Source organism: Nicotiana tabacum, chromosome 17 (assembly GCF_000715075.1).
Source record: "Nicotiana tabacum cultivar K326 chromosome 17, ASM71507v2, whole genome shotgun sequence".
In the NCBI taxonomy this organism is placed as follows: Eukaryota; Viridiplantae; Streptophyta; class Magnoliopsida; order Solanales; family Solanaceae; genus Nicotiana; species Nicotiana tabacum.
In genome coordinates this window covers 15,367,116-15,439,204 of record NC_134096.1, presented here as the reverse complement: position 1 = coordinate 15,439,204, position 72,089 = coordinate 15,367,116, and the positions used below count along the sequence as shown (strand labels likewise).

General features: G+C 38.3%; 3 protein-coding genes across 3 annotated transcripts; all 3 read left to right on the top strand.

Moving 5' to 3' along the window:
• Positions 1–36,502: 36,502 nt before the first annotated feature.
• Positions 36,503–37,273, top strand: LOC107764047 (uncharacterized). Its single transcript, XM_016582574.2, has one exon. It carries the CDS (start codon positions 36,503–36,505, stop codon positions 37,271–37,273), a length of 771 nt encoding a protein of 256 aa, XP_016438060.2.
• A 21,945-nt stretch (positions 37,274–59,218) lies between these two features.
• LOC107777605 (heat shock cognate 70 kDa protein 2-like) lies at positions 59,219–62,393 on the top strand. Its single transcript, XM_016597659.2, has 2 exons — positions 59,219–59,545; positions 60,647–62,393. The coding sequence occupies exons 1-2, from the start codon at positions 59,320–59,322 to the stop codon at positions 62,338–62,340; spliced, it is 1,920 nt and encodes a 639-aa protein (XP_016453145.2). The 5' UTR covers positions 59,219–59,319; the 3' UTR covers positions 62,341–62,393.
• A 2,706-nt stretch (positions 62,394–65,099) lies between these two features.
• LOC142171709 (pectinesterase inhibitor-like) lies at positions 65,100–65,630 on the top strand. The gene has a single exon (XM_075235400.1). The coding sequence runs from the start codon at positions 65,100–65,102 to the stop codon at positions 65,628–65,630; it is 531 nt and encodes a 176-aa protein (XP_075091501.1).
• The last annotated feature ends 6,459 nt before the right edge of the window (positions 65,631–72,089 follow it).

The window sequence follows — 72,089 nt, the reverse complement described above, 5'->3', positions numbered from 1 at the left end:
CTCAAGCCAGCTAGCCAAATGGGCCATAGAGATCAACATGTATGATATCGAGTACAAACCCTAGACTGTCATAAAGTCTCAGATATTGGTAGACTTTGTGGCCGACTTTACACTGGCCTTGATACCTGAAGTCGAAAAGGAACCGCTGCTCACTTCGGGGACTAATTCAGGGATCTGGATCCTATTCATGAATGGTGCATCCAATGCGAAGGGTTCTAGGCTCGGAATCGTACTAAAACCGCTTGTGGGTAGCATAATTAGACAGTCTATTAGAACTTTAAAATTGACTAACTATGAAACCCAGTATGAAGCTACGATTGCAGGTCTGGAACTGGCTAAGAGCCTCGGGGCCGAAGTGATCGAAGCCAAATGTGACTCCCTCATCGACAAAAATCAAGTCAACAAAACTTTCAAAGTAAAAGAGGAACGGATGCAGAGGTACTTGGCCAAATTGCAGGTAACCCTACACCAATTCAAGGAATGGATTCTGCAACACATACCTCGAGATCAAAACAATGATGCTGAGGAACTGCCCAACTTGGGATCGTCTGTCGACTCCGATGAGTTCAACTCAGGGGCAGTAGTGCATCTGATGAATTCGGTAGTAGAAGAAGGTAACGCTGAAGTAAAATCGACAAGTTTAACTTGGGATTGGAGACACAAATACATAGACTACCCGAAGATAGGAAAATTGCCATCAAATCCCAAGGAATCGAAAGCCCTGCGCACCAAAGCTGCCAGGTTTAGTTTTGTCGAAGGGAATTGTTCAGAAAGTCCTTCCTCGACCCGCTGGCTAGATGCTTAGGTCTGGGAGAGACCAAATAAGCCATGAGGGATGTTCGCGAGGGCATTTCGGAAACTATTCGGGGGCAGAATCCTTGGTTCAAAAGATGATAGAGCCGGCTACTATTGGAATGAAATGGAAAGATATGCAAAAGACTTCATACAAAAATGCAACGAATGCCAAAGACACGCCACAATGATTCATCAACCGGGAGAGATTCTCCACCTGGTACTGTCGTCGTGGCCATTTATGAAGTGAGGGATAGATATCGTCGGTCCTCTGTCATGGGCGCCCGGTAAGGCCCAATACATACTACTCATGGCTGATTATTTTTTCAAATGGATTGAGGCTCAGGCATATGAGAAAGTCCGGGAGAAGGAATTTATCGCCTTCATCTGGGACCACATAATATGTAGATTTGGGATACCAGTCGAGATCACTTGCGACAATGGAAAACAATTCATCTGCAGCAAAGTAAGTAAGTTTTTCGAAGACCACAAGATTAAGAAGATATTATAAACGCCTTACCACCCTAGTAGGAACGGGCAAGAAGAATCGATGAACACAACTATACTCCAAAACCTGAAAAAGAGATTGACCAATTCAAAGGGAAAGTGGAAGGAAATCTTTCCCGAAGTCTTGTGGGCATACCGTACAACTTTGAAATCGAGTACCGGGGTGTCCCTGTTCTCTCTCATCAACGTAGCGGAAGCCTTGATACCAATCGAGGTAGGGGAACCGAGCTTCAAGTTCCAGTATGCTACCGAAATGTCAAACAGTGAGGCCATGGCCACGAGCCTGGAATTATTGGATGAAAGGCGGGAAGTCGCCCTGGTCCAGTTGGCCGCCCAAAAGCAACTAGTAGGGAGATACAATAACCAAAGAACAAACCTTCGATATTTTCAAGTCGGGGACTTGGTGTTGAGAAAAGTAACGCTACACACCAGGAACCCAAACGACAGGTAACTGGGCCCGAATTGGGAAGGACCATATAGAGTTGCCAAAATAACCAGCAAAGGCTCGTATAAACTCGAATCGGGAAACGATGTACAACTACCGAACAACTAGAACATGGCACACTTAAAGCGGTACTACTGCTAAGGTACGAACTCAACTCCTTTTTTTAAAATTTCATTATATTATGGACTAACTTATGCAGGTACTCGGCTGAGGCCAAATATATCTATTAGGTTTGAAAGCATGTGTTGTACTCTTTTTTCCTTGAATCGATTTTGTCCCAAAGTAGATTTTTGGGCAAGGTTTTTAACGAGGCAACAATAAAATGTGCTACCTTATTTTCGATGATCGGCCTTACACCAGAATTGTTGATCGTTTGCACCAAACCAACATCATCTAAGCCCTCACAAGTTCGGCCTCAAATACGGGGGGCCATTAACCCTAGGTCAAGATCTTTAGAGAGGGAAAATTTTATATATCAAAATCCAAGGCTTGGTGGTTAGGATTTATTTTAAAGGTCAAATGGTCAAACGAGTTGTGCCAATATAGCCCGCTCAGGCCACGACACAAGGCTTATGCGCCTTCAATTATGTACTCTACATATAAAATAATAAAATAAATCTTTGCTTCCTTCATACTTTATTACTACGCATTTCACTTCGTCGATGCTTCACAACGGATCCTAGATCCAAAGCCCACGGGCTACCCTGACCCGGGGACTACCATCTGATAAAATAATGGGATGACCCGGGCTATCGAATCTAGGAGGCACCATGCCTATTAGGAAGTGACCTAATATGAAAGGCTACAGCTACCTTAAAATGGCTGAGAGACGTCCAAAGTTCGTACTTAGAAAGTAAGGCCTTTACATATAATCAAACCCTATTAAAATGTTACCCTCGGCAAAAACATCGTCGTATATGACTAAAACACTTAAACATCTTAAAGGCCTTTGATTTTATCGAAATTTAGAAGCCACGAGTAATCTGGAGTTGCCATCAAAATCGGGCCCCATTCGAACCTCCAAAGAATGGATGCTCTAAGATTACGTTTGATTCAATGTTAAGGCATTAGGGACGATATAGAATGGAAAATAAATGCTGAAACGTAAGAACACAATGTTGCCAAAGGGAAAATTTTATATACATGTCTCAAAAAACATTTACAAAGGCACGATAAAATGACCTTAAAATAAACAAGAAACAAAAATGTACAAAAAATGAAACAAAAAAGAACTAAGGAATCTACGCCCGATCTTCATCGGAGCTTGACTCAGCACCGGAACCTTTAGAACCTTCGGAGCCTTCGTGTCATGACCCAAACCTATAGGTCGCGACGGGCTCCCGGTGCCTTACCTAACCAACAACCAATGTAACGTATATTTCTTATCATTCCATCATGGGTAAATGGGCCAGAAGTGATGTCATGAGATAACCAGAATAAAACATAAGGGAATACTAGACATAGGACGACCCAACATGAAATAAAAACTTATACATGTGACATATAGGCCTATAAGGCTGACATGACCATATGTACACTCAAAACATAGGCCGACAAGGCCATACAATTATCTATATACATGACATATGTGTACAAGCCTCTAATAGTACATAACGTCATAAAGGTCTGGAAAGGGCCCCTCCATACCAATCAATACATGTCCAACTCATACTGACCAAATAGGCAACTCCGGAGCAAGTGGAGTGCACCAACACCTTCCGGTGAGCTGATAGCCTACTAAGAGGACTCTTAACATGTCTATCCAGACCTGCAGACATGAAACGAAACTTCCCAGGCAAAAGGGACGTCAGTACAAATAAAGTACCGAGTATGTAAGGCATGAAAGCAGTATATAAAAGACATGAAAGAAACATAGAGTAAAGAACTCAACCTGTAAGTCTAAATAGCTCTGTGAATCATGAAACATTTATAATGTCATGCATATGCGTATAAATGTCACATCATGTATAGGTATATGCATACATAACATCATTAAGCCTCTGAGGGAATCTCATCATATCATCACGGCCTCTATGGGCGTAATCATCAACGTAGACCAGCTGATCAGGTGGTGATGCGTATATAACGCTATAACCTTTCCCCATATCGTATTTACATATAATATACACGTATATAATTCCATCTAGTCATGGGTCAATGTACATGTATAAATGAATGCAATGCATAAGAAGTAAGTCAATAATATCTCTCGGGATGTCATAAGATCAATATGCCTTCGGTTAATATCATAAATGTGATGACCCAAAATGGAATCTTTAAATTTAATAAGTAATTCTATATTCTAAGACCTTGAAAAGGTACCATTTTCATTCCTCGACTTGCCTGCGCAGTCCGAAAAATTTTCCGGAAAGTTTTCATGTGAAAAATGGATTAAAATGTGAAATAGAGCTTTAAAACTCAAGTGGGTTGACTTTAGTCAACATTTTTAGCAAACAGACCCGAATTATTGGTTTAACAGTTCCGGTAGCTACGTATTGTGATTTGGGACTTGGGCGTATGGCCAGAATTTAATTTGGAGGTCCCAAGCTCAAGTTATGACCATTTAACGGAACTAGCAATTTAAAGGCTAAAGACTTCCAAGTTTGACTACGGGGTTGACTTTTTGATATCCAAGCCAGAATCCGATTCTGAAAATTTGAATAGCTCCGTTATATCATTTATGACTTGTGTGCCAAATTTGAAGTCATTCCGAATTCATTTAATATGTTTTGGCACAAACTTTGCAAATTGAAAAGTTTAAAAATTAAAAGATCGAATCGAGGTGTGAATTGAAATTTTGATGTTGTTTGGTATGCATTGAAACCCCGAGTAAGTCCGTATTATATTTCTGGACTTGTTGGTATATTCGGACGGGGTCCCGAGTACCCCGAGCGTGATTCGAATCGAAATCGAAACAAGAATTGGACTTGAGCCAATTCTGGAACTTTCTGCCTCTGAGGTAATCACACCTGCAAGGGTCTTGGCCGCAGGTGCGATGCCGCATGTTTACGCAATGTGATTTCTGCCCAGTGCTCTGATACCAATTGTCACTGAACCATTTTTCTGAGGGTTCGGTGAGGGCAGCAAAGTTAGCTTGACTGCTTCTTAGCTTCAGCCCTTAGACAATAAACAACACAATCGTGCTAAGCAATGGCAATCACACCGAACAAGCAAGAAAGCTATGGAAGAAAGAGACTCAGATTTGGGAGGCAAGTGCCCTTTTCTGTTGTATTATCAAATATATGATTCTTACAAAGAATGAGTATAAAGCCTATTTATAAAAATTAAAATGGCTATACGAAGGTGGTGGTTGGCAGGGCTAGTAAGGCTGTCTAGCAGCCTGGTGCATTCCAGTATGGAAAGTTGTCTGGTGCATTCCAACATGGAAAGCTGGAAAGGCAGACTTAGAGGGATCCTGCTGTCAACCATGGCCCAGAAGGTCAAAGATGCCTTCCCACTTTCGGCTGCTTGTCCCTTGATCTGCTGATTTTCTGCCAAAGGTGCCTTCTGATGGCATCTCATGATTTCTGTGTGGCCCTAAGTGTTTTCCCACTGATGGATGTCCGCGATTTGGGCGATCCTTGTCTTCCATGTCGTCAAAATATGGTTTCAATTGGCTGGCATGGAATACAGGATAGATTTTCAGATGACGCGGCATGTCTATTCGGTAAGAGATTATACCCACCTTGGCAACAATCTCGAATGGGCCCTCCTATCGGTGAATCAGACTATGATATACACCTCGCAGTGATTTGAACTACCGATAGATTCACCAAGTATGCAATCTTTTCGGCCACCACTGCCATATGCAAAGCTAAAGAGGCAGCATATATACTCTTGAGGGATATCGTAAAATATTTGGGTGTGCCTAAGCACATCATAAGCGATCGAGACCCTCGATTTACCGGCGCATTCTGGAAAGAATTATTCAGCTTGTTGGGAACTCAACTGCACTTCTCAACAAGTTTCCATCCGCAAACAGATGGACAAACGAAAGGGATTAATTCCTTACTCGAATGCTATCTGAGGAATTATGTCAGCGCCAATCAAAGAGACTGGGCTAAGCTACTGGATATAGCCCAATTCTCTTAGAATTTGCAATGCAGCGAGGCGACCGGGAAGAGTCCCTTTGAGCTTGCAACTGGGCAACAGCCCAACACTCCTCAATCATTGCCCGCCAACGTCTGATTGAAAAATTCGGGCGCTTATCACATGGCCAAATTTTGGGAGGAACAAGCCGATCTAGCCAGGTCATATCTTGACAAGGTCGCCCGCAAAGTGAAGAAATTTGCGGACCGGAAGCGTCATCCAGTCAACTATAGGATTGGAGACAAGATCATCTCCGGCTCAGGTACTTTTTCTAACTCCGTTCGAGGACGAACGTTTGTTTTAGATGTGGAGAATGTAATGACCCAAAATGGAATCTTTAAATTTAATAAGTAATTCTATGTTCTAAGACCTTTAAAAAGTACCATTTTCATTCCTCGACTTGCGTGCGCAGTCCGAAAAATTTTCCGGAAAGTTTTCATGTGAAAAATGGATTAAAATGTGAAATAGAGCTTTAAAACTCAAGTGGGTTGACTTTAGTCAATATTTTTAGCAAACAGACCCGAATTAGTGGTTTGACAGTTCTGGTAGCTGCGTATCATGATTTGGGACTTGTGCGTATGCCCGGAATTTAATTTGGAGGTCCCTAGCTCAAGTTATGACCATTTAACGGAACTAGCAATTTAAAGGCTAAAGACTTCCAAGTTTGACTACGGGGTGGACTTTTTGATATCCGAGCCAGAATTCGATTCTGAAAATTTGAATAGCTCCGTTATATCATTTATGATTTGTGCGCCGAATTTGAAGTCATTCCGGATTCATTTAATATGTTTTGGCACAAACTTTGCAAATTGAAAAGTTTAAAACTTAAAAGATCGAATCGAGGTGTGAATTGAAATTTTGATATTGTTTGGCGTGAATTGAAACCCTGAGTAAGTCCGTATTATATTTCTGGACTTGTTGGTATATTCGGACGGGGTCCCGAGTACTACGAGCGTGATTCGAATCGAAATCGGAACAAGAATTGAACTTAAGCCAATTCTGGAAATTTCTGCCTCTGATGTAATCGCACCTGCGAGGGTTTTGGCCGCAGGTGCGATGCCGCATGTGCGGCGGAATTGCGCAGATGCGGGACTGGGCTGGCTTGGGATCTTCGCAGGTGCGGCCATTTTGCGCAGAAATGGGTGTCGCAGGTGCGATAGGAATGTCCACATATGCGAAACTTCACCTGGCAGCCTGGCATCGCAAGTGCGAGCCTTATCTCGCAAATGCGAAACTTTTATCCACAAATGCGAAAATGACTGGGCAAAGCCCATAAATTTGGAAGTCGCTAGTTTTACTCATTTTTGAGTTTCAAGTCTCGGATTTGGGCGATTTCGAGGGGGATTTTCACGACTTTGAATTGGATAAGTGTTCTATAACCAAAAGTGATTATATTTCACAAATTCATGTCTATATTCATCATTTATTTCGAATTTAGATGGAAGAAATTGAATTTTTTGTAAAACTTTCCAAAAAATAAAAATTTAGATTTGAAGGTCCATTTGACATCGGAATTGGATAATTTTTGTATGGTTGAACTCGTAGCAGAACGGGTGTTCGTATTTCGTGAGTTTTTTCGGAATTTGAGATGTGGGTCCCACTATCGAATATTTTAATGAATTTAGGATTTTTATCCGGAATGTTAGTAAATTCATATGGAATTTATTCTTATGATTCGTATTGAGTATATTGAATTGTTTATGAATAGATTTGAAGCTTTTGGAGATAAATTTAAAAGGAAAAGCTATGGTCGAGTAATTGATTAGAATTTGCAAAACGAGGTAAGTGTCGTGGTTAACCTTGACTTGAGGGAATATAACCCTTAAATTATTTGTTATGTGAAATGCATGTGAGCGATGTATAGGCGAGGTGACGAGTGTCTATACATCGTGAAATTAATTTTTTGCCTGCTTACTTGAAAAATCATAAATTGTTTTAAATCATAAATTAATTATTATAATAATTATTTCTATCCTATTCTTTGTCAAATATTAATTCTTGAATTCCTGCATTAATTATTACATGCTATTTGAATTATGTGTTTTAATTGTTATTTGACATTTAGAATATTAAATATTAAACTACCTAATTTCTCTATGATTTTCATAATAAATTGTAATGTTTCATTGTTTGGTTCATAAATAAATTATAATTATTGTGTGCCTTGATGCTTAATAATTTCTCATTGGACGTGGTATTTATTGGAGTAAGTTTTATTACATTTATGAGTTGTTTAAAATTATATTGGGGGAACGGGTTGCACACCACAACGGAAATGAAAGTATATATCAATATTGGGGGATCGGATTGCACGCCGCAATAGACTTATTTAAAAGTCAATATTGGGGGATCGGATTGCACGCCGCAATAGACTTATTTAAAAGTCAATATTGGGGGATCGGATTGCACGCCGCAATAGACTTATTTAAAAGTCAATATTGGGGGATCGGATTGCACGCCGCAACAGACTTATTTAAAAGTCTATATATATACTTGATTGAAATAAATATATGTCACGACCCGAAATTTCCCACCGACGGGACTGTGATGGCGCCTAACATTTCACTTGCTAGGCAAGCGAACGTTAGAGAATCATTAACCAATTTTTTATTTCCATTCAGTAATCAACAATAATTAACTAAGATGAAATATAATAAGTGCGGAATATCATAAATCAGTATTAACTACTACCACCCGGATCTGGAGTCACAATTCACGAGCATTCTAGAATTTGCTACAAGTAATAGTCAGAAAGAAATACAACTATCTAAATGAAAGAAATAGTAGAACAGAAAAGATAAATGGGGACTTCAACGTCTGTGAACGCCGACAGATCTACTTTGAGTCTCCGGACAGTGGACCAATAGCAGAATCTCGATCAACCCGAGCCGGTAACAAAATCTGCACAGAAAGTGCAGAGTGCAGTATCAGTATAACCGACCCCATGTACTGGTAAGTGTCGAGCCTAACCTCGACGAAGTAGTGACGAGGCTAAGGCAAGGCACCTACAAATTAACCTGTACAATTTAACAGTGTATATACAAATAACAGAAATGAAGAACTAAATATGAAATGTTGGGAGGGGAACATACTGAGGGGAATACAAGATAAAGAACTACAACAGAATGATCATCGGAGCAGTCAATATACCATGAATCAACAGGAATAGTGGATACAATAAGGAAACAAATGCACGGCATTACCCTTCGTGCTTTTACTCTCAATCTCACCATAAAAATCAATAGAAACGGCACGACATCACCCTTTGTGCATTAACCCTCATGATATAGCACGGCATCACCCTTCATACATTAACACTCATAATATGGCACGGCATCACCCTTCATGCATTAACACTCACAATATGAAACGTCATCACCCTTCGTGCATTTACACTCACAATATGGCACGACATCACCCTTCGTGCATTAACACTCACAATATGGCACGGCATCACCCATCGTGCATTAACACTCTCCATGTACCATAATGCAATGCATAAATATTAACAGGGAGATAGAATAGCAAGTACAAACCTTACCTCAACATTTGGCTCCATAACATCAATCTCAACTTTGAAATAAAAATGCGATTATCACTAAAAAATCTGTAAACATGATAAGAACGATAAATTGAACAACACTAGTATAACACATCACAATTAGGCATAGGATTGAGACAATATAAGAAAACCTGAGAAACATGGAAAACAAGTAAATTGGCGGCGCATAAGCACTCGTCACCTCACATATACGCCGCTTACATAAATTTTACTTAGCAATTAATCTAAGGTTCCTAATTCCCTCAAGTCAGGGTTAGACACAGCACTTACCTTCGCTCCGAAGGCCACTTAATTCTCAATCACATCTTTTCCTTTGGAATTCACCTCCAAACCACTCGTATTTATTCAAAAATGACTCAATAATATCAAATATTGCTAAAGGAATCAATTATATTTCATAAATTAAATTTCCCAAATTTTACTCCAAAAAGTCAAAAAATCGACCTCGGACCTGCTTGGTCAAAACCCGAGGTTCGGAGCAAACTCCTTTTACTCATTCTCCCATGAGCCCGAATATGTAATTAGTTTTGGAATCCGACCTCAAATTGGGGTCTAAATCCTCAAATTCCCGAAATTCCTAGTTTCTATCCTAACCCCTAATTCTACCATGAAAACTAAAGATTTTAGGTTGATAATTCATAAAATGTAATGGATAATTGAAAGAAAATGGTTTAGAATCACTTACCAACACTTTGGGGAAGAAAATGGCTCTTGAAAATCGCCTCTACCCGTTTGGTTCTTGAAAAGTATTGAAGAAATGGCTTAAACCCGTGTTTGGAGTCTGTTTAAAATCACTGGACAGGCCTTCATCGAGTTCGCGAGAGGCCTGTCGCGATCGCGATGCACAGTGGCCTAAGGCCTTCGCATTCACGAGTCTATCTATGCGTTTGCGCAAGGCAGCTCCCCCCAAGCCTTCGCGTTCGCGACCCAGTGGACACGTTCGCATAGAAGAACATGACTCCCCTCCCCCAGGTCCCTTAGACTATCACGTTCGCGTGACACAGATCGCGTTCGCGAAGGGTACCACCCCCAACGCTTCGCGTTTGTGAAGAAGAACATTCCCCTGCCCCCATTTACCTTTCGCGTTCGCGACACTATCTACACGAACGCGAAGAAGGGCATACTAGAATAGCTGCTGCAGCAAAAATCTCAGATTTTCTAAGTCAAAAACATCTCGTGTCCTATCCGAAACTCACCCGAGCCCTCGGGGCTCCAAACCAAACATGCACACAAGTCTAAAAACATCATACGACCATGCTCGCGTGATCAAATTGCCAAACAAACACCTAGAGCTCTAAATTAAGCACCAAATCAAATGAAATTCTCAAGAACACTTTAAAATTTCTATTTTCTCAACTGGATGTCCGAAACACGTCAAATCAACTCTGTTTCTCACCAAATTTCACAGACATGTCTTAAATATCATAATGAACCTGTACCGAGCTCCAAAACTAAAATACGGACCTGATACTAATAATGTCAAATATCAATCAATTCTTAAAAACAAAAAATTTCCAAACTTTAAATTTTCATCAAAATTTCATAACTCAAGCTAGGACCTCCGAATTCGATTCCGGGCATACGCCCAGGTCCCATAATTCGATACGGACCTATCGGGACAGTCAAAGCACGGATCCGGGCCTGTTTACCAAAAATATTGACTGAAGTCAACTAAAATTAACTTTTAAGGCAAAAATTCTTATTTTCATTAGTTTTCAACATAAAAGCTATCCGAAAAGCTGCTCGGACTGTGCACACAAATCAAAGAGGGTAAAAATGAGATTTTTATGGCTTAAGAGCGCAGATTCGAGTTCTAAAACATAAGATGACCTTTTGGGTCATCACAAAAATTGAGCTAAGAATCATATTAAAAATAATGTTGAGGCTATATGCTAGTATTATTGGTTTGGGTGAAATAATAATGAATTATGACTGTTGAGTTGGCTTCAATTATTATAAATGAGTTACCTGATTTATTTCTATTATTTGTTGTTATTATTAATATTGCGTACAGGTTAATATAAGTGAACCGCCTTAGCCTCGTCACTACTTCGTCGAGGTTAGGCTCAGCACTTACCAGTACATGGGGTCGGTTGTACTGATACTACACTCTGCACTTCTTGTGCAGATTTTGGAGTTGGTCCCAGCGGCATACCATAGACTTGCTCGGATTTCAGCTACCAGAGGAGACTTGAGGTATAACTGCATGGCGTCCGCAGTTCTGAAGTCCCCGCCTATTTTACTTTAGCTCTGTGCTTATTTCCAGACAGCTTTATTTTATTTAGACCTTTATTTGTATTTATTCTAGAAGCTCGTGCACTTGTGACACCAATTCTGGGATGGTATTTAGACACCGTTATTTTTATGGATTATTTCACTATATTTCAAACTTTGCTTCCGCTTTTGTTTCCTTGATTATTAATAATTTAAAAATTGTTTTAAAATTGGTTAATATTATTCTAACGTTGACTTGCCTAGCAAGTAAAATGTTAGGCGCCATCACGGTCCGAAGGAGGGAATTTCGGGTCGTGACAAAAAAATAAACTTTATCAACTTACGTATTTTTTGAGACCCATGAACAGACGACATAATAATAGGACACATGGGGAATCAAGAACATAGGCACCTCTAGTACTTCTAAGAATAGAGTCATTTGTGAAAGTTCCACGTTTGCGTGTTTCGTTGGTATCATATGGATCAAGACAAAAGGAAATAAGGAGTAGCCTTAACATACCTTAACTCCATTGAGTACTTAATACCTTCCAAGCAATTCTTCAAACAACTCGACTCAATCTACCATAGCATAAGGAGATTCAAAATCAGTGTGCTGAGTAAAGGCTAAGTCTGCAACTTAAACTTGTAACTCATTTATGTAAATTTGGGGAGTATCTCCCCTGTAATAAGAGATTCCTCCAATACCATATACCAACAACAATGACCAGAGAAATCTATCAATACATAATTATCAATAACAAGAGACCATATAACAACAACAATTCATAACTACTTCACGACGAGCGGCAAGCTCCAATTGAAACATTTATACCCCATATCACCCCTTATAGACTTCTTACTTTAACTTAACAGTATCATTAACATATAATGAAGTCATTCATCAATGATTCCAGCCTTATACCATATATTTCTAACAAAGAAAACAATCCATAACTCCAACTATCCAGCCTTATACCATATATTTATAACAAAGAAAACAATCCATAACCTTAAGCACATGCAATAACACAATATAATTACCTCATACTGTTGATTCAAGTCGAAATCCATGTTATATTTAGCTTACAACAGCCCAACACACCCCAATCACTTCATACCCAAAACGACAACTATAGTAGTGTCAAACACCCCGAAAATGTTATAAAGAACGACTAATCCACCATTTCACCATTATGTGGTGTTTATCCACACCATTTTTCCTCCAAAAATCAATTAAATAGTAACAAAATAGACATCCCAAAAAAACACGAAATAACCCACAAAACAATCCACTACAAGTCGAATAACTCCAACTCATGACTTCCGATCACCGTCCCGTGAGTTCTAACTATTAGGAAACAAATTTATCAACCTTCCTTGATATTTAAGATCTTAAATATAGAAATTAGGCATTTTCGTAACTATTAAATACCCTCCAAAACTCAAACTACAAAGAAAAGGAGAGGCGATATAGCGATACTTACGTCGTAGGGATTGTTCTAATGTTATCGCTTCTTGATTTTGTACCCGGGTTGTTAATATTCTTTGAAACCCTTATAGATAGCTTAAGGTTAAGTTTATGGGTCTTATTTGGTCGTGGTTTCTGGAAAAATGAAGAAAGAGATGACATAAGGGATATAAATATCCATTTTGTTGAAAAGTAAAAAATGTGCTACTTGGTAGCCTAGCATTGGCCCTTCTTCCAAAACTTATATCTTTTCATCCGGATGTTGTATGAACAAACGGTTAAAAGCATGTGAAACTAAATTCCTAGACATTCAATTTTGTATATAATATGTCCCTAAAAGACCACATATAACACACGAAAGGTATTGCTCAAAAAGCTTTACTGACCCTCCTACTTGTCACCTGCGTAGTCCGCGCAGTCTCGCAAAATGACAAATATCTCTTTGCTCCAATGTCGTATCGACAAACGGTTTAATACGTTAGCAACTAGACTCATATATATTCAATTTAATATGTGGAACATCCTATAATTCCAAGTATATTAGGATAAAAGCTCTGCTATATTTGACCTAATATTCAGCACATTATGAATGTAACTTGTGATGACCTTTGCCAACTTTCGTTCCAAAACTCGCTTGACTTCAAAATGTAACACACGACCATCATACAACTAAAATAACTCATAACATAACCTCCTTATCACGTTAAGAACCCTAGTATCACCCCAAAAGTACATGTTATAACATTCCCAACTTGTCAACATTCGACGAAACTTATTTTCTTCAATTTTCTTAGCTCCTAAGACTTTCAACCCACTTGGTAGTTGATATCCATGATCATAAATATTTGTAATCTCCAAGGTAACATGATTAAATTACTTTATGTACTTTCAAAGATGATCTCATTTCTACGCTTACATGAATTGACTTATGATGTACTCTCACGTACGCAAATATGAGGTGTAACATCATTCCCCCCCTTTGGAACATTCGTCCTCGAATGTTGACTGATGCGCCTATCAGTCTCATAACCTATAGATTTTATGAATACTTTAATATTTTCCTTTCCATCTAGGCAATTGTTTTGTGAATAAATTCAAAGGCCAGGGCATTCCCCCTTTTAGGCCTCTTTCTCACACCATGACTTGTTGTCAGAATCCTTTCAATCTCGTAACTGTTGCTACCTTCTATCATGTAGCTTGTACGACACTGAACTTGTAAGTTCCTATGCAACTCTTCTCTCTTTTTTCTCCATACTATACCATAACTCTTACTTCGGTTTATTGTTACCGAGGTTTGCTACCCAACTCAAGGTTACTCTCTCCCTGCTTATCGTATATGTATAAATCTATGTCCTTTAATGCTTCCTAATTACCGTTTATCTTAATAATGAAGGCCTAATCTCATCCCATACTTTGGAACCTCTACCCCTCTGTTGTCGATTCACCCTAATATTGATCTATAATCTACCACTGATAACTTGAAACCTCTTACGTAATACCTTATCACTAGGCTCACGTCTCATCGTGGAACATTTGAAGTGATTTTCCTGATCTACCTTGAGACAATACTATACTTCAATAATCGTATTTCATAGCATCCCAACATGATTCATCATATGGGTTCTAATCTAGTGCAATTCACGAAATCTTTTTTCTCAAAATCTTTACTCAATCAAAGGCCTAAATGTCATCCTCTTATCTATTACAATTACACCCTTATTCTATTCAATCTCTTCTAAATGCTCCTAGTCTTAGACTTCTCTGAGTTAATTCAATCTATACTGAGCTTTCTATAACTTACGGAAACCATCAGCTCTCTTGTTTTGATGGGTTTAATCCCGAGGCCTTTCCTATTCTTGTCACCTTTCTCACTCACCTTTTCTTATCCTTACTCCCAGCTACCTAAAACCCTATCACTCTACCATACTTTAGCTTGCGACCTACACATATCTATTTATACTACTCGCAGCCTTACTTTAACTTGCTAGCACCATAGATTTCCTTTCGTGGCTTCTCGGTTGCCTTTAAACATAAGCAATTACTTTTCCTGGTCGCTCTGCCACTTGTTGCATGAATACATGGCTTATCTCATTTCCCACGGATATTGGAATTTCCTGTAACTCATATGATCTCAAATATCACCTTTTGATTTTTTTCTTCTTCCCGTTCATTAGCCACGATAGGTGCCACTTTCTTATGGAGTACATACAATGTTGTAGTGAGACTGTTGTTACAAGACCATTTCTTCTTTATGTCACTATGCTTAAGTTGAAGCCTTCTTCCTTATTTGCTCAGCTTGTCTTTCTTTGTAGTACTTAAGGGAGACCCTTTGACTCACGTAAAGCTGCGAGCTTAGTATATCGTATACCCAAAAGAATTTTTGATGTTCTTACTCACCTATAATTATCCTTAGTTACTTACCTCTGCGCCCTTGTTCTTTTAGGGTTGTATCCGAACTGAAATTTTTGACTGTCTTCTCAGTGGCACCGTTTTTTATTTTCGTAACACTTATACGGTACCTTTAACAACCTCAAATCCTATCTGAATATTTCTCAAGGATCAGGATGCCATCATATTTGCGAGACTGAATTCCCTATGTTGGGTTTCACTATGTTTATCTTCCACAATCTGCTAATTTGCATGTATCCTCTTGTCTAGCCATAACTAGACTCTTCGTGAATCAACTAATAACTACTCATTGGTCTATTCTCATATCTATATTCCGCGTAATCTCCCTTGGGATATGTCCTTTGTTTGAACTTACCTCTCGTATTGGCTCCTTATGTATCAAGTGTTTATTCGCACTTATTTATCGATAACATCCCGGGCTGGAACCCTTACTTCCTCTCCCCGGTGTCATTCTTTCATAATGTTCTGGAGTCATAACATATCCGTGGGATCTGAATAAATGCAATTTCATTCCTTTTGCCTCATCATCTTTGGCGTCTTTTCACATATTCACGGACATCTTACTCATCTTGCGGTAACCCTTCTGTACCAAGGATAACTAAATTGTTTTACGCACGAGGGTAACTCCTAGTGTAACTGGCACACTTAGTCCCTTAAGATTAACTCTGCTCACAGTGCCTGCTTTAGAGAAGCATCTTCTTGAATGACCTTTAAAGATTATTCTTTTGTTGTCCATTCTATTATTACCGGAATGGAATCTCTAAAATTGTCACGATGTCGACTATTATCAAATCCTCCGATCCCTAGTTCATGTTTGGTTTTATCTTATTTACTAGACCATACTAATTTCTGTTACTACAGGGGGTCTAACTTAGCCTTCTGGTAATCACGTTGGAGTCACCAATTCATTTCATGAAATGAGGATATATCCTTTGACCTATATTCTTTTATTGTGTCAAGGCCTGTCACATCTTGCCTTTCCCTTCACTTGACTATAGACTCTGTCATCGTGTCATATCTTGATTTACCATTATTACCCATTTATCACATCTTACTCATAATGCTTCATTTACTTTCTTCTTATTCTCCTGCTAATATTTATATCTATCACTTTATTCTGAAAACTTCAATAAAACATTCTTTCACTTTTAGCCCCCCTTGATTCACCTCACTGGCTCTTCGGGTCGCCTAACATTCTCTCTTTACTAGGGACGGGAGCCATACAAAGGTAAGTATTTATCCCTTCTAGGATTCCAATGCCAATCTTCTAAAATTTCTGAACATTCTAGTATTCATATATGACTGTACTATTCTAGAGTGCACCATCTGGGTATCTCACAAGGAGAACTATTACCACGTTTGCAATATGCTTCGGAAATGTGAGCTAATGATAACAATCCATCCAAAAATTTGGGTCACTCTAACCCGCTGGATGCTAATATCCCATCCTTCTTTTAAATTATATTTGTTAGCTCCCGTAGGGCATAACTGAGATTGGTGTTGTCAAGGGTATATACTCTGTTACTGTTGAAAGTAACTCAGAATGCTTATATTTCTCTGCCTAAATTGTAAATACTAATAATCTTCACTAACTGGGTACCTCGTATCCTTCTTCACCTTGCTTCTTTTACTTATTGAAACTTGTATCTACCTTCTGATTTTCTCGTTGTTTTTTACCATAGGGGTGGATAGATATTCATGCCTTAGGGATCCTTATCAAGAAGCTTACACGTCTTACTACACACATGATCTACTGAAGACTTTACATTTACTCATCATAAGCATGATGCAAAAATCGAGTTCCTCCGACTCAACTCTTCCACAATCACATTCAATCCCTTAGCAACTGTCTTTTTGGATGAGGTATCGTTGTATTACGAATAAAACAGAATTTAGAAGTTTCAATTCTTACAACTGAGCTCTACCACACGATCTAAAGTAAGAAGAAAGAGTGACAACCCTAAATGCCCTGTAGCCTCCTGCTTATAAGTGTGGTGCACAACACACCTATAAACAAGACTCTACTAGACACGACTTATAGACTCCCTACGAAAGAACTACTCTGATACCACTGATGGGCCGCGACGGGCACCCGGTGCCTTCAACACCTCCCCTTTAGCAGGTCCATCCTCCCCTTTAACACTTCGGCCGTGGTCTTGACCTCATCCATCTCAGCCCAAAGTCGGTCAATCAATTCTATATTCTCTTGGACCTGCGAAGTTGTGTCATTAGTCATCACAAGTACCTTCTCATTTTTAGCCTCAAAGATCTTTACCTTCTCGACCAGTTCGGCATGCTCCTGTTTTACAGACGAGGCCTCCTTCTGTGCCTTTTCCAGCTCGACTCGGAGAATTGGGAGGTCCTCGAGAACCTCGTCTTGTAGTTCACTAAGGGCCCTGCACATGTCCTTCTTCCGGACCTGCTCTTTGAGCTCAAACTTAAGCTGGCTGATTTCCATTCAGGACCAAAAGAAGCTTTCATGGTGGAGCACCGAAGCCTGAAAAATTACAAGGTCATTAAAATATGCTAAAACTAAGAAAAAATCGCAAAGAATACAAGGAGTAGACGCCTTACCCGGTTCAGTGCGTGTTGCACCTCGTTGGAGAGGCTCGACGTGCCTACTTTCTTTATCTTCGTCCGGTCCTCCTCGGTCACCAAGCAACGAAGATAGTTGGCCACACCCACCAGGGTGAACATCGCTCGGGCGTCCACCGGTATAGTAAGAACGACCGTTCTTTTACGATCGGGATCCACATTCGGGGTAGGGAACTGTTTCACTAGCTTTGGGCTCGAGATCGGCTCGCCCGCCCCCGATGGCACGTCTTTTTTTGGGACCTCCAAGTGACCAAGCTCGAAATAATCATCCAATACGCTCATGTCCATGCCGTAAAAAGGTGTTGAGGGCATCTTCTATGTCCGGTGCCGTCTCGTTTGATTTTTCTTTATCGGCTTAAACCTCTTCAAGCATGGATTCTGTGTGGGATGGCGTTTCCACGATGTCAATGACACTGACTGCCTTCTCGGGAGGTCGTGGCCTCCGATTCTCCTTCTGTTTCCCGAGCTAGATGGGAATCGACTTCTCGGCCACCTTCCCTGGTCGTCGCCTACTCTCCCTCATTGATGGTCGACCCATGAGCAATTGTCACGACCCAAAATTCCAACCCGTCGTGATGGCGCCTATCTCGATATTAGGCAAGCCGATAATATGAATAAATTAAAACTTCTCTTTAAGTTTGAAAATATAATATTTATATACAATACAAACACTCCCCAAAACCTGGTGTCACTGAGTATATGAGCATCTAATATGAATACAAGTCTGGAAAATATAGTCCATAATAGTCTGAGACCAAATACAGTAAACAAAGAGATAGAGAAGGAGCGACAAGCTCTGTGGAACACGGCAACTACCGAAAAATTTCCTGAAAATCAACCGCGCGAAAGGATCAACACCCGCTATGTCCGGGAACACTTGGATCTGCACACAAAGTGCAGGGTGTAGTATGAGTACAACCAACTCAGCAAGTAACAATAATAAATAAGGAACTGAAGATAGTAACGAGCTACACAGTTATGGTTCATTTCCGGTAATTCCAGCAAAGAATAGACATGCTATCAAATTTTGGTACTTTAATGTCAAATCAATTTTTATACAGTTCCTGTTCATGTAATCCGTATATCAACAATCTTTCAGAGATTTCACAACAATGAAAGTTAGCAACTAAGTGCAACCACAAATGGAAATCAAGTACAACCTCTTAGGACAACAATCACTCACTGGGCTCCCAACTCTCATCACTCCCTAGGCTCCTAGCCCTCATCATTCACTCTCAATGGGTACCCGCGCTTACTGGGGGTGTACAGACTCCGGAGGGGATCCTACAGTCCAAGCGCTATAATCTGCACGGACAACTCATGTGTTGCACGGATAACTCACGTGCCATAATATAAATATCTGGATCCACACGGCCAACTCACGTGTTGCACATCCAACTCACGTGTTATAGTATAATATAAGGATCTGCACGGCCAACTCACGTGCTGCACGGACAACTCACGTGCTATAGTATCAATATCTCACAATCAGGCCCTCGGCCTCACTCAGTCATAAATCTCTCTTGTCTCTTGGTCTCTCATAAATCATGAAATCAACCCAACAACAATGATATTATGTATCAATAATAATAACAGAGATTGAGATAAAATGTGCAAGTAAACACTGAGACTAAGTACATATAGCACTTAGCAGGCAATTCAACAAGTACGTGACCTCTGTGGGTCCCAACAGTACTATCACATAGCCTAATCATGATTTCTAACATGATTTACAGTCAAATTTTATCAACACATAGAGAGCATATAGCTAACAACAAATTATTCAACTTTACAGTTTCCCGAGACAGACCAAGTCATAATCCCCTCGGTACACGCCCACACGTCTGTCAGTTAGCATGTGCATCACCTCCAAAATAATCACATGATACCAAAATCCGGGGTTTCATACCCTCATGACCAGATTTAAAATTGTTACTTACCTCAGAGCGTGAAATGCTTTACTCTGCTATGCCTTTGCCTCGCAAATCGGCCTCCGAATGCCTTGAATCTAGTCACAAATAATTTATTTTAGACAATAAAGTTTATTGGAATTAATTCCATAAGAAAATACTAATTTTTCATAAAAATCTGAAATTTAGCTCAAAAATCGCCTGTGGGGCCAACGTCTCGGAACCCGACGAAAGTTACAAAATCTGAAAGCCTATTAAACCACGAGTCTAACCATACAAATTTTACCAAAATCCGAACCCAACTTGACCCTCAAAGCTTCAAATCTTATTTTCAAATCCCTAAGTTCCAACCCCCGATTTTCACCTCAAAAACATGTAATCTAGTCGGATTATTCGATGATAATTCAATATTATGGAGTAGAAATGATCACAAGGGACTTACCTCATGTTTTCCCGTGAAAACTTTGCTCAAAATCGCCCAAAAATGGAAAAAGCTCTGAACCCCTCTGTTTTTGTATTGTACAAGGATTTTCGCATCTGCGGCAACTTGGTCGCTTCTGCGCCAACCGCATGTTCGGAAAAAGTCCCACATATGTGCCTTTGCCTGCATCTGCGCTCCTGCGCAGGCTGCTTCTGCGCGCGTCCCTCTGCATCTGCGCTCACGCAGGTGCGGAATTTCCCTCGCACCTACGACCACTGCCCCATAGTCCATTTGCGCATTTGCGCTTGCCACGCTCGCTTCTGCGAGCTCACACCTACGATAGAATTTTCGCAGGTGCGATTGCAGCAGAGGGCAGAAACTTCAGCTATTTCTTCCAAGTCCAAATTTGATTCCTTAACCATTCGAAACTCACCCCGAGGCTCCCGGGACCTCAACCAAATGTACCAACAAGTCCTAAAACATCATACGAACTTAGTCTAGCCTTCAAATCACATCCAACAACACTAAAACACGAATTACACATAGATTCAAGCCTAATGAACTTTGAAATTTCTAATTTCTACAAATAACTCCAGAACCTATCAAATCACGTCCGATTGATCACAAATTTTGCACACAAGTCATAAATGGCATAACGGAGGTACTCAAATTTTCAGAATCGGATTTCGACCCCGATATCAAAAAGTCAACCCCCTCGTCAAACTTCCCAAAAATTCAACTTTTGGTATTTCAAGCTTATTTCCACTACGGACCTCCAAATAATATTCCGGACACTCTTCTAAGCCCAAAATCATCATACTGAGCTATTGGAATCATTAAAATTCAAATATGAGGTCATTTACACATAGTTCCATATCCGGTCCATTTTTTTAACTTAAATTTCTAATTATGAGACTAAGTGTCTTATTTTGTTCAGAATTCCTTCTAGACCCGAACCAACTAACCCGGTAAGTCATAAAATAACTATGTAGCATAAATTGAGAAGTAAATGAGGAAACGGGGTTATAACACTCAAAACGACCGACCGGGTCATTACAGCAATGAACTGAAGATCATCATCCTCAGGGTAGTCCTTAAGCCGGAAGAGGGAATCGGGGTCTGGTAACCTGGCTTTGGTGTTCTTTTTGTTGCTTTTCCGGACCCGGACAATAATCCTCTTCTTCTTCACCTTGGCGTCCGGGGAGCCAGAGGATTTCCTCTTTTTATTTTTCTCCTCATTTGCGGCACCTTTGAGCTATCCCGAAGCGGTGGGTTCAGCAAGCGAGGACGGGGCCTCGTCCTTATCCAATGGGTGAAGCTAAATGGTCTTGGGCAAACCTATGAAAGAGAAAAAGACTTAGAAAATATAAAAATTAAGTATGTAAATGTAATTATTTGGGCAGAAGACTCACCATGGGAATGGGCCACCCCCTTGCCTCTCGAGAGCTTGCGCCATTCACCCTCAATGTAAGACATTTGTTTGCAAATCCCCTCGATCCACTCCTTGAAGTGTGGGATTTCATTGGGAACTTGGTCGACCGCTGCACAACGGTAGACGCATACAATTAGAAAAAGAACAAAAGGAAATATCAAGCACCCGAGAAGGAGAAGACTTACGGGATGAGTTCCACTTTTCAGGGAACGGTAGAAATTCAGGGGGAATGAGGTCTTTGGTTTTCACCCGAATGAACATCCATTTCCAACCTTGATCTCGATCTTCATCGATGCTCGATGGAGCTTTACTTGCTCGACGAACGAGCTTGATTAGAGTCACGACCCCAAATTCCCTCTGTAGGAGGTCGTGATGGCACCTAGTCTCTAAGACTAGGTAAGCCTATCAATGCAAAATAATCATAAATATCTAAAAATAAATAAACTACAATTCAAATGATTGCAACTCTCAAAACCCCGGTAGAAATAAATCGCAAGCTTCTAAAAATTTATTCTCAATGTCTTTATATATCAAGGTCTAAATAAAATATAAGGAAGCAAGATAAAATGATAGAAGGGGACTCCGGAGTTTGCGGATGCTGGCAGATATACCTCAAAGTCTCCGTGCGCAGGTAACTCACTGACGTCTAGGCTGGTAAAATGTACCTGGATCTGCATAAAAAGATGTGCAGAAGTGTAGTATGAGTACACCACAGCGGTACCCATTAAGTGCCAAGCCTAACCTCGGTAGAGTAGTGACGAGGTCAGGTGCGGCCCTACTGGAATATAATAATGGCATGGTAAAATGTTTATCAATATAGTAAAATAAAATGACATTGGAAATGAATCAAATAGTATGTCACATTTAATGACACCAAATAATTGCAAATAATATCTCGTGGAATCAAAACAGAATTTCCTTCAACTTTATGAAAATCACAACAATTAATCGAAAGCAACTATGGTCATAAATCAATATCAACAAGGGCACTACCGAGGTACCGCCTCGTAGTCCCAAATTATAAATAATTTCACAATATCTCATTTTCTTATACCACCGCGGGAGCCTTCACAATTTATTTAAAGAAAGCATTTTTTTTTCGAAATAGCATCCCGCGTTTTAGCCACCCTTATCACACCGCATGACTTCTAGTAGTCACCCCTACTAGCCAGGCATATCAAGTCACCCTTATCTCACTGCATGCGTTTCAACAACCAGACCTTATACCACCGCATGCGTATCAATATCACAATATATCATAATTTGCACCTCAACTACCCAATATTTTTATTTTCCACAAAAAACACCAACAACAATATTTTTCAATAATAAAGAGCTCACGGCTCATCTAAGAATAATCCAAAAAACATCTTACGAAAATATTCAAGAATAAATAATTCAGGAAAATAATATTTCAAATTTTTAATACGTTTCTTCAATATCAAATTTAAAAATGTCAAATACTTCATATTAATAATATTTATATTAAAAAAATCAACCTTCAATAATGCACAGTATAAAAAAAACCAAGTTTCAATTAAACAGGTAAAATAATTAGCAGGGAAAAAGGTAAACAAATTAAAAATATATATCACAGATTAATGATGAAGAATATAACAAGATAAAATAATTTAATAACTGCGCAACAATGATCTACACAATTTAAAAATATAATCTTTCACATTTAGCCCGTGTACACACGCGTCACCTCGTGTACACGACTTTCAACACATTTCAATAATCACATTAAGATCAATTCTAGGGGAAATTTCCCCACACAAGGTTAGACAAGTCACTTACCTCGACTTGCTCCAATTTAATCAAGTATTATGCTTTTTCCTCGATTTTCCGACTCCGATCGACTCGTATCTAGTCATAATTAATTCGATACAGTCAACAAAAATTATAGAATTAATTCTATACGAAAATACTACATTTTTTTCAATAAAAATCCGAAATTAACTCAAAAATGGCCCGTGGGGCCCATGTCTCGAAATCCGACGAAAGTTACAAAATATGAACGCCCATTCAACCACGAGTCTAAGCATACCAAAATGACTAAATTCCAATAACAATTCAACCCTCAAATCCTTAATTCTATCCAAGAGGATTTTCAAAATTTTTCAACTTAAATCACCAATTAAATGTTAAAAACAATGATGGATTCGGGTAATCTAACCAAGATTGAGTTAATAACACTTACCCCAATGTTTTTTCTTGAAGATATATCAAAAATCGCCTCTGCTCAAGCTCCAAGTTGTTAAAAATGGCGAATGGGACGAAACCCCCTATTTTTATAACTTACGGATCTATCCAGGCTGACCTCGATCGTGGAGTCCGATCCTGGACCTCGATCATGAAACTCTGATCCTGGACCTCGATCATGGGAGTCCGATCATGGGGAGTCTGATCATGGGGAGTCCGATCATGGCCCTCGACCCTAGGGCTCGATCACAGCCGTCGATCCTGGCTTCGATCATTATGGCCTTCGATTACTGGCCTTGGTCATAACCCTCGATCTTGGGCCTTCGATTAGTGGCCTTCGATCATGGATCTCGAGCCTGCCTTCGATCCTCGGCTCGATTTCTGGGGGCTCGATTGCACAGCAGAAGAGAATTTGCAGCAGCTTTTGCAGTAGCTGTTTAAGTCCCATTTTTTATCCGTTAACCATCCGAAACTCACCTGAGGCCCTCGGGACCTTAACCCAATACACCAACAAGTCCTAAAACATCATACGAACTTATTTGAAACCTCAAATCACATCAAACAACGCTAAAATCACGAATCACACATAGATTCAAGCCTAATAAACTTTAAAACTTTCAATTTCTACAAACAACACCAGAACCTATCAAATCAAGTCCGATTGACCTCAAATTTTGCACGCAAGTCATAAATGACATAAAGGAGCTATGAAAATTTTCAAAATCGGATTTCGACCCCGATATCAAAAAGTAAACCCCTCGGTCAAACTTCCCAAAAATTCAACTTTCGGCATTTCAAGCCTAATTCCAATACGGACTTCCAAATAAAATTCCGATCATGCTCCTAAGTCTAAAATCACCATATGGAGTTGTTGGAATCATCAAAATTCTATTCTGGGGTCATTTGCACATAATTCGATATTCGGTCACTATTTGAACTTAAACTTTAAATGTTTAGTCCAAATTCCATATCTCGGGCTAGGGACCTCGAAATTTGATTCCGGGAATACGCCCAAGTCCCAATTCATGATACGGATCTACCGGAACTATCAAAATACTGATCCAAGTTCGTTTGCTCAAAATGTTGACCAAAGTCAACTCAGTTGTGTTGTAAATATCTAATTCATATTTTAATCCATTTTTCACCTGAAAACTTTCCGGAAATTTTTTTACGGACTGCACACGCAAGTCGAGTAATGGTAAATAGGGCTTAGAACACATAATTAATCATTAAATTTAAATATGAAATTTTGGGTCATCACATTCTTCACCTCTAACACAAACGTTCGTCCTCGAACGAAGTTAGAAAATGTACCTGAGCTGTTGAATAAGTGTGGATAACAGCTGCGTATATCATGCTCGGCCTCCCAAGTCGCCTCCTCGACCGGATGACCCCTCCACTGAACCTTCACGGAAGCAATGTTCTTTGACCTCAGCTTTCAAACCTGCCTATCTAAAATAGCCACTGGTTCCTCAACATAAGATAGATCCATGTCCAACTGAACCGAACTGAAGTCTAACACATGAGACAGATCGTCGTGATATTTTCGAAGCATAGAAACATGGAATACCGGATGAACCGCAGAAAGACTAGGTGGTAGTGCAAGTCTGTAAGCCACTTCTCCAACTCTGTCAAGAATCTCAAAAGGCCCAATATACATAGGGCTCAACTTGCCCTTCTTCTCGAACCTCATCACACCCATCATAGGTGAAACCCGGAGCAATACCCGCTCACCAACCATGAATGCAACATCGTGAACCTTCCGATCTGCATAACTCTTCTGTCTAGATTGGGCTGTACGAAGTCGATCCTGAATCATCTTAACCTTTTCCAGGGCATCCTGAACCAAGTCTATACCCAATAGTCTAGCCTCGCCCAGTTCGAACCAACCTACTGGAGACCGGCACCGCCTACCATACAAGGCCTTATACAGAGCCATATGAATGCTTGACTGGTAACTATTGTTGTAAGCAAACTCCGCAAGTGGTAAGAACTGATCCCAAGCACCTCCAAAATCTATCACACACGCTCAAAGCATATCCTTCAGTATCTGAATAGTGCGTTCGGACTACCCGTCCGTCTGAGGGTGAAATGATGTACTTAACTCTACCCGAGTACCCAACTCACGTTGTACTGCTCTCCAAAATCGTGAGGTAAACTGTGTACCTCGGTCAGAGATGATAGATACTGGTACACCATGAAGTCTAACTTGGTAATCATAGGAATGAAATGTATACATGAGCCAGCTATTCTGAAGAGTAAGTAGTAATCACAGGAATGAAATGAGCTGATTTGGTCAGCCTATCCACAATCACCCAAACTACATTAAACTTCCGTTGAGTCCATGGGATCCCAACAACGAAATCCATAGTGATCCACTCCCATTTCCATTCTGGAATCTCTAACTTCTGAAGTAATCCACCCAGTCGCTGATGCTCATATTTCACCTGTTGACAATTTAGACACCGAGATACATACCCCACTATGTCTTTCTTCATCCGCCTCCACTAATAGTGTTGTCTCAAGTCCTGATACATCTTTGCAGCACCCGGATGAATGGAGTACCGCGAACTTTGAGCCTCCTGGAGAATCAACTCACGCAAGCCATCCACATTAGGCACACATAGCCTTCCCCGCATCCTTAATACATCGTCATCTCCAATAGTGACTTTCTTGGCATCACCGTGCTGATTTGTATCCTTAAGGACAAGCAGATGGGGGTCATCATACTGGCATTCCCTGATACGATCATAAAGAGAAGACTGAGAAACCACACAAGCCAAAACTCGACTTGGCTTGGAAACATCCAATCTAACAAACTGGTTGGCCAAGGCCTGAACATCCAAGGCCAAAGGCCTCTCTGCTACCGGTAAATATACTAAGCTGCCCAAACTCTCAGCCTTACGACTCAAGGCATCGACCACCACATTGGCCTTCCTAGGATGATAGAGAATGGTGATATCATAATCCTTAAGCAACTCCAACCACCTCCGCTGCCGCAAGTTAAGATCCTTCTATTTAAACTGATATTGTAGACTCCGGTGATCGGTGTAGATCTCACAATGGACACCGTACAAATAATGCCGCCAAATTTTTAAGGCACAAACAATAGCTGCTAACTCCAGGTCATGTACATGATAATTCTTCTCATGCACCTTTAACTGTCTGGACGCGTAGGCAATCACACTACCGTCTTGCATTAATTCTACACCGAGACCAATATGCGACGCGTCACAATATACAGTATAAGATCATGTACCTATAGGTAATACCAATATTGGGGTTGTAGTCAAAGCTGTCTTGAGCTTTGGAAGCTCTCCTTACATTCCTCGGTCCACCTGAACGGAGCACCCTTTTGGGTCAATTTGGTCATAGATGCAGCAATACAAGAGAAACCCTTTACAAATCGGCGATAATAACCAGCCAAACCAAGGAAACTCCGGATTTCCTTAATTGAGGATGGTCTGGACCAACTCTGCATTACTTCAATCTTCTTTGGATCTACCTTGATCCCCTCGCACGAAACTATATGACCCATAAATCCTACTAAATCAAGCCAGAATTCACACTTTGAAAATTTTGCATATAACTTCCTTTCTCTCAAAATCTGAAGCACAGTCCTCAGGTGTTGTTCATGATCTTCTCGACTCCGGGAATACACCAGAATGTCGTCAATAAACACAATGACAAAGGAATCAAGATAGGGTTGAAATACACTATTTATTAAGTGCATAAATATTGCTGGGGTGCTGGTCAGACCAAAAGACATCACAAGGAACTCGTAATGACCGTACCGAGTCCTGAAAGTAGTCTTCGGAATATCTGGCTCCCGAATCTTCAACTGGTGATAGCCTGAACGCAAGTCAATTTTAGAGAATACCTTAGCACCCTGAAGCTGATCAAATAAGTCATCAATATGTGGCAATGGATACCTATTCTTCACTGTAACCTTGTTCAACTGGCAATAATCAATACACATCCACATAGAACCATCCTTCTTCTTTAAAAATAAGATAGGAGCAACCCACGGCAATACACTAGGCCAAATGAAACCCTTATCAAGCAATTCCTATAACTGTTCTTTTAATTCTTTCGACTCTGTTGGGGCCATACGGTATGGTGGAATAGAAATGGGCTGAGTACCTGGTAATAGATCAATACCAAAATCAATATCCCTGTTGGGTGGCATACCCGGAAGATTTGCTGGAAATACATCAGGAAAATCCCTTACTGCAGGAACTGACTCTACAATAGAAGTATCAATACTAACATCTCTCACATAGGCCAGATACGCATCACACCCCTTCTCAACCATTCGTTGAGCTTTAAGAAATGAAACAACCCTGCTTGGAACATGATCTGAGGTACCTCTCCACTCTAGCTGCGGTAGACCCGGCATAGCCAATGTCTCCATCTTGGCGTAACAATCAAGAATAGCGTGATAGGGCGACAACCAGTCCATGCCCAAAATAATATCTAAATCCACCATACTGAGCAATAATAATTTAGCTCTAGTCTCAAAACCACTGATAACAATTAAACAGACCAATACACACGGTCCACAATAATGGATTCACCCATGGGTGTAGATACATAAACAGAAGAACTCAAGTAATCTCGTGATACGCTAACACATAAGAATAAGTGGAGCCTAGATCAAATAAAACTGATGCATCTCTATGACAGACCGAAATAATACATGTGATAACAGAATCGGATGCAACGACATCTGTCCTAGCAGGAAGGGCATAATATCTGGCCTGGCCTCCCCCTCTAAGGCGACCTCTACCTGCCCGACCTCCACCTCTAGCTGGCTGTGCAGGTGGAGTGGCAACTGGTGCAGTAATCATGGCCTGAGAAGCCTGAGGACCCTGTAGAATAGGTGGGGCCTGAGAAATCCGTGGAGGTGCACCACTCCTAATTATGGGGAAATCCCTCATGATATGACGAGTGTCACCACACTCAAAACAAGCCCTCGGAGGACGTGGCTGTTGAGACTGGCTCGGGCCTGATCGACTAGAATGTCCGTTGAAAGCACCCCGTACAGGAGGTGCAGAAGACACTAGTGGTGCATAATATGGAACATGTGGTCTGAGAGTAGTCGGAATATCACTAAAATATGGAAGTGCTAAATTAATAGGATGGCTCACATAACCTCTACCATGACGGGATGCAACTGGGGCATGAGAATTATTATATGTTCCAGAACCTCGGGGTCTCTTAGCTTCCCTCTCCCCCCTCTCCCGAGTCTGCATACCTTCCAATCTTCTAGAAATTGACACCACCTGTTGGTATGTGAGCCATCTCTAGCTCTCGGGCCATACTGTATCTGATACTAGGGTGAAGACCCTTAATAAATCTGTGAACCCGCTCTTGAACAGTAGAAACTAAGGCTGGTGCATGCCTAGCCAAATCACTGAATCGGACCGTATACTCTGACACAGTCATAGAACCTTGGTGCAACATCTCAAACTCTGAGCGCCATGTATCCCTAAGACTCTGAGGAACATACTCCCTTAAGAACATATCCGAAAATTGAGTCTAAGTAAGTGAAGCTGCCTCAGCCGGACTATCCAACTCATATGCCCGCCATCACTGGTAGGTTGCTCCTCTAAACTGGAATGTTGTGAAAGAAACCCCACTGGAATCCACAATACCCATAGTACGAAGGATACGGTGACATTCCTCCAGAAAACCCTAAGCATCCTCTGAAGCTAAACCGCTGAAAGTTGGAGGGTGGTACTTCTTATACCTCTCGAGCCTGAGTTGCTCCCCCTCTGAAAATGTTGTCCTAATATCAGGCTGAACTGGGACAAGTAGTTGCACTGGAATAATCTATAGGGCATGGTCAACTTGGGCACGTGGCTCTGGAGTACGGGCGGCAGGAGTCTGCGCTCCTTCCCCAGCCTGAGATGTGGCAGGAGCAAGTGGAATTAATCCTGCCTGAGCTAAAGTGCCAAACATGCTCAAAAACTAGGCAAGAGTCTCCTGAAGTGCAGGAGTAGTAACAGGCGTCTCAGGTGCCTGCTCTCCAACTGGAGTTACTGGTGGCTCTGGTGCAGCAGTTCGTGCAGGTGCTCTGGCTGCACCACGTGGTCTTCCTTGGCCTCTGGCTCGGCCTCTGCCCTTGCGGCTCCAACAGGGGGTGCGGGTGTCTGATCATTAGATCTAGTTGTGCATGTCCTCACTATCTGTGAGAGAATAGAAAGACAATTGTTTAGAACTTTGAAATCAACAAAGGCGCACGATAAGGAATCAAAGAAGTGAATATTTCCTAACAGTTCCATAGCCTCTCGAAGATAAGTACAGACGTCTCCGTACCGATCCGCAAGACTCTACTAAACCTGCTTGTGACTCATAACACCTATGAACCTAGTGCTCTGATACCAACTTGTCACGACCCCAAATTCCCTCCGTAGGATGTCGTGATGGCACCTAGTCTCTAAGACTAGGTAAGCCTATCAATGCGGAATAATCATAAATATCTAAAAATAAATAAACTACAATTAAAATGATTACAACTCCCAAAACCCGATATAAATAAATCACAAGCTTCTAAGAATTTATTCTAAATGTCTCTATATATCAAGGTCTAAATAAAATATAAGGAAGCAACATAAAATGTTAGAAGGGGACTCCGGAGTCTACGGACGTTGGCAGATATACCTCGAAGTCTCCGTGCGCAGATAACTCACTGACATCTAGGCTGGTAAAATATACATGGATCTGCACAAAAAGATGTGCAGAAGTGTAGTATGAGTATACCACAGTGGTACCCTGTAAATGCCAAGCCTAACCTCGGTAGAGTAGTGACGAGGTCAGGTGAGGCCCTACTGGAATATAATAATGGCATGGTAAAATATTTATCAATATAGTAAAATAAAATGATATTGGAAATGAATCAAATAGTATGTCACATTTAATGACACCAAATAATTGCAAATAATATCTTGTGGAATCAAAACAGAATTTCCTTCAACTTTATGAAAATCACAACAATTAATCGAATGTAACTATGACCATAAATCAATATCAACAAGGGCACTACCGAGGTATCGCCTCGTAGTCCCAAATTATAAATAATTTCACAATATCTCATTTTCTTATACCACCGCGGGAGCTTTCACAATTTATTTTTAAAAAGTATTTTTTTCCGAAATAGCATCCCGCGTTTTAGCCACCCTTATCACACCGCATGACTTCTAGTAGTCACCCATACTAGCCATGCGTATCAAGCCACCCTTATCTCACCGCATGCGTTTCAACACCCAGACCTTATACCACCGCATGCGTATCAATATCACAATTTGCACCTCAAGTGCCCAATATTTCAATTTTCCACAAAAAAATCAACAACAATATTTTTCAATAATAAATAGCTCATGGCTCATGCAAGAATAATCCAAAAAAAATCTTACGAAAATATTCAAGAATAAATAATTCAGGAAAATAATATTTCAAAATTTTAATACGTTGCTTCAATATCAAATTTAAAAATGTCAAATACTTCATATTAATAATATTTAATTTAAAGAAAATTAACCTTCAATAATGCACAGTATAAAAGAAACCAAGTTTCAATTAAACAGGTGAAACAATTAGGAGGGAAAAAGGTAAACAAATTTAAAATATATATTACAGATTAATAATGAAGAATATAACAAGATAAAATAATTTAATAACTACGCAACAATGATCTACACAATTTAAAAATATAATCTTTCACATTTAGCCCGTGTACACACGCGTCACCTCGTGTACACGACTTTCAACACATTTCAATAATCACATTAAGATCAATTCTAGGGGAAATTTCCCCCACACAAGGTTAGACAAGTCACTTACCTCGACTTGCTCCAATTTAATCAAGTATTATGCTTTTTCCTCGATTTTCCGACTCCGATCGACTCGTATCTAGTCATAATTAATTAGATACAGTCAACAAAAATTATAGAATTAATTCTATACGAAAATACTACATTTTTTTCAATAAAAATCCGAAATTAACTCAAAAATGGCATGTGGGGCCTATATCTCGAAATCCGGCGAAAGTTACGAAATATGAACGCACATTCAACCACGAGTTTCACCATACCAAAATGACTAATTTCCAATAACGATTTGACCCTCAAATCCACAAATCTATCCAATAGGGTTTTCAAATGTTTCCAACTTAAATAACCAATTAAATGTTAAAAACAATGATGGATTTGGGTAATCTAACCAAGATTGAGTTAAAAACACTTACCCTTATATTTTTCCTTGAAGATATATCAAAAATCGCCTCTGCTCAAGCTTCAAGTTGTTTAAAATGGCGAATGGGACGAAACCCCCATGTTTTTATAACTTACGGATCTATCCAGGCTGACCTCGATCGAGGAGTCCGATCCTGGACCTCGATTATGAGAGTCCGATCCTGGACCTCGATCATGGGAGTCCGATCATGGGGAGTCCGATCATGGGCAATCCGATCATGGCCCTCGACCCTGGGGCTCGATCACAGCCGTCGATCCTGGCTATCGATCATGGCTTCGATCCTTATGGCCTTCGATCACTGGCCTTGGTCATAACCCTCGATCCTGGGCCTTCGATCATGGATCTCGAGCCTGCCTTCGATTCTCGGCTCGATTGCACACCAGAAGAGAATTTGCAGCAGCTGTTTAAGTCCCATTTTTTATCCGTTAACCATCCGTAACTCACACGAGGCCCTCGGGACCTCAACTCAATACACTAACAAGTCCTAAAATATCATACGAACTTATTTGAAACCTCAAATCACATCAAACAATGCTAAAATCACAAATCACATATAGATTCAAGCCTAATGAACTTTGAAACTTTCAATTTCGACAAACAACACCGGAACCTATCAAATCAAGTCTGATTGATCTCAAATTTTGCACGCAAGTCATAAATGACATAACGGATCTATGAAAATTTTCAGAATCAGATTTTGACCCCGATATAAAAAAGTCAACCCCTCGGTCAAATTTTCCAAAAATTCAACTTTCGGCATTTCAAGCCTAATTCCACTACAGACTTCCAAATAAAATTCCGATCATGCTCCTAAGTCAAAAATCACCATATGGAGCTGTTGGAGTCATCAAAATTCTATTTCGGGGTCATTTGCATATAATTCGATATTCGGACACTATTTGAACTTAAAATTTAAATATTTTGTCAAAATTCTATATCTCGGGTTAGGGACTTCGGAATTTGATTCCGGACATATGCCCAAGTCCCAATTCACGATACGGACCTACCGGAACTGTCAAAACACTGATCCCAGTCCGTTTGCTCAAAATGTTGACCAAAGTTAACTCAATTGTATTTTAAACATCTAATTCACATTTTAATTCATTTTTCACCTGAAAAATTTTCGAAAATATTTTTACGGACTGCACACGCAAGTCGAGTAATGATAAATAGTACTTAGATCATATAATTAATTATTAAATTTAAAGATGACATTTTGGGTCATCACAATCAGTCCCCCTTGGAAGATTCGGGAGACTGTAAAGACTAAGCAGGTGGTTGAAGGTGAACCGAGGTGCTTCGGTGTTGTTTACAAAGTGGTATAGGAGGATTACAATCCTCCAAAAGGACAGGTGAATCTTCCTAAGGCAGACCTCGTACCTTTTGCAGAAGTCGAGGATTATAGTGTCCACCGGGGCGAGCATGAAGGGGTAAGTGTAGATACTTAAATACCCCTCCATATGAGTGATGATGTCCTCATTGGACCCTCGAACGACCACCTCCTTGCCCTCCTAGCTGAAGTCCACTCGGATTGTGGGGAGTATATCTTCGGTGATCGAGGATATATACCTCCATACCCTCTCGCCTCGGTCTTTCTTACTGGAATCTTTCTTGACTTTAAAGTCGTTTTCGATGGAGCATCCCCCAGGAATGAAAGTCTTTAAAGGAGGATCCGAGACCACCTCATGAACGGAAACCTCGACATCCACGGCTGGATTGGAAGTTGAAGGGGTGGTTTGTTGAGGCACGGATTTGGAAGTTTTTTCCATCGAATTCTGGAAAATATGTAGATTTGAAGAAAAATATGAAGGTTTGAAGTTGGGGATGAAGATTTGAAGATGGGGATGAAGATATAAAGATTTGATTTGGTGGTTTGAAGATTTGAAGATAAAGGTATGAAGATCTGAAAAGCAATGTATGAAGATTTGAAGAGTTTAGAGTTAAGTGGACAATTCGAGGGTAAATCAAACAACTCTTGAAATCGAAAAGTAAGAAAGTGAAAAAGGGTCGAAGTTTTTATAGAGGAAAGGAGAAATCAGTGCGTGACGTTTCGCATTCGAGGATAGTTAACCGGTGGCTGACACGTGTCCAAAGTCTGAACGATGTGACTGATGGGATGTTTTACTGATCCGTCAACCCGGATGTAACATACAAAAGAAGGAATCGAGGTTAATTCATCGCTAATCGTCGCTTCGATAAACCTACTCTCTGAAAAACAAGGGAAATATCTGTGTGCGTGTAAAATCGAGAGTAAAGTTTCCCCCGATTTGCCGGTAAGAGAACGAAGGAAAAGCACGGATCGACGTGATTATAATCGAGGTAGGGAACCTTTCGTATCGAGACCCGGGAAGAATGAACGATGTAATGAAGATCGGACACGGTAAGGCGACATACTCCAGACCAAGTATGGCTTCTGTACCTCAGCAGACACGGTGAACGGTTATGCATGACAGATAGGGGCGTAATATTCGCCCTTAACCGTATTTTACGATGTGAATCCCGTTCGGTGTTCATTAGAGATCAATGATTACCGAAAAAATAAGATTTTTACCTTTTTTAGACTTGTACTAGGATTGAGATTCTCCTACTATATAAGGAGAACTTTTTCTTTAGTCTGACACATTGTAACACGTATTTCAAAGCAATAAAAGATTTTTTTGTCCTCTAGCTATTGCTCAAGGCATTACATACTTGTTCTTTTCTGCACGCATGACCGAACTAGTATCGAGGACGAGCTCTATTGTTCAATCTAAGATCAGGCCTAGTTATTACATTGCGATTGATTTGGTCATTTATTTTGTCTTTAGTTCATCTATATGTTATTCTTAATTATTCGTGTTGAATTAAACTAATCGTTAATTCAAGGCTACTTTTGTCCTCTAGCTATTGTTCAAGGCATTACACACTTGTTTCTCTGCACGCATGACCGAACTAGTACCGAGGGTCCGATCGAGGACGAGCTCTACTGTTCAATCTAAGATCAGACCTAGTCATTACATTGCGATTGGTTTGGTCGTTTATTTTGTCTTTAATTCATCTATATGTTATTCTTAATTATTCGTGTTGAATTAAACCATGTATCCTTTAAACCGCGTACAAATTTAATTGTTACTCATTTTTGAAGTAAACAATGTTAAACAATATATTTAATATTTATAAATAATTTATTCATAACCTAATAAACTACTTTTTTTGAAATTTAAAATTTATAAACTCAAGATCCTAGCTCTATTTGGTTTTCCATCATAAAGACTCAAGAGTACAACGCCGATTGAAGCACTAACTTTAACTAAAGCTCACTTTAATTGTTTTCCGTTCTAGTAGAAGAGAGTTTAAAATGAAAATTTGAAAATCATAAAAGTCTACTTTTTCCGGCCGAAAAAAGGAAAAGAGAGGGAGGGATTTAATTTTTTTTCATACCCTGTGATGTCAACCATTCAAAATACTTGTTTAAGTTTCTGAAGTATTTGATTACAGCTCATTTAATTAAGATATTTGATTACAGCTCATTTAATTAAGATTTTTAAAATAAAAAAATAATATATATATATATATATATATATATTTTATTTGAAATCTAGCAATTTATATTAATTTATAAATTATTAAACAATAAAGTAAGGAGAAAATAATCCTTTCACCGGCTTTTAGACATAAGGAGGGCAAAAAAGGCTAAAACTAAAATTACATGTAAATGCAGAAGAAATGAAATGCTTCATGATATTGTTTGGTAATTGGCATTTACAATAAGGACAAGTAATATTAGTGACGGTAAAAAAAATTCTGCGTTCGATATTTGCTACTTATAAAAGTAATGCATAGGCGTGCAGCTAGATAGTAAGAGTTTACTTTTATCTATTTAAAAATTACTACATAAAAAGTAATACTCTTTATCGATATTATTTGGTAATAATTTAAAATAATTCAAAAAATTCAAAGAAAAAAGCATGATGAAAGAAAAACACATTTGACTGTCTAAATAGTCACATAAATTGGACCTGAGGAGCCAAGGTAATACTAAAACTCCAAACATGTTAATTTAAAATCTTGAATTTTCAACATGTAATATATAAATTTAAATTATAGAAACAACTATCTTCTACTTATTGCCTTGTTATAAATATATATTGTGCTTCCATTCTTTCCTTTTCTTCAAATGCCTCCTCTCTTCTTGGTCTAATTCCAGGACCCTTAAAAATGGCAACTTTTGGTGCTTTAGGTATTGGTTTGAGTTTCCTTTTAGGTTGTATGTTGATGGGATTTGTTGCAGAGTTGTACTACTTATTGTGGGTGAAAAAAGGAATATCAAAAAGACCAACAGAGGATCAATACACTACCTATCCCATTGATCTTTCTTCCATTTTCTGTTGGAAGAGATCAAATTCTATAAGACAAAATGGTACTCAAAAAGTTACCACAATTGCAAGAAATCAAGAAATTAATGGTCAAGATCAAGACTTAGAGCTAGGGACCAACAATGATTTGTTGCTGAAAGGCTATGGTGAAGATGATGTAGAGTCGTCGTCCCATCAGGAAGACTACTCTATAAAATTGGAACGATACACAGAAGATAACGCGGAGTTAGAGCTGATGAGGGTCCATAATCTTAGGTTTCTCTTCACTATTAAAGAGGAAACAAAAGAGGATTTGGAATCTGATGATGGAAAATCTAGAGGCGATAGAAGTAGAAAAGGTTCAAGAACCAGAAGCTTTAGTGACCTTACCCTTGTTCTTACTCCGTTATCCTCACCACCCGTTAAATCTCAATCTCTTGATTCATACAACAACCAAGAATTCAAGTTCAACCCTCTCTTTGAATCTGAAATTGATAGTCTAAAATCTTCACCCCCTCCTAAGTTCAAGTTCTTGAGGGATGCTGAGGAGAAACTTATAAGAAAAGTCCTTAGAAATGGGGTTAATTCTATTCAGGATTCTATAATGAAATTACCTTCTTCAAGTTCATTTTAGTTCAGATAGAAAAATAGAAATTTGCTTGTAAAATTTCTGGATTCTTAGTTTTTTTTTTTTTTTTTTTCCTTTTTAGCAATTGATATGGTCTCTTCGTTTTGTTGCTTTGATATTTTCATACTCATGATATTGCTTAATTTGAGATAACGATATTATTATCTTTTACTTCTGAATAGAGCGAAAATGATACAAAAAATTACTCTTACCAATTTAGGATTGAAGTGTAATTAATTGATAACAGAAAATTTTGGGACAATTTCAGATCTTCATAACACTAATGTCCATTGTAATTTAAGGACAATTTCAGATTTTAATTTCTTTATAATGATTATTCTCCCTCTTCGCAAGGAGTTTCCCATTTTGCTCCATTGGCTACTCAACTCGCAACCTAAGGGTTTGAGGCAGATGAAACTTACCACTTGAACAACCTTTGTTTGTCTTATATAACAATTATTTTAATATTTTATTATTAATGTAAAAGGTTTACAATTTGACTAGTTTACTCTTACTAAAAGGCTTTTTTGTTTGCTAATGAAGCTAAAAAAAACTTGCAAATTCATTAAATAAAAGAATATATTAGTAAACGTAAAATAGTCACTCTTTGACATTTAACTAAAGATATTAAAGTAATTATTAAGAACATCACAAGATATTAAAATATTTACAAAAAGTCAAAATAAAAAAGATAGACGTAATATCGGAGAGATTAGTATCACAAAATAAAAATTGAGGGGAAGTCTTTATAATTATTCATGTTATTTATCCTACCACTGAGTTGGGCCAAACTTGTAATTATTTTGAGGAAACTTTCTTTTGGTAATAAAGTGGTGGAAAGGTGTTATTCTAATCCTGGTAGTTGGAGCACATGAATTCATCTCATGCCACATTATGTTGTCCCAATTATTCCTTGCTATTTGTTGGCAAAATTTAAGGTGATAATTGATTCTCAAGAATTAAGTCCATCGGATACTTTTAATTCCAGACAGGCTTCTTTAGCTATGATATCATAATATGGTGCGGCAGACACCAACAGTTTAATTAATGCATTTGACAGTTCTATAACCTTTTTGCGTAAATACGATGTCATGATTAAATAATATATTATGGTAAAATATACATAGAATAATTATATTTAAGTAATAGAAGTGCATGAAAAAAATACATGTCATGTATTTATTGTTTTGATTTAAATACTGAGTGCATTTATTTTCCGGAAGGTACAATGCTTAGAATAAATTCAAGTTGCTTTCATTTCATTCTCAATTTATGCCTAAAAGAAATGCTCTCTCGCTTTTTCTCTTAGATGGCACTTCTCTTCTTCTCTATTAAAAGTGCAACTTTTTGCACATAGTGCATATAGTGAGCACACTCGAATTTACATTGGCACAGGCTTAGGAGGAAGTCATGTATTCAAACAAGCTCAAAAGTTGAAAAAGTGTGTATTGATCGTTCACTTGTAATATGTTAAGAAACTTAGGTTATGGTTGTTTGCCCGAAAAATGAATAGAGTTGAATTTATACGTAGTTCTAAGAGTACGTGGTATAACTTGGCACAAATCAGAAAAGTAAGTAGCAATATATTGGGTATTGACAGTATGAAGAATGAAATACCAATCAAATTGAAATAGAAAGCTATTTTATGAACAAGCAAGATGAATCAATGAATATAGCTCACAAGAGGATAATCTCAATATAAATATCAGTATGTTTTTCTCTGTGAATATCAATAATATGAGAGTGTGTCAATGCCTTAAAAATGTCCCCCTTCACTAAAATAATAGTTACCCCTCTTGTAGTGGAGGAATCTTACTTTAAATATAATTAAAAATATATAATGGGGATTCCATGATAGAATAGTTTTTTCCTAATTTCCGCTAAGATTCTCTCTCCTTAGTGCGACTATAACGGCTCTTGTCCCTTTGCTCGATCTTGATCGGACTTGGTATTGGTTGGTTTCCAGATTTAGAGCCCGATATTGACTCGGGTCTGGTATTGACTCGGGCTCGGTATTGGTCGGTCTCTGGCTCTCAAGCTCGATGACGCTGCTTCGCATCATAGTTCAATTTGGATTAGAGCTCGGTAATGACTTTGAGTTTAATATTTGATCGGTCCCAGAAATTATAGCTCGGTAACCTGGCTTCGGATCTCATACCTGATATTATGAAGATGACATTCGGTCCATTATGTTCCAACCTTGACTAATCATATGAAGGTCGAAACCAGTTTTGACCGTATACAGATAGTCCCCTCGTTTCTCGGGAAGAATATGGCAAGAAACTACATAATTTTCAAGCGGTATGACTCGATACAAACTGACGTTTGCATAGAGCTCGACCATGACGTACGTGATAGATGTCCCGTCGATTTAGTTTACCAAGGCATTAAATGCGTGTCAGACGATGGTCGGCCATCGTCGACACTAAACCGGCATTGCCAACCCTTTAAATAGCCCCTTTTTTTACCATTTTTTACTTTTACATCTCCAAATCTTCTAAGTTCCCTTTCACATCTTCTGAGTTCTTCATCTGTAAATTTGTGATTTTCACTGCAAAATCCCTATTTTTGAACACCAAATCTTGTCATCTTCCTCTATCTTCAATCTTCAGATCCTAATGGGGAAAACATCAAAAATCGTTCCTCAAAAAGAAAAAGCTTATTCTTCGCGGCCCACCGACGACAAAACACCGGTGAAGCCACGACCTGAGGAATGTGTTCCCGGGGGGTGTGTTCTTACCTTCAATTTTAAGATCGACAAAGCTTCATCGGTCCCCGGTCAATGCGAGCCAGTATCGAGATATATGTGCTTGATAACCGAGGGTCATCTTAAACAGTTAAGAAAAGATTGCAACTAGGAGGACATAGAAGTGCTAATCCCAATTCCCGAAGAAGATAATACTACTGATGTGAAAGGTTTTCTAAGTGTGTACACTTACCCTTTCACGTTGATCCCCCTCGACCCTGTTGTCATTGATTTTTGCCGCCAATACCAAGTAACTCTAGGCCAAATCCACCCTTCTTTTTCGCAGATCGTTATTCTGATCTGCTTCTTTGTGAACAAAGTCGAGGGGATGCCTTTCACCCTCGACCACCTCATTAGACTGTATAGCCCATGCCTCTATCTAGGTGGGTTAATTAAAACTAGTGGTAAATTGCCTCTCCATTGACTAAATAGACTTCTATCAAGGTGGGCTAATTAAAAAAAAGTTTACAGGAGGATATTTTTGCCGCCAATACCAGTAACTCTAGGCCAAATCCACCCTTCTTTTTGGCGGATCATAATTCTGATCCGCTTCTTTGTGAACAAAGTCGAGGGGATGCCTTTCACCCTCGACCACCTCATTAGACTGTACATGCCCCGCCTCTATCGAGGTGGGTTAATTAAAACTAATGGTAAATTGCTTCTCTATTGACTAAATAGACTTCCACCATCGGGATACCAAAGTAATGTTCTTGAGCATAGACGAGGACAAAGACCGGGGCGGAATGGGCAGGTTCGTTTGAGTGAAGACTTCGGGCCTAATCCCAGCCGAGAAGATTTCATTTCCCGAAGAATGCCGAGCGCTCGTGGCACGATTTATCAAAGGGCCGATGGGAGGCCAAAAACCATGGTAAGCCTCTTTCCCATGTCTTTGATAATTCGAACAAAATGTTTTTCTTATACTTAATAAATATTTTTGTTTGTAGGCCTGGGCAAAGATGCGACTATGAGGCCCCCGTCTAGCAAGGAAAATACTTTGGCCCCGGTTCCGAAACCGGCGAAAGACAACAAAAGAAAAAGTGACTCTACCTCTGAGGATCCAATACTTAAGACGAAGACGACTCGTAAGCCGAGGAAGAATACCATCCCTCTGACCGAAGAATCAGTTCGGCACCTAAGGGATGAAGACGAAGAAGAAGATGATGATGATGATGACTTCGGGCTAATGTCCTAAGTGAAAATGAGCGTCGAGGCTCCAAAGGCTACTGAATCGATGAAGACTGCAAAGATTCTATTTTGCGATGAGGGAGTCTCTGGAAGAGAATTGGTCGAAGTCCCCGAGTCATCGAGGATCGAGGCTACCTCCCACCATAATGAGCCAATGGTGGGTACAGTTGTGGGGGCTGGGCTCAAGGCTCCTCGAGAAGAAGAGAACGCCCCAAGTGCTTCACTTGGGGAAGCTCCCCTCATTTTCTGAGGAAATGATTCGAGAGGCTCGGGCCTTGAAGACCCTTTCTATCGAAGGAGGTCACGGAAGGGAGGATCCCTTTCATGATTATTTTACTGGGGTCAAAGATACTACCGGCCTGAGCGATTTGGAAGTCTCGAGGAAGGACTCGGGTGAGGCATCGGGCCTTTTTAATGAAGTGCAGCGAGCTCTGAGTCGGGTAAGTCTTAACTCTCTTGGTTAGTATTATCTCTGTGTTTGTTTTCCTCTTCTAACTTCTTTTCTTTCTGCGTAGGCCTCAGCGCTTCATCGGGAAACATGTTTTCGGTCCCGAGCTAAGATGAGTCGGTACGAGGCCGACCTCTGAAGGCTCACGGAGGAGAGAAATACCCTCAGACTTAGTTGTGAGCAAAGAGAAGAGGAGACAAAGGACCTCTGAGCCGAGTTGACCAAGGCTCACCAAGATCAGACCGATCTAACCGAGCCGGTAATGAAAATCTTAAAAACGCATGGGCTCGATTCAGGATCGGAGGCTAATATTTCGATCTCACACCTGCAGTAGAAGCTCGAGATGATCGGGCAGCTCCGTGAGGAGGTCGATATAATAAAGGCGCAGACCTTGGGGTGGAAAGAATGTATGGACCGCCTTGCTGCAGAGAAATAGGATGTTCGAGCCTAATTATTATCGGTCGAAAGTCAACTTCAAGGCATGAAGGAGAGGATCTCAGTTGAAGCATGAAAAACAGAGGAGCTTGAAGCTCGGTTGACTTCCGAACTTGCCAAGGCCAAATCTGAAGCTGAAAAAGCAAAGTCTGAGGCGGATACATTCGTGGCTATTTATCGGGCCGATGCCGAAGCCGCTCAAGTAAAAGCGAGAAAGGTAGCCGATACCGCTCAAACTCGAGCATATTGGGTTGCTGAACTCGCCAAATGCCAATCTCGGAGGGAAACTCTCGAGAAAATTCATGCTCTAGGTTTCGATCTAACCGAATAGATAAAAAGGCTAAAGAACTTGAAGTCGATGTCGGAGCCCTGGCTTCCGATGATGATGATGAGAGCAAGAGCGAGTCTGAGAGAGGGGAGGAGCTCGATGGAGAAGAGGCTACTCTCGGAGATAATTAGGAACCTTAGGGTTTTTTTGTTTGATCTTTTTTGTGTAGGGTCCTGATCGGACCTTGTAAATACTCATATATATGAAGATCTTTTCCTTTCCCGATTTGTCTTTGTTTCATTTTCTGCCTTGTGAAAACTTTGTTTCATTCGTGCCTTATGAAAACTTTGTTTCATTCATGCCTTATGAAAGTTTTCAATTGTTCGAGGCTTTAGGCAATTTGATCAAAGTCGAACCTTGAAGTCTTTATAACCGAGTGAATGATTGCTCAGACTCGAAGTAATATAGCTTGTAGGCTTAATAATTGAGTGAGTGCTTGTTCGAACTCGAATTAAGAGTAGCCCTTAGGCTTTAATAGTCGAGTGAGTGCTTGCTCGAACTCGAAGTAATGTAGCCTGTAGGCTTAGTAGTCGAGTGATGATTTCTCAAACTCAAAATAAGATTAGGCCTTACGCTTAGTAGTCGAGTGAGTGATTGCTCGAACTCGAAGTAATGTAGCATGTAGGCTTAGTAGTCGAGTGAGTGATTGCTCGAACTCAAAATAAGATTAGCCCTTAGGCTTAGTAGTCAAGTGAGTGATTGCTCGACCTCAAAATAAGATTAGCCCTTAGGCTTAGTAGTCGAGTGAGTGCTTGCTCGAACTCAAAGTAATGTAGCATGTAGGCTTAGTAGTCGAGTGAGTGGTTTCTCGAACTCGAAATGACGTAGCCCGTAGGCTTTTAATAGTCGAGTGAGTGATTGCTCGAACTCTAAATAAGATTATCCCTTAGGCTTAGTAGTCGAGTGATTGCTTGCTCAAACTCGAAGTAATGTAGCCCGTAGGCTTAGTAGTCGAGTGAGTGGTTTCTCAAACTCGAAATTACGTAGCCCGTAGGCTTTTAATAGTCAAGTGAGTGATTGCTCGAACTCGAAATAAGATTAGCCCTTAGGCTTAGTAATCGAGTGAGTGCTTGCTCGAACTCTAAGTAATGTAACTTGTAGGCGTAGTCTGCATAATAGATCTCGAAATAGAGGAATTTTTCTGGGATATAATATATCGGTAAAGAAGAAATTTCTCTTTGTTATTATACATGTGTTCATGTTTTGTGCCAGGGATCAAGCAAACTACACGAGCATGGTTCGCTTTGACCATTTAGCTCTTACAATTTTCATTTCGAAACCCTGTTATCATGAAGTAACTTCCTTGCATCGAGAAACCCATTTGGGATAAAATCGGTCTAAGGGAAAAAAAGTGCAATGCGTGCTTTCGGGCCTAAAGGCTTCGAGTTGAATAACCCATCCATGTTTCTGATCGAACACCTGCAAGGGTTAATTTCGACATATAAACGAACATAAGAAGGTCGTACCTTAACAGTAGTATCGTTTTAGGTGCGCCATATTCCAATTGCTTGGTAGTTGTTTGTCGTTTATTACACCGAGCTTGTAGGATCCTTTTCCGACGATTTCGAGAACCTGATACGGTCCTTCCCAATTCGGACCCAGTTTTCCTTCATTTGGATTTCAGGTGTTGAGGGTGACTTTCCTTAGCACCAAGTCCCCGATTTTAAAATATCGAAGATTGGTTCTTCGATTATAATACCTTTCGATCCGTTGTTCTTAGGCGGCTAATCGGACGAGAGATGCATCTCGTTTTTTGTCCAATAATTCTAGGCTCGTGTTCATCATCTTGTTATTCGACTCATTTGTTGCATATCAAAACATGATGCTAGGTTCTCCTACTTCAACCGAGATAAGAGCTTCGGCTCTATAAACCAACGAAAATGGTGTCGCCCGGTACTCGATTTCGATGTTGTGCGGTAAGCCCATTAGACTTCGGGTAGTATTTCTCTCCATTTTCCTTTAGCGTCGGTTAATCTTTTCTTAAGATTTTGGGTGATGGTTTTGTTGGTCGATTCGGCCTGTCCATTTCCATTGGGATAATAAGGTGTTGATAAGATCCTTTTGATTTTGTGGTCTTCGAGAAATATGGTTATTTTGCTTCCGATGAATTGCTTTCCATTGTCACTTACAATCTCGGATGGCATCCCGAACCGACATATGATGTGGTCCCAAATGAAGTCTATCACCTCATTTTCTCTGACTTTCTCAAAAGCCTGTGCTTCAACCCATTTAGAGAAATAATCAGTCATAAACAAAATAAATTGAACCTTACCTGGTGCCGATGGGAGGGTGTCGACGATGTCCATTCTCCATTTCATAAAAGGCCAAGGAGCTAGGACCGAGTGGAGAATTTCCCCGGGTTGATGAATCATGGGCGCATGTCTTTGACATTTGTCGCATTTTCGAACGAACTCCCTTGCATCTTTGTCCATATCGATCCAATAATATCCTGCTCTGATTATTTTGTGGACTAATGAATCGGCATCGAAATGATTCCTACAAGTGCCCTCGTGAATCTTACGTAGGATGTAGTCGGTATCTCCCGGTCCCAAACATATTGCCAGTGGACCATCGAACGTTCTTCTAAACAACGCCCCATCATTGGATAAGGTGAACCATGCAGCTTTTGTGCGTAGAGATCTCGATTACTTTAGATCCGATGGAAGTTTCCCATTTTTGAAGTACTCTATATATTTGTTTCTCCAATCTTGGGTTAGACTTGTGGAGTTATCTCGGCATGACCTTCTTTGATTACCGATTTCATGAGTTGTATGTCAGTCCCCGAGTTGAGCTCGTCATCTTCGACCGAAGAACCTAAGTTTGCAAGAGCGTCGGCCTCACTGTTCTGCTCTCGAAGTACATGTTGCAAAGTTCATTACTTAAATCGATGTAGAGTCACTTGCAATTTATCCAAGTACCTCTGCATTCGATCTTCTCGAACTTCAAAAGTCCCGTTGACATGATTTACCACGATGAGGGAATCACATCTAGCCTCCACGACCTCAGCTCCCAAACTTCTAGATAGTTCGAGACCTGCAACCATGGCCTCATACTCGGCCTCATTGTTAGTCAATTTTGTAGTTTTAATAGACTGTCTAACTATATTACCTGTGGACGATTTTAATACAATGCCCAGTCCGGACCCCTTTGCATTCGAGGCACCGTCCGTAAAGAGGGTCCAGATTCCCGAAGAAGTACCCGATTTTATTAGTAATTCCTTTTCTACCTCGAGTACAAAGGCCGGCGTGAAGTCAGCCACGAAGTCCGCTACGATTTGAGATTTGATAGCGGTTCGAGGTCGTTACTTGATGTCGTACCCGCCGATCTCTATGGCCCATTTGGCCAATCGACCTGAAAGCTCAGGTTTGTGTAAAATATTTTGCAGAGGGTAAGTTGTTACAATATATATCGGATGGCATTGGAAATATGGTTTTAATTTCCTAGAGGCACTTATTAAAGCAAGCACTAATTTTTCTAAGTGTGGATATCTAGTTTCGGCCTCGCCTAGAGTTCGACTGACATAATAAATAGGGAATTGCGTACCTCGTTCTTCTCGAATTAGGACTCCACTTACCACTACCTCCGAGACAGCTAGATACAGGTAAAGTTGTTCGTCTGATTTCGTTGTATGAAGCAACAGAGGGCTCGATAGATACCTTTTTAGCTCTTCCAAAGCCTGTTGACATTCCAGAGTCCACGAAAAATTACTTTTCTTTTTAAGCAAAGAGAAAAATCGGTGGCTCATATCCGAGGATCTCGAAATGAATCATCCCAGGCTGTCTATCCGTCCAATTAGCCTTTGCACGGCCTTTACATTATCTACCAACGTGATGTCCTTGATTGCTTTGATTTTATCGGGGTTAATCTCCATTCCTCGATTGGACACCATGAAACCGAGAAACTTACCTGAGCCAACCCCGAAAACATATTTTTTGGGATTGAGCTTCACATTGAACTCTCTTAGTATGTCGAAAGTTTCCTGTAAATGCTTTAAATGGTCCTCTACTCGCAGGGATTTGACTAACATGTCATCAATATAAACTTCCATTGATTTTCCTATCTGCTTTTCGAACATTCTATTTACTAGGCGTTGATAAGTTGCACCAGCATTATTTAGGACAAATGGCATTACATTATAACAGTAGGTCTCGTACTTAATGATAAATGAGGTCTTTTCCTGATCCTCCGGGTTCATCTGTATTTGGTTGTACCTGGAATAGGCATCGAGAAAACTGAGAGTCTCGTGGCCGGCCGTGGCATCGATCATACGATCAATATTAGGCAAAGGAAAAGAGTCCTTAGGGCATGTTTTATTCAGGTCTTTATAATCTATACACATTCTAAGTTTTTCCCCTTTTTAGGGACTACCACCACATTTGCTAGCCATTCAGGGTATTTTACTTCTCGAATGGACCCTATTTTGAGAAGTTTGGTTACCTCATCTTTGATGAAGGCATGTTTGACCTCGGACTGGGGCCTTTTTTTGTTTTACTGGGTGGAACCTTGGGATCCAAGCTTAGCTTATGAGTGGTGAATCCCAGTGGGATCTCTGTCATGTCAAGATGGGACCAAAAGAAACAGTCTATGTTAGCTATAAGAAATTGAATAAGCTTTCTCCTAAGCTTGGGATATAACCTCGTGCCTAGGTATACCTTTTCTTCAGGCATATAATCGATTAGTATGACTTGCTCCAGTTCTTCGATTGTTGATTGGGTGGCATCGGAATCATCGGGAACCACGAAAGATCGAGGGATCCTATGTTCCTCATCTTCGTCAGCCTTTTGATTCTCTAATTGGGTCGAAGCTGACGTTTGTAATTTCTATTTGGTATTCCATTTCTCCTTCGAATCTGACCATTTTGTTGATGATAACGACGACATCGGAATCACTTCTTCGACGACAAACTTTTTTTTTGCGGTCGGTTGCTCCCCGTAGACCGTTTTGATCCCCTCCGATGTTAGGAACTTCAGAACCTGGTGGAGGGTCGAGGGTACAGCTCTCATATTATGGATCCACGGCCTTCCAAAAAGGGTGGTGTACCTCATATCGCCTTTAATTACGTGAAACTTCATTTCTTGGATGGTTCCGGCACGTTTATTGGCAGAATTATCTCGCCTTTGGTAGTTTCACATACCATATTAAATCCATTTAGAACCAGGGTTGTGGGTAAGACCTGGTCTTGCAGGCCGAGCTGCTCTACGACCTTCGATCTAATAATGTTGGCCGAGCTACCTGGATCGATTAACACACGTTTAACTTTAGTTTTATTCATAAGTACATATATTACCAGTGCGTCGTTGTGAGGTTGCATGACTCATTCTGCATCTTCATCATTAAAGGACAGGGTTCCTATGGGTGCGTAATCCTAAGTTCGAGATCATTTTTCTATTATAACCGACATCTTAGTGTGTTTAAGCACCGGCCCCTGAGGGTTATCGATCTCATCAATAATCATATGGATGATGTGCTGTGTCTATTCTTGTTCATTTCGTCTGTTGAAATCCCTATATTTGAAATGATTTTTGGCCCGGTCACTTAAAAAATCTCGAAGGTGCCCTTTATTGAATAACCGGGCTACCTCATCTCTTAGTTGCCTGCAATCCTTCGTTCTGTGGCCATGAGTGCCATGATATTCGTACATTTGATTGGGATTCCTCTGGGCATGGTCGGTCTGCATAGGTCGAGACCATTTAGTATCTTTGATGCGCCCGATATCCGATACGATAGCGGATGTATCGATGCCGAAGTTATACTCTGACAACCGAGGTGCTTCCTTAGGTCCGGTATGCCTGTCGAACCCACTCATATTCATCAGCCCCCGAGATCCTCGGCCTCGGTCCTTTCTATTTTTTCCTCCTATGGAGTTGCGTGAAAGTTCACTACTCCTACGATCTCCGTTATACGGCCGGTATCGATCCTTGTTTGACTTTGGTTCTTGGTCGATACTCCTTTAACATCAGACCCAGAACCCAACTGGTCGTCTTTGACTCTTATTTTGGATTGATATCGATTGTGCACATCGGCCCAAGTAATAGCTGGGTACTCGATCAGGTTATGCTTCAGTCACCGTGAAGCCATCAAGCTTTTTTCGTTTAGACCTTGAGCGAAATCTTGAACAGCCCAATCGTCTGTGACTGGTGGTAGATCCATTCACTCCATTTGGAAACGAGATACGAATTCTCTTAGCATCTCATTATCCTTTTGTATTACCTTGAATAGGTCCGACTTCCTGGTCTCGACCTTTATGGGCAGCATGTGCTTCTATGAAAGAATCTATAAGCATAGCAAAAGAATCAATAGAGTTAGATGGTAAATTATGATACCATATCATTGCTCCCTTTGATAGGGTTTCACCAAAAAATTTCGATAACACGGATTTGATCTCATCATCCTCTAGATCGTTCCCTTTGATGGTACATATGTAATAGGTGACATGTTCATTGGGGCAGGTCATCCCATTATATTTAGGAATCTCGGGCATGCAAAACTTCTTAGGGATCGGTTTAGGAGTCATGCTCAGGGGGAAAGGCTTTTGTATGAATATTTTGGAATCCAAGCCCTTCAATATCCGTGGTGCCCCCGGGTTCTGATCAACCCTGGAGTTATATGTTTTCATTTTATTGTCGTTTGCCTCGATCCTCCTTTCTCCTGACTCTATTCATTTTATCAGTTCTTCGAACATCTTAACAATTTCGGGATTAGTCCTCGATTCTTGCTCATTTGACCTTACTATAACTGGGCCCGTTTTGTGGGTGACTTCTTGGAGAGGACTAGTCTCGAGTCTGGTCGGTGCTTGGGTTTGGCTCTGCAACTGGGCTATTTCTACTTGTTGAGATTGCAACATCTCGAAGATCATACGCAAGCTGATTCCGTTTTCCTCAGCATTTTGGGTATTTCGAGCTGCAGACCGAGTTCCACCATGAATGTTGTTTTCAGGGTCGAAATGTTGGTTCGCCTCGATGGCCGCATGTGAATTGACGTCTATTGGCTCTTCGACCCGAGCTCCAAGGGGATCGACTAGTGGCCTTCCACCCCCGGGGGTTAAGTTGTTGTTCTCATCTTGAAGGCCAGCTTCGTTGTAGATGGGTAGGGACATTAATTGAGAATTCATCGTTTTCAACCTGAAATCAAAGATACTTCCAAGAGCAAGTGTAAAATGGTGTGTTTTGTAGAGATCCATACCAAACAACCACTATTATCCTTAGCCCCACGGTAGGCTCCAAACTGTTTACCTGAAAAATGGATAGAGTTGAATTTATACGTAGTTCTAAGGGTACGTGGTATAACTTGGCACAAATCAGAAAAGTAAGTAGCAATATATTGGGTATTGACTATATGAAGAATGAAATACCAACCAAATTAAAATAGAAAGCTATTTTATGAACAAGCAAGATGAATCAATGAATATATATCACAAGAGGATAATCTCAATATAAATATTAGTATATTTTTCTCTGTGAATATCAATAATATGAGAGTGTATCAATGCCTTAAAAATGTCCCCCTTCACAGAAATAATAGTTACCCCTCTTATAGTGGAGGAATCTTACTTTAGATATAATTAAAAATACATATTGGGATACCATTATAGAATAGCTTTTCCTTAATTCCCGCCGAGATTCTCTCTCCTTAGTGCGAATGTAACGGCTCTTGTCCCTTGGCTCGATCTTGATCGGACTTGGCTCGATCTTGATCGGACATAGTATTTGTTGGTTTCTAGATTTAGAGCCCGATATTGACTCGGGCTCGATATTGACTCCGGCCCGGTATTGACTCGGGCTCGGTATTGATCGGTCTCTGGCTCTCAAGCTCGATGACGCCGTTTCGCATCATAGTTCAATTTGGATTAGAGCTCGGTAATGACTTCGAGTTCGGTATTTGATCGGTCCCAGAAATTCTAACTCGGTAACCTGGCTTCGGATCTCATACTTGATATTATGAAGATGACCTTCGGTCCATTATGTTCCAACCTTGACTAATCATATGAAGGTTGAAACCGATTTTGACCGTATATAATGGTAATGGTCCAAAATCATATAACAACGCAACAATCCATTTTTTCAATCATGTGAGAGTCATAACATAACATCTTGCGACATTTTAACCTACAAATCAAAATTTTGAGTCACTGTGAGTCAAAATTTTGTTTCATAATGAAACAAGTGAGAAATCACTCTTTATCTGTCAAGGGTGAAGTCTAAAACAAGAGAGATTTTGGTCCCTGAATTATATATTGTCTTATTCCTCTTTTAGTCCTTGCGTCATTCGACTAAGTACCTCTAACTTTTAATTTAATTAATTGTGTAGTTTTTATCCCTAAGCTAATAAAAGCTAACTGAACTCTATTAAACTAACAGAATATTTATTAAGAAAATGAAAATACATAAGACAAGGTGACCCTATGTCCCTTTATTTGTTTGTTACTGAACGAATTTGAGAAAAGAAAAATCTTGATTGAAAATATTTTCTGTGTATATCCAATGAATGAATGTTAGGCTATTTATTTACAGCAAATGGAATCTAAGATAAAACTACCTATACACTTGTCTCTTATTCTATTGGCTACTCTATAACAAACTCACATGCTATTTACAAGAATAAATAATGTGTGTAAAAATAGAAACTTAATCTTATCTTCAGCTTCTTCTAGTAGGCCCAAAGAAGGAATTATTCCAGTGAGCCCAAGATTGAATGTGAGCCCAAGATTAGTGCAAAAGCCCAATTTTTCTATAAGCCCAATGAATGTGAGTCTTTACAAAGATGTTCAGACATCAAATGTATCGAACATCTTAGAAGACCACCTTACCTTCTGCCAAAGACTAGTTCTTCATCTTCTTCTTTATCTTTGAGCAGAACTCCATGAATCCTAGAATTAGAATGTGGTTTCTTCTTCCCAACATCCCCCCTTAAGTTGGAGGGTAACCTTGTGGCCCCCAACTTGCTTAAAATCTCTGAGTGAGAAACTCCTGAAAGTGGCTTTGTAAAACGATCCACCAATTAGTCTTTAGAAGGAATAAAAGATAGGGTAATTAGGCCGGAAAGGAATTGTTGACGCAAAAAATGACAATCAATCTCCACATGTTTTGTGTGTTCATGAAACACGGGGTTACGGGCGATGTGAATATCTGCTTTGCTGTCAGAATGAAGAGGAATGGGAAAGTTTACTGGTGCAGAGAGATCTTCAAGAAGTTGAACAAGCCAAGTAAGTTCTGCAGTTACTCTTCTTATAGATCTGTATTCTGCCTCTACAGATGATGAAGAAATTGACACTTGCTTCTTTGATTTCCAGGAAATGAGTGCTCCTCCTAGTGTGATGAAAACGCCACTTGCAGATCTTCTGGATTCCTTACAAGAGGCTCAATCTGCATCGCAAAATGCAAGCAAGGAAAATGATGGTGTTGCTGAGAGAAAAATCCCTTGTCCCGGATCTGAACTCGAGTATTTCAACACTCGCAATGCAGCAGTGAAATGAGAGAGACAGGGTCTCTGCATGTACTGGTTGAGAGTAAGAACTGCAAAGGAGAGATCTGGGTGAGTGTTAGTCAGATAGTTCAATTTCCCAACTAGGTGAAGAAACACTGTGGGATTTTGCAAAGGGTGCCCATCATCAGCTTGAAACTTAGAGGAAGGATCAAGAGGAGAAGTGACTCGAGCCAAGTGAGAAACATCAAATTCCTGCAGCATGTCCAAGGTAAATTTCCTTTGACTTACAATGAAACCTTCTTTTTCTCACAAAATTTTCATCCCTAGAAAATAATGTATATTCCCTAGATTTCTTTACCTTGAACTCAGTATTTAGAAAACCTTTGATATGCTGAATTTCTTCCAAGTCATCTCCAGTAAGTAGAATGTCATCTACATACACAGCTAGAATAGATATTAGGTTTCCTGTACGTTTAAAGAATAAAGAGTAATCATTTAATGATAAAGAATATCCCTTAAACTCAAAGCCCCTGCAAGCCTGGCATACTATTGCCTAGAAGCTTGCTTCAATCCATATAGTGATTTCCTTAGAAGACAAACATGCTTAGGACTAGGAGGTGTTAAACCTAATGGAATCTCATGTACATCTCCTCCTGAAGTTCACCATGCAAAAATGCATTGTTGACATCCAATTGAGACACATTCCAGTCTCTTTTAGCTGCAATAGTGAGTAAACACCTTATAGTTGTCATTTTCACTACTGGTGAAAAAGTCTCACTATAATTTATTCATTCTCTTTGTACATCCCCCCTGACCACCAGCCTTGCATTCAATCTCTCAATTCTTCCATCTGATAGATGTTTTACCTTATACACCCACTTATAAGGTAGAGCTCTTTTCCCTTTAGGTAATTCAACCACATCCCATGTGTGATTGTCTTCTAGGGCTTTAATTTCTGATTCCATAGCTTCTATCCATCCTGGGTATTGACAAACTTGTCCAAAACTGGTAGGTTCTGTGAGTGTAGAAATGGACTGCACTACATGTTGATTGTTAGGTGATAGAGAGGAGAAACAGTACTGCCTAGGTCTACTTGGTTGATTGAAACAAGCAACTCCTACTTCTGTGAACATGATATTGTTGCACATATAATCTCTCAAGTAGGTTGGTTGATTGGAAACCCTTCCTGATTTCCTCATTGGTGTAGGCTGCTTAGGTGCATGAATAGGGGAGTTAGTATGTGGTGTATCTAGGATAGGTTGAAAAAGAACTGGGCTAGGAGATAGTTGGGGATGAGGAGAAGTATATGAAGAACTTGGTGAAGGTGGAGAGAAAATGTCAGAAACTTCAGGCTCTAAAGAAATATGTGAGGATTGATCATGTGATGGAGGTGAATAGATAGGTTCTGTGGTGAAGGTTGATCTTGGGAATATGGGTTGGTGTGAAGTTTTGCTCTCAACAAAAATAAAATGCGATTCATGAAACTTCATATCTCTTGACACAAATACTCTTCTTGTTGCCAATTCCAGTAGCTTATATCCCTTCTGAGGAAGGGGATACCCAAGCAAGACACAAGTTGTTGCATTTTTATTAAATTTCCCTCTTCCTTGAGCCAGTGTTGAAGCATAACAAAGACATCTAAAATTCCTTAAATAATCATACTTGAGCTTTTTCTGAAACAAGACTTCATATGGTGTTTTTCCTTTGAGAACACTGGAAGGCATCCGATTAATAAGATATGTGGCAGTTAGGATAGATTCACCCCAATACGACATAGGTAGTTTAGATTGGAACATTAACCCCCTTGTAATCTCTAAGAAGTGTCTATGTTTCCTTTCAACAATCCCATTTTGTTGAGGAGTTGCTACACAAGACAATTGATGCAGAATTCCTTGAGAAGCTAGGAAAGTAGCCTCTTGTGTACCTTTTCCCAATTCCATTGCATTGCCAAATCTTATTACCTTGACGTGTACATTGAATTGCCTCTCAACCATCGACAGAAAAGATTTAAGCATAGGAAAAGCATTGCTCTTTGCACTTAACAAGAATGTCCATGTTCCTCTACTATAGTCATCTACTATAGTAAGAAAATATCTGAAACCATTGTAAGTATTTGACCTATAAGGTCCCCATATGTCAACATGAATGAGTTCAAATTTATGTTTGGACCTTATGATACTGACAGGAAAAGGATTTCTGGTTTGCTTAGCCTTAGGACAAACATCACAGATAAATTCAGAATTTGGCTTACAATGAAGAAAATCTAAATGTTTTATTGCTAAAAATGGGATGTGTACCAATATTACATGCCAAAGCTTAAAATCACAAACAACATTAACTTGAACTGGACTATAAAAAGAAACTGACTTTGAAATGGAACTTCTTCCTTTTGGAATTGAAAATACATCACTATTGAACAAACCCTTAGATTTAACACTATTTGGGTCCAATAAATAGAGTCTTTCTCTAACTTCACCAAAACCTTGAGGACTCTTTATTGAAAGGCCCTGCAACACACACTCAACAGATATGAATAGGACATCATACTTGAACTAAACACAAAACCTATGAACTGACAATAAATTATACTTGAATTCTGGAACATGTAATACATCGCTCAGAATATGACCAGGTAGAATATAAATACTCTTTATATGAGTAACAATCACCTTTAAAGAGTTAGGTAAACTGATATTTAAAGGTACAGGGAATGGAGTCAAAAGCAAGAAAGAGTTTGGATCAAAACGTATATGCTCTGAGGTACCTGAATCAATGATCCAGGTGTCTGATTTTAGACTGGTAAATACTAAACTTGAGTATTTTAGAATAGTACCAGCAACTGCATTAGTATTGATTCCTGCATTTCCTGCCTGTGCTAGCTTTGCTTGTTTATATATCTGCATTATTTCTGCTACCTACTCCTTGCTGAGTTGCTGTCCAAAATTATTGTTGTTGAGGTCAGTGTTTTGCTGCTGAATTTTCATGCTCCTCGTGTGTCAACACTGCATTTGCCTTAACTTGATTCCGATAGCCTTTGTGATTTGTGAACTCAAAATCTTCTGGAAACCTAATAATTCGGTAAAAGTCTTCTTGTGTATGTCATGTTTTTCCACAATAAGTGTAAGACACATTTGGATTGTACTTCTTCTTCCCTTTGAACCTCTGCTGAGGTTTAGCAAACCTCTGTCCTGAGTTGTTGAACTTAGGTGTCATGGATGTTCCCTTCTGTGCTTGGTTTCTGAGTTTTTGATAATTCTTCCCATGTTCTGTGATCATAAAAGCTGCAAAATCAGCTAGAAGTTGTGCATTAGGTTGATTGTCCTCTCCTGCTGCCATGAATGATATTGATTGAGAGTTAAAGTGAGCATTTGCATAAACTTCTCTTTGATTTTCATCTTGTAAGAGAAGTGAATAAGCAACATCCATACTAGGTAAAGGATTCATCATAAGAATGTTTCTTCTTGCTTGTGCATAGATGTCATTTAGTCCCATTAGGAATTGGATCAATCTTTGATCTTATAGGAACTTAGTTAATTTTGTCTTTCCTTCACAGACACAAACACAGGAGCAGCATATGATAACATTCAAAGTATCTAATTCATCTAATAGTCGTTTGAGCTTAGTAAAGTATCCTGCAATGTCATTGTTTCCTAGTGCTAATCCTAATAACTCTTTCTTCAGATGATAAAGCTTAGCTTCATTTGATCTCCCAAATCTCTGCTCTAGGCTGTCCCAAAGCACTTTTGCAGTTTTGGAGTAAATCACGCTATCTGCAATATCTTTTGAGAGTGCATTTAGGATCCAAGAGATGACCATGTCATTCACACAACTCCATTGCTCATGTTCTGGGGACTTCAGATCTAGTTATTGACAACCTCCACTGATGAAGCCAAGTTTCTTCTTGGCTGACAAGGACAAGAGAATAGATCTTCTCCATCCTGGATATCCTCTTCCGTCAAATATAGTATTGACTAGTGTCATACCAGGTGAATCAGAATTGTTGAGATGATAGGGGTGATTGACATCATAGCTCGCTGGTTTAGCAACATTGCTCGCATCACCAGTAGTTATTTCTGCCATTTTAGATTACTGATTTTGAGAATGAATGTGATGTAAAGGAATTTTGATGAATGGATTGTTGTATCGAGATCACTGGTCTGATACCATGAACAAATTTGAGAGAAGAAAAATCTTGATTGAAAATATTTTCTGTGTATATCCAATGAATGAATGTTAGGCTATTTATTTATAGCAAATGGAATCTAAGATAAAACTACCTATACACTTGTCTCTTATTCTATTGGCTACTCTATAACAAACTCATATGCTATTTACAAGAATAAATAATGTGTGTAAAAATAAAAACTTAATCTTATCTTCAGCTTCTTCTAGTAGGCCCAAAGAAGGAATTATTCCAGTGAGCCCAAGATTGAATGTGAGCCTAAGATTAGTGCAAAAGCCCAATATTTCTATAAGCCCAATGAATGTGAGTCTTTACAAAGATGTTCAGACATCAAATGTATCGAACATCTTAGAAGACCACTTTACCTTCTGCCAAAGACTAGTTCTTCTTCTTCTTCTTTACTCTTTCATTCTTCTTCTTTATCTTTGAGCAGAACTCCATGAATCCTAGTAATTAGAATGGGGTTTCTTATTCCCAACAGTTATTGCCACGGAGTATTTGCAAAGGGAACTTGCACAGCTGACAAAGAACAAAAACTTCAAATTCCATCCCAGATGCAAAAAAGCTAGGAGTGATTCATATATGTTTTGCAGATGACCTATTGATGTTTTGTAAAGCTGATATTACATTTATCATATTGCTGCAACAGACATTCCTCAAGTTCTCAAGCTCATCTGGCCTCCAAGCAAATACAGAAAAGAGTTCTATCTATTTAGCATGCATCTCAAACAGTCAAAAGCGGGACATTATACAAGAACTCGAATACATTGAAGGTACTCTACCATTTAGATATTTAGGAGTACCATTAGCATCCAAGAAGCTGTATATCATCCAATGTTGGCCACTAGTAGAGAAGATTACATAAAGAATTTGTATACGGGTATAATCGAGCTCGATGCTTGATCGAACATATGGAACAATAGGTCAAGGCTCGGCACATACGTAAGAGATCGAAGTTACAGATATAACCGAGCTCGATATCGAGGATCGAAGTTTGAACAAGATTATCATATTTGCCCTCGAGTTTATCGAGGGCACGACCGACCCTGCTTCTAACGGCCTCGAAGAAATGCTTTGCCAACTCATCCAATAAAGATTTGTGATTCTCACCATTAACCAATCATTATGGCAGAAATCACGGGATTAAGTCAAAAAGGGATCTAGCGGTCTGCATAATTTCTTATAAAATAATGTCTTAAAGGCTTCATCTCCCTCGATATATAAAGGGAACTGAGTAATTCATGAGGGGGGTAACATACTGCAAAGAACAACATACTATCTTTTTCAGCTTTGTTCAAGTTGTTTTGGCTTCAATAATATTTTGGTCCCAATAATATCACTCTTAAATTCAAAGGAAGTTAACTTTGCAAGGCTTAAGTTGTTCAATCTGTGTGGTTTGCATTTGTGTTTCTATTTATTTTTTCATATTAAATATGATTTCTCACGTTGTATCAAATTATATCACATATCCTTAAAACCACGTATAAATTCAATTGTTATCCGATTTTGAGGATAAACGGAATCAACAGTTGGACATCCAAATTGCTTTCATATATTGGTAGGCTGCAACTTATCAAATCAGTCTTGTTTGGGGTACAATCTTATTGAGCACAGACCTTTCTATTGCCTAAAAATGTATGGAAAATGATAGAAACCATTTGTAGATCCTTCTTATGGTCTGGCACATCTACTCTAACCAAGAAAGCACTAGTTGCTTGGGATAGAGTATGTTGGCCACAGGCTGCTGGGGGCCTTAATGTAATGAATTTGTACTATTGGAATAAAGCAGCAGTTGCAAAACACCCGTGGCAGTAGCAATGAAGAAGGACTGCCTATAGATTCGGTGGATTCATACCTTCTATATAAGGAATAAGACGGTGAAAAATACTCCAATACCCAAGAATGCAGCCTGGGTAGTAAGGAAATTACTGGAAACAAGGAAATTTATTGTTGAGCTACAAGGTATTCAGGGGGATCTGATTAGTAGGCTTCTCCAACTACAAAAGGGTGAAGTCTTTAGTGTTATCAAGCTCTATCACATGCAATTCCCTCAAATTCAAAGGGTACCTTGGAAGAGTATAACCATGCAACCCAATCTACATCCTAGATATAAATTTATACTTTGGTTGGCACTGCATAAGAGATTAGCCACAGTGGACAGACTACTTAAATTTGGAATCCAAGTCCCCCAACATTGTGTATTATGTCACCACTCTCATGAACTATTTGAACATCTATACTTTGAATGTCCAATAGTAAAAGGAATATGGACTAGGCTGCTCAATTGGCTAGGCCACCCTAGACCTATTCAGGACTAGTAAGGTGAAGTACAATGGATAAATAGAGGTGCAAAGAGGAAATTTGGTCATTGGGCAATTGTATTTTGTGTGTTTGGCATGCTGGTTTACATAGTATGGAGGGAAATAAATATGATTAGATAGAAATTGTGATGCATATACATACCAGAGGAAGAACAATGTAGAACTGGCAGGGAGCACTGTAGCAGCTGGATTTTTTTCCCCTAGTTTTCTTAGACTCCTCTCACATGAAATTGTTTTTTTTCCTTTCCGGGTGGTTTTAAGCTGATGCAAACTGACTATATACTGATATAGTGCTTAGAACAGTAGACTTGCTGTAATTAGAAGATAGAAGTGTAGATGGTCAGAATCTACTTGATCTGTAAAGCTTCTTTTTTTTTTGAATGAATAGAAAGTCACTATTTACCACAAAAAAAATACATAAGAAGAAAAGGGCAACGAGGAGTAGAAGAGCTTCACTATTATTTCAACTTTCAATTCACTGCTATGAACTGCCCCATGGCCAACAGAGCATCCATTACCAAAGGTGGATATATAATTTAAATTTTATGGGTTCTAACTTTTAAGATTTTAGCATTGAATGCATAGTTTTTTTTTAAAGTTATAGGTTCAGACTTATCATTTGTGCAATTTTAATAATTTTTTATATAAAAATTTATGTTACACATCGAAAGTATCGGATTCAAATGAACCGGCGGCCAAACACTATATCCGCTCCTGCCATTACAATAAAAAAATTAAATTAACATATCTAAATGCAAAAGTTAAAAAAGAGTGACGAGTCTTTGAACTACTCCAATCCTCCACTTCACAAGTAATAGCAAGACCAAGTCTCCGTAAATTAAGTCCGTCCAAGCATATCCAAAAGAACATTTTTAGATCCAACAAATACTACCCCTTTAGCTTTAGGCCCAATCCAATATATACCACTCGATATTTTCAAGCCCAATCATATTACTAACGTGTTTCGCCGGAAGTAAAAACCAATGGCCGGAAAAGGAGAAGGTCCGGTGATCGGAATCGATCTCGGAACCACAAACTGTTACGTCGCCGTTTGGAAACATGATCATGTGGAGATGATCACCGAAGATTGCGGTGGGAGTGAGCTCGCTCGTATGACGCCGTCCTACGTTTCTTTTGTAGAAGACCGGCGTTGGATTGGTCTCAGTCCTAAGCTTGGCATCGAAAATAACCCTACTAACACTGTTTTCGGTAAACATTTGATTCTCAGAATCTCTTTTTTTCTTTTCATTTACGTTTATTGAAATAGTGTGCGTTCTCATTCGTAAACAATTGCTTGGATTTTATAGTTACATTGCATCAGCATGCAGTAGAGTACGTGATTAGTGTCTTTTTTATTTTTGTTTTGTTTTCTTGTGTTTATAGTAGTGCTATAATTATATAAATTGTACGGAGGGCGGAGCTAGCTCTTCGGTTAAGAATTTGGTCCAATCCAATAGTTTTGCTCCAACCAGTGGGTTGGCGGACCCAGGATTTTGTGCAAGGGGTTCAATCTTAGAAGTACATAACTTTAGTCGTAAAATAGTAGTTGTCAAGTGGGTTCAACTAAAATATTTAAACAAAATTTACGCAGCTTTAATCATAATGTATACATATACACAGTATTATATTTTAATGAAGCGGGTTCAGTTGAACCCGCTTGCCACCACGTGCATCCGCCACTGGCTCCAACCCCTGTATTTGTCTTAAGAAATCTATTGACTGAATATAAATTATTAATTTAGAACTCTATAACTTAAAAAGACTAGAATCCTGAACTCATAAGTTTCAAATCTTGGTTCCGCATGAGTATGATATTAGTTTATCTTTTATGCTACAATAATGGAGGATGCAGTGTGAGTATGATATTAGTTTTGATTTAGATCGTTTCTATGAGAGATCAAGTTTTGAATTTGCAACTTACTGTATACTATTTTCCTGTATAATTTTCAAATATTTAGACTTTAATTAAAACAAAAAGTAAATTAATCTAGGTCGATTTTAACTTCCAAATATTGTCAAAATGATTCTCGATAAGCTAAAAGTGCCAAACAAATTTGATAGAGAGATTAGTTTGTTGATGATATATATGAAATCGATCAACTTCGTCTTATATGGTTTCACAGATAGATTTGTTTTTGAATTGCAACTTACAGTACCTTTTTTTTATAGTTGTCGATAATCTAAATTTTAATTTTAAGAGAATGAATTAGTAATTAGCTCCTATAGTTAGTCAAATTCTTTCCTATAAAACAATAAGTTGCAAAAGAAATGATTAGCTTATTCACTAATTGTACCTTAGCACATTGGCAGATGCAAAGCGCCTTATTGGAAGGAGGGCTAGTGATCCCTCTGTACAAAGTGACATGAAAATATGGCCATTTAAAGTTATTGCTGGACCTGGTGAGAAGCCAATGATTTGTGTAGACTATAAGGAAGAAGTAAAGCAGTTTACTGCTGAACAAATCTCAGCTATGTTGCTTATAGAGTTGAAGAGAGTTGCTGAGAAATTCATTGGATCAACTGTCAAAAATGCAGTGGTGTCTGTACCAGCTTGCTTCAATGACTCGCAACGTCAAGCTACCAAAGATGCTTGTGCTATTGCTGGTTTGAATGTTATGCGTATTATCAATGAGCCAACAGCTGCAGGCATTGCTTATTTTATGGACAAAAAAGATAGTAATACTAATGTAGGAAAGAAGAATGTGCTTGTTTTTTATCTTGGTGGTGGTACTCTTGATGTTTCTGTTCTTACTATTGGAGATAATATAATTGAGGTGAAAGCCACGGCGGGGGACACGCATCTTGGAGGAAAAGATTTCGACAATAAATTGGTTAATCACGTCGTCCTGCAATTCAAGAGAAAACACAGGAAGGACCTTACGCATAGCCCTAAATCATTAAGCCAAGTATGGACAACTTGTGAGAAGATGACACGTACTCTTTCCGACAATGACGAGGCAATATTTGACGTCTACGACCTATACGATGGAATTCCCTTCGGCTGCAACGTCTCGCGTGCCAAGTTTGAGGAGTTGAACGCGGACCTCTTTAAGAAGTGTATGGAGCCAGTTGAGAAATGTTTGAGGGATGCAAGAATGGACAAGGATAGTGTTGATGAGATTGTACTTGTTGGTGGATCAAGTAGAATTCCCAAAATACAACAGCTATTGCAGGACTACTTTAATGGTAAGGAACTTTACAAGAGTATTAATCCTGAGGAAGCTGTTGCCTATGGTGCTGCTGTACAAGCTGCGATTCTTAGCGGAGAGGTTAGTAATGAGAAGATTCAAGATTTGCTGATTTCGGATGTCACGCCTCTATCGATAGGATTGGAAACAACAGGAGGAGTTATGACTATGTTAATTCCAAGGGACACCACAATTCCTGCTAAGAAAGAGAGGATATTTTCAACATATTCAGATAATCAAACTGGACTGTCAATTCAGGTTTACGAAGGAGAAAGAGCAAGAACAAAAGACAACAACTTGTTGGGCAAATTTGAGCTCTCTGGTATACACCCTATTCCTAGAGGTGTACCTCAGATAACTGTTTCCTTTAATGTCGATGCCAATGGAATATTGAATGTCTCCGCTGAGGACAAGACCACGGGTCAGAACAAAAAGATTACAGTTACGAATGACAAGGGTAGGCTTTCGAAGGAAGAGATTGAAAAGATGGCAAAGGATGAAAAGCAGTACAAGGCAGATGATGACAAATACAGGAAAAGAGCAGAAGCTGAAGAAGCATTGCAGGGATATACCTCCTTCATACACTTGTGGATCTTGGGCGAGGAGAATATTGTCGCGCAGCTTAGCGCAACAGACAAGAAAAAGGTTGAGGATATTCTTGAACAGGCTAATTCATGGATTAATACCAATCCATGTGCAGAAACTCATGAGTTAGAGGACAAGAAGAAGGAACTTGAAGGCTTATGTAATCCCATTTTTGTCAAGATACAATCAGGGCCGAAAGAACAAGAGGTATGGCCTAAATACGTACATTAATGAGAGGCTTTAAATTTTTTCTTTTTTTAAAAAAACTTTGTATATATTTTTGTTTATTAGTTTATTTTTCTAGCTTTTGAGATACAAATTAAAGAATTTTTTATAAAATACTAATTAATATATATATATATATATATATATATATATATATATATATATATATATATATATATATATATATATATAGAGAGAGAGAGAGAGAGAGAGAGAGAGAGAGAGAGAGAGAGAGAGAGAGACATTGTTGATCTTAGATAAGATTTTATCAACTTTGATTTTAAATTTTTGTTTTCCACGATTGCAATTGTTATAGGAACCGTGAATATTATTCTATAAGCAATATAGGCATCTGAAAATGAATAAAAAAAAATTATCTGATTAAGTATATCGACTAGAGTATTATCTTCTATTTGTGCTATTTTCCTTAACACTTTTGATTTAAAAATAAGTCTGAACAATCAACATCGAGTGACTACTAGTATGTTTTAAGGAATTTCTTAGATCAAGACAATACTTTTTAAGATTCTTATCACCCAGTGATCTTAATTTTTAACATGTAATTAAAAATATTTTCATACGCTTCGAGTTGTTCATATCTATTTTGAAGTTTCCTTGACCTTTTTTTATTAAAAATTATACTATTTTTCTAATTCCATTTATTTAATATTCCTTTGGTGTCATTGACATAAAGATATCGTTTCTAGTCACCCAAAATTTTGGAGCCAAAACTCGTACACGGTGTTTGGCTATCGGGATAAGGATACTAATCTCGTGATAGAATATGTGATTGTATTTATTCTATTTTTGGTTATCGCTATTAGTTAATGGTGGGATAAATTATTTTAGAGAAAATACATTGTATAGCCGCTCTCAAAATAATAGCCGAAAAAATATATATTTTGGGTATATTTTTTGTATATATATATACAAAAAATATATAAATTTTATACAATTCTGCGGCTATAGGATGTAAATAGTTTCGGTTGCAAGCTAAAAGTGATTTTTGCCCATTTTATTTTTTACAAAAATGATGGTATTAGATATCCCATATAGAATATGGGATAGCTAATCTCATGGGATACTCGACACTTTGCATTATCAAATAGAATTCTATGTTTTTCCTCACCTCATGTATGAGCTTATACGCTTCGAATCAAAAATATTTTCATACATGTAAATAGATGATATCTATTTTGAAGTTTTATTTACCTTTTTTAATTAAAAATATACTATTGTACTTTAAAATACTCAATTTTAAAGAAAATTAATCCATAACCTAACACTAGTAAAAAACAATGAGGGGGCAACCCTTAGAGGTCCTTTGGTATCGGGAAAAGAATATTAATCTCAGGATAGAATATAGGATTGTATTTATTTCATGTTTGGTTATAACTATAATTAATGGTGGGATAAATTTTATACTAAAATGATGATGTTACATATCTCATATAGAATGTGGGATAACATCTAGCGAGATATTCTAGCTCATGATTTAGGGGTTGTCTGATTCATATTTGGGATAAACAAACTAAAATGGAAAGGTAGCTTTACTAAGGACGATGATGCTTTTGGCAAACAGAATAGATCGAATTTTTGAAATCTCCTGCTACAAATGCTTGTGGTTTGTTTAATCTGATTCGTAGCTAGTTTAAAATTTTAACCATTTTCCTCATATATTGGGCAAAAAGTTTCCTCGTGTTCCTAAGTTCCTTCAGTTATGAGTAAAAAGTTATTTCGTTTTACAAACATCAAAACCCTTATTTAGCTTTACTTGTTTCAATCACCATCAAGCATTATTGTTTAAAATCCTTCAAATTTCAAAATTATTTTCTATTTTTATTTTGGGTGAGAAAGCTATCTCCTTTACTTTGTTAAATGTTTTTGCACATTGTAGAGAAAACAAGGAGAAAAAACTGGATAGCAATTCGTGATCAGATTGCCCAAAATATTTATTGTCGTTTAATGGTTTAAGTTAATCAGCAAAAAATATACACATTTCTTATTCAATTCCGCTACTAGGGTGAGCTAACTCCAAAAAATCCGTCCACAATTTGAATGGGGGGCAACCATGGATGGTACTTCTCGACCCTGTTTCCTAGTAATAATTTCCTCTATAAAAAATAATTTGTGTAATATTTAATTATATTTTGTACTTACAAACGTTAGTCAAATTATATATTAGCTTACCAATAAATAGTTTCTTCAAATAATAATCTTATCAAATCAACTTTGAACTAAAAATAAATTGAGACATGAATTATTTTGTATTTAAATCAATCTAGAGTGTGAAATCTTTCAATAATCATGTTCTTATTAGTGTGAATTAAGGACATATAATTTATTTTAATAGAAAAAGGTGTTATTAAGATTTTTTACCAAGTACTGCTTATTATATAACTGTCTATTTATTAAATAATTAAGTTTCCTTGTTAGGTAATGCATTTAAGAGTTATAGTTTACCCCTTAACATACCAAAGAAAATGGATACCAAAATTAGATTCTTTATGTATGGAAAAATAAATTGGAAGGTTACAACTCAAATGGGAAATCTTAAATATGGCAAAAATGAACATGTATAGAAACTTAATTAAATTGATGGTAATTTTACTAATTTAGATCTTTACACCTACCTCTTCCACTCAATGAACATTTTCTTCCCACATTAATGCAAATATCATCTCGAGATTTTACATTCAACTTTACCCTAATCGAAATTGCAAAATCCAACAATCAAAACCGGAAAAGGAGAAATTAACAAGACAATGGCGACATCTACTTCTTCCTTAGTATTATGTCTAATTATTGCTTCCTTATTGGCACCAAGTAAAAGTAACCCCTTGTCCCAAGTGTGTATCAAATCGAAAAATCCAAGGTTTTGTTTAGAAGTCTTTGGTCTAAATCCTCATAGGAGTCCTCATGAGTTGACACAAGAAGCCCTCAACTTAGCCGTGGCAAACGCCTCGGGAACAGCCACAAAGATTGACATCTTTCTAGATCGAAACGAAGACGGTAACCTAAAAGTGATATATTCATTGTGTTTGAATTATTACCAAGCGGCCGTTGATGTTTTAAAAGCTGCAGAGGAGTTTTTGATACAAGGTCAATATAGTAACGTAAACACAGCAGGAAATATAGTAGAGGAAGATGCTTCAAATTGTGAGAATGCGTTTAAAAAGGTACCAGGTAATTATGTGTCAACTCTTACTAAGGACAATGAGAACCTAGGATTTCTTGGTAGTATTGTTGTGGCTGCTGCAGATGTTCTTTCTAATTCGACATCGGCCAAAAATTAATAAATGTATGTCATGTGTTACCACAAGAATGCCAATTAATAAATGAGAAAAAAATTGTCACTTCAGATTTTCCATTAATTTCAGGGGAACAATTATTTTTTTCTTTCAAGTTACTTGTTTAACTCCATTGTAATTCTCTTTTTTTACTTAATTAATCAGATGAAATTGTCTTTTAAATCGTTGATATTTGACCTCTTCACGTGTATGAGCGGATGCAGCCGTGCCAATTTTAAAAGCTTATATATATGTTGGAAAATTAATCCAAAATTGATGTAAGAAATTCCTAAATTGTTTAAGATTTTATATTTGTTAATTTACGTTTTTCAATGTCTAAAAGAGGATTTTTAGGTTACCGCAAAATTTTAAGATCATTAAGAATTTATGAGATTCTAAATACATTATTTTTCCTTCATTATATTTATATTAAATTTGTAAGACTACCATAAAACGGTAATGATATGGCACACTTGGTGGTTTTAAACCTTTATTTGGAGGTATGCATTCTCATCTCATTTCTGAAAGGCCAAATACATATACAGCCCCTCTAACTTGACACGAAATTTCATCTTGGCACCTCATCTTAGCCAAATTCCAATTGAACACTTCATGTACACCTAAACTGTGTCATTTAAACCCTTAAATGATAGCCGTAAAAAAATTAGTATGCGTGAACTTTACACACAGCGACCTGTCAAATGTAACAAATAAGGAAACACCACATGGCTTTTTAGTCAAACTAATGCCAAAAATAAGAAGAAGAAAAGCTTTTGAGCCTAAAGAAAACGAAAGAAAATTATTTTTTAAGAACCCCTTCTTGAGTATCATCTTCTCCACCATCAACTCAGATTTTTATCATTTCCGACATCAAAACCCTTCAACCCTTTTTGCTCCACCATCTACTAATGACTCAACACCACCACTTCAAAGTTCTATTTCCAATTCGCAGACCGTCTCTATAAGTTGTTCGTCTCTGTAAGTTGTTGAGAAAAACTAGCACCATATGGGTCTTAGAATTTTATCATAGACCACAATGAAAATTAAGAATAAAGACAAAAGACAAATATGATACCGCAATTGTGCTGCAGATTTCATTAGGTGATAAATATTTTATTATTGGGGCAGGGTGTTGTAAGATCATTGCAGAACATTTTTGAAGTATATTTGTGTAATAATAATAATAATAATAATAATAATAAGCTTAATAATTTGTCATCAAATTGAAAGTTAGCTTTTGGTCCATTTTTTGATGTCTTATAGAGGTTAAGCTCCAATTGTATATTATCTACCTATTTTGCCAAGAATGAAACGGGACCGAAATTCTGGATTTCCTATAAAACTTTTCAAAAGTTCTCAAAATCTTCTCTGAAAAAAATGATCTCACAGGCTTGTTAAAAACTTCTCTTTCGATAACTCAACTTCCTCTTTCTTTTTATTTTGTTAAAAAATAATGAAAGAAAACAGTGATCTGTCAAGAAGAGATCGAAAATAGAAAGAAGAAGAGGAGATGTGCAGTAAAAAAAAAAAAAAAAGTAACGTTTTAAGGAATGGGACCCATTTTATATTTGTTAAAGTCATTTTACGCACGCTAGATAAAAGTGAGAAATAAACATTGATCCATGTCAGCATAATTGTTTAATTGTACAGTTTAATGATACTTAAAGTGTTCAATTGGAACTTGGTTAAGATGAAGTGCCTAGATGGAATTTTGTGACAAGTTATCTATGTATTTGGCCTTTCTGAAATCTAGTGCTACATGAGACACTTTCTTAATAAACCCCAATAGTGTCTCAGGTAAATAGAAAAGGGGACAATGGGGTAAGGCATGTGACACTCATTTTGACAAGAACAGACTTTTGATTGAAGAGTCTTTCTCTCTCTTACAAAGATACAAACACTACATTTTTATCTAGATTCTTGTTCGTATTATCCCACACCCTTCCATCAGATCCGAGAATAATTCGAATATTTTAGGATTTGTTTGTCGCTCATCATTGTCATGAGGGATAATCAACTAGTTCATATTTTATTGGGTAAATCACTCATTTTATTTACTTAAATGTCATTTATTGTTATTTATTGCTAGTTGTTGCTACATTATTGCTCATACATTTTGGAACAGTTAATGCATATTATTGTCAATCCTCCACCAGATCTGACCAACATTAGTCACCTTTTCGGAAATAACATCTAGAGATATTATTATTAACTAAGTTTAACTCATTATTATATAAATTCAACTGTTTAAATCGAAAGTTACATTTTTTGGTCAAACAATTGAAACTCTTATCCTAAATATTTTCTTTTTCTTCTTTGTTTTTTATTTTCTTTATAAAGAAGTTCTTCAAAAAATTAACTGTAACATTAGTAAAAGGGCTTGATTTAAATAGTAACTATATATTATCGTTTCTTTATATGATCTCTTCTTTTTCTACGACCGCATATGGTTAAGGAATGATACACTTGTCTTGCATCGATTGTATAAGAGCTTCCAGAGGGGTTTAAATTGTTCTATGTTAATCCTCCCATTTTCTAAAGGTTTTGGATTGAAACATGCTACCATTCTTTCATATACGGTATCAGAGTCAAATTTTGATAAATCTATATGTACAAACAGTTTTCTCTCTTCATCTATAGCTCTGAACTTCAATTTTCTCTCTCAACTCAACTCATGGAGCTGCTCTAGACTATGGACTTCTTTTTTATCGTGCCATAACATTGCTTCAAGCTCCCTCATTAGCATGTTGAACCTAATTTGGCTTCATCTATTCTAGGCCCACTTTTGTTGAGCCTTCTCTACTTAAAAGAATAGATATATACATAGAGAGAATATACAACAAAAATATTAATTCAGTCCATGAGTAAAACTTGTAGCTAGAATCAGATTACATAAGCGGGATGGTACTAGAGATTAATAAACACTTGTCCCTTATTGATTATCTTAGAGTTGCCTCTTTAAAGGGGTTTAAATGGTCCTAAACTACTTTTGTTTTTTTTAAGGCTATCCAGCTCCTTTAAGAGCTTGGATAGACATAAATAAACAGATCAACAACAAAATACATTGGAGGGGATCTTCACCTTACCTCTATTACTATGCAGGTTACAAAATGGTGGATAAATACATGTATGCCAGCTCACCAAAATAGCGAATTGAGAGGGCTACTAACCCCTCCTCTGTATTGCATAATTACAAGGCATAATACATAAACAAGCCCTCAAATTTGGCCTCAACTTGCATGTATGCCCTCTAACTTTGGGTGTGCACAAGTAGGCACATCAACTTGTCTCCACTATGTTAGTTAAAAACTCTAACTTATAAAAGATCATCTAGACACCTCTAGAATTTATGTGTCACATCATGATTTAAATTTTATACAAGTTTAGGTACCTACTTGTGCATACCAAAGTTAGATGGCATACTTGCCAGCTGAAACTAAGTTTGAGGACCTATATTAGCATCAGGGAACATTAAATTGATATCTTCTTCCTAGGCTCATGTCCAGATAAATGGTATTCTTGAATTATTTCATTCTAAATAAAGGGAATTGCAATATGTCCATTCTGTATTTTCCTCTAGCCTCTTTTCGAAGTTGTTGCGGATTGCGAAATCATGTCATATGTGCTTTCAAGTCATAATTAGATATGATATCAACAACCTTATTTCTTTCTCTATAGTAATGTGCTATTATCCTATCCTCCCTAAGTTCGAGTTTATTTCTCAAATCTAGAATTATGTCAGTTAATTTTCATGGAATTTTTAATTTTTCAAGCAACAGTTAACCAATCTAATCCAGTCTTCAAAGCCAATGATTCTGCCATATTATTTATGGTAGTACCAAAAAGGATTGCATAAGCAGCTAACAGTTCACCATTATGATTTCTATTAACCCTCCTCCCGTGCGCACTAAGGCGTGGGTTGCCTTTCGTGCAGCCATCAGAATTGATCTTGACAAATCCCAAGTTTGGGGATTCCATTTAACATAGGTAGAGGAGATGGACAACTTAGCATAATTCACTATCAGAAAAGTTGTCAGTCAGAAAGGATATTCAGTATATATATCACTGGTCCTAAACTACTAGTGTGTTTGTTTCCTAATTTCATGATGTTTTTGACTTTTTGAGTATAATTTCTTATTACTAAATGTATGGGACATGTACAGGGCATCTTTCAGAATGCAGGGGGGAGGGGGGGATAGGTTTCAAACAAATTTAAGTTATAAACACTAAAAGTATAAAGATATTTCTTACAAGATCAGTGAACCAAAACTCGTAATTTTACCTTTTTTACAAGTATATCAATTATTAATGTTTATCAAGAATTTACTTAAATTTTTATGATAAGTGATATGATTGTACACTCTTCCGAAAATATAGTAGGAAACCTGAGAGCTGACAAGGGTTTTATTTCATGAATTTCTCTTTCTTTCGTCATCTTGAGAGGTTTTGACTTATATGTGTATTCTATTAGCCTTCTAATTAAATCGTGATTAATTTCGTAATACCATCAAGTACTAAACCTACTATAGGTCATTATGGCCGAGAGACATCTACGGAGCAAAAAAAACACAAATAGACAATATTTAAGAAAATAATTCAAAAACCTAATAGCAGAAGGTATTTTACATGACACGACAACTAAATAAATATATTCCTTGGCAGAAAGCTATAAGCATCAATCAATAATCACGTTTAACAAAAAATTCAAAGCATTAAGTTCCTAAAAAAACGTCCAAAGCGATTCAGTTTCCTAAGAATACGCAATACTCCTAAAAATAAGAACATATAAATGGAAATGTATTAGGAAGATAATTTTAATCCAAAAATAACTTCTTCATGTAGGCATAGTATCCCATTCTTTGAGCGAGAATCTTCTGTCACAAAAAGAATTCAATTCAATAAAAAGGTTATTTATATAATATTAAATTTTAAAAATTTATTTTATTGTATATTTATACATAAGGAATAATAATGGTATATATAAGCATATAAATATAAATTTTTGTTACTGTTTGTACATAAAATAGATATTGAATAATAAATAATATTTTCCTCACATATACAAAGTATAGATTTTATATAACAAATATACATAAAATATATACAAATTTTATTAAATATACATAAATTATACATTAGATACATAATACATACATCGAATATGTATAAAATTATACATTTTTTAATAATTATGCGTCAAATATATACTACATACATAAAATATATGCAAGTATTATGCATTTCTATTTGAGAGAATAATAAAAATGTGATTTTAAGAGCAACTATTAATTAGAAAGAAAATTTCATAGAAAACGTAAGCTTGGAAAGCTCTGATTAATGATGAGAGAAAATTATGAATAGATTAATATGGCTCAAAACCAATCCTTTAAACTGTGGGTTTGTGTTGAACGGTTTATGTTTAAGAAATTAAAGGCCATTAAATAAGGTGAAGAATCTTTAAAAATGTTATAACTGTATATGAATATGCTATTTTTGTAATAAAGCAAAAGTACTATAGTTGTATAAATGGTTTTTAATAACAGTTCTACCGTGTAAAAATCTCAAATTTTTAAGCCTTAGATTGTTTCTTTTATATTGTTATTCATCTTTTATTTACTTTCAAGTCACGAATTTATTACCATTACGATGCAAAAGTACAATTCGAAGGAGGGTATTGCCCGGCTTTCTTTTACCTTGCCGTTAGCAAATTATCACATATTTACCCTTGCCGTTGACGGAGCTCCAACATGAAGCGGCAGGGCTTTACGTGTCCAAATTATTTGAGAAAAAAAATATCTAAATTTACCCTCAACTTTTTTACTACGGTCTTTAAAATTACTCTAAAGTTGGAACTCAAGACAAAATTGAAACTTTTTCCTAACGATGGAAGTAACATAAGTAATAGAGCGTAAAGTTGCTCAATTACTGATATTGCAGGGGAAAAATTGACTACTTTCTCTATTGAAAGTGCGAGTTTCGATAGATATAAGAGAGATTCTAAACAAGTGTAGCTAGTCATATAGGCCTCTGGCAACAATATTTTGAATTTGCTTTATTACTCTCATGGAATTATGGCCTAATCTGCACCACTCATATGGCAAACGGGGCAGGGGACGGGTGCAGGGCGGGGCAGGTTTAAAGTTATGCGGGTGGGTCGGGTATATGCGTGTTTAAGCAATTTTTCTTGTTGGTCTATTTGATATTCTGCAAATTATCTGCTAAGTGCTAACCCTTGCCACTTTTGCATTGCTGGAATCACCGTCAACATTCCAGAAATTTTTTTTGGTTGGTCTATTTGATATTCCAGCATTTTATCTCAAATTTTTCACTCTTCTCAATACTTGGTGCCATTAGGCAAAGACAGAAGGGAACTTGACTGCAAGATCCACCCGTCGAAAGAAGACAAGTTGGCCAAATATTGCAAAGTCTCGATATTTATCACCGATCAAGAAGGAAACCCAAAAG

Coding starts and splice junctions, on each gene's coding strand:
- LOC107764047 (XM_016582574.2), top strand. CDS start 36,503: ATGGCAACTTTTGGTGCTTTAGGTATTGGTTTGAGTTTCCTTTTAGGT.
- LOC107777605 (XM_016597659.2), top strand. CDS start 59,320: ATGGCCGGAAAAGGAGAAGGTCCGGTGATCGGAATCGATCTCGGAACC. Junction 59,546..60,646: donor CCCTACTAACACTGTTTTCG/GTAAACATTTGA, acceptor GCACATTGGCAG/ATGCAAAGCGCCTTATTGGA.
- LOC142171709 (XM_075235400.1), top strand. CDS start 65,100: ATGGCGACATCTACTTCTTCCTTAGTATTATGTCTAATTATTGCTTCC.